The 72089-nt window shown below is 39.2% G+C and overlaps 1 long non-coding RNA gene across 1 annotated transcript; it reads right to left on the bottom strand.

Annotated features, from left to right (window-relative positions):
- Window positions 1–22599: 22599 nt before the first annotated feature.
- LOC139041490 (uncharacterized) lies at window positions 22600–49263 on the bottom strand. The gene is made up of 3 exons (XR_011496724.1): window positions 49146–49263; window positions 44130–44217; window positions 22600–24232 (listed from the first exon to the last, which is right to left on the bottom strand). It is a non-coding gene; the product is annotated as an uncharacterized lncRNA (long non-coding RNA).
- Between the last annotated feature and the right edge of the window lie 22826 nt (window positions 49264–72089).

The following is a 72089-nucleotide window of genomic DNA, read 5'->3' as shown; positions in this document are numbered from 1 at the left end:
CCCCTGACACGCACCTCTAAAACTAGGAAGAGACTTCATCAAGGTTGCTATATAAGCGAAAGACTAGTAGAAACAAAGATATCATTCATGAAGGCAATTAAACTATGATACATCTAGAAATAACTATAGAAATATATAATTTTATGGAAAATAATAATATTGAAAGATAAAAAGTAACCAAAAACAGTGATATGACATTCTCATGAATGAGAAAATTCACCATTTTGAAGAAATCCATTCCCACTAAATTTATCTACAAATTTGAAATAAATCCAATAAACGTCTCCACAGCATGTTTCTTGGAAATTGACAGATATTTTAAATTCATTTTTGGGAGAATCAATGGCAAAGAATATCCACGAAAATGCTGAAGAAGAAATAGTGGGATTTGCCTACCAAATAGCAAGATGTATTATGATATTAAAACTTTGTATAAGTTACACATTGAATCACTGCTGGAGAGTAGCCCAGAAACAGCCTTTACAAGTATTTAACCTTCGTCTATGACACAGCTAACATTACAAATCAATGAACAATTGATGCTGGGGCAAATGCTTATTCAGATGGAAAAGCTAAGACTGTATCTGTATCTCACTGTGCACACAAAACCAGCTGCAGATGGATTAAAAATATAAAATGAAAGTCAAATGCTAAAGTTTGAGAACAAAATTTAGGAGGCTATCTTTAGTGCCTGAAGACATTGAAGGATTTACTAAATGACACACACAAAGCATTAGCCATGAAGAAAACAACTGACAAATTGGACTACACTGAGGCTCTGAGTGAAAAAAAATCATGACAAAGTTAAAAGACAAACAGTAGACTAGAAGGTGGTACTTAGGATGCACTTAATTCAGAGGACAAGTTTCATAACAAAGAACTGTGCATCCATAAGAAGATGGCTATCAACCCAGTAGGAAATGGATTTGAAAAGCTGTAAACAGTTTGCCAAAGAGAAAACTCAAATGGCTGAATAATCGTATGAAAACATCCTTTCTCTCACTATAATCAAAAAAGGGGCAAATTAAATAAAACTGTGTTAGCATTTCAAACCCACCTGATTGGCCAAAATTCATTTTTTTGTTGTCTTTGAGGCAGATTAGCCTTGAGCTAACGTCTGTGCCAGTCTTCCTCTATTTTGTATGTGGGCCTCCACCACAGCATGGCTGATGAGTGGTGTAGGTCTGCACCCTGGATCTGAACCCGAAAACCTGGGCCGCCAATGCAGAGCATGCCAAATTCAACCACTATGCCGTGAGGCTGGCCCTCCAATTCTTTTGATTGTTGGTAAGGCTATGAGGAAAAGGGGAGCTCTGTATACTGCTGTCGAGCGTGTAGATTTGTGCAAACATTTTGGATACTATCTGACAGTAGCTGATGAAGATGAGCTTACTCCATAACCCACTTCTAGTGTATACTCAGGATAAATCCGCGTCTTAGTATACACTCTAGAGATAATCTCACGTGTGTGCACGTGGAGATATGTGAGATTACATTCATTGCAGCATTTTTAATATCAAAAAGTGGAAACACACTGTATCATTGGAAGACTGGATAAATAAATGGTTCCCCATTCCATGTTTGTGAAATCAAATGCCTGGCAATTGTTAAAACGAATGAAATAGATCCACATGTGGTAACATAAGTTTCAAAAACATTATTGCTTGAAAGTCAGTGACAGGGTAGTATATAGTATATAAATGTACTATTTACAAACGTAAATCTTCATATAAATAAGTAGTGCTATAGTTCTTGAAGTTTAAAAGCATACACAACAGTGGTCTACAGTCTTTACAGATCCGTCCATAGTAAAAACGTGAACGCTTCTGAGGTTATATAAACCCATGTTTCATCCCCGCCTGTTCCACGTGTTGATGTGGTCTTAGACAAGTGACTTCACCCCACTCCTGCAAGTTTTCTCATTTGTGAAATGGAGCGGTGGCCTACAGTTTAGATGAAATTGCATAATGGATGTGAAATGTTTAGCGCAGTGGCCTTGTGCATTTAGGATCGCTAGACTAGGTCCTAACTCAGAAGCTTTTCCATGGGGCTCTCCCAACCAGTTTCAAAATACTTTAAGCGAAGGCAAAAAGCGCAGAATTGTTTGAACAAGCAAACTCAAAGGAGTAAGAATTAACCGAAAGCCATATCTCAGTACATCAGATGACACATGGCATAGTTGCACTTTTGGAAGGATTTAGCCATTTTATTTGCCATAAGAAGAAAGGACAGGAGAATTTGTCCCAGTTGCTGAAGCTGATAAAGGCCATGTCCCCAAATACAGTCTTCCTGAGGATTAGGACTTCAGCATATGAACTTAAGGGGCACAGTTCAGTCCACAGTAGGTTCTAAACTAAGTGAGCCAGGGACCATGTCTGTTTTTGCACCCCATTACCCCCAGTATCTTGCGTGCCAGAGCTAAATAGCAAGCCCGCTGTTAGCCCCATTGTAAGGGTGAGGAGACTGGGACTCAGAGACATTAATGAACTTGTTCAAGGTCACACAGCTGCTAAGAGCTGAGAATCAAACTCAAGCTTGCCTGATTCTAGAAACCCTAAAATAAGCAACTTGAAGAAGTAGAATTTAGGTCTGTTCTCTGCAAAATCTTCCATCTGTAGCAATGTCACCAACTACAGCATCAATTTAAAACTGTCCCTGATATTTGCTAAACTAAATAAATCTAAAGGTAAGATTAGTTCAATAAAATTTCATAAGGGTGAAAACTTCAAATGTCTGCAACAAATGACAGCTATTTTTAAAATGGTTTGGCTAGAGATGTAAAAAAGCTAGAGTTTGTACTGAGAATCAGTGTTCAATAGGGAAGCTCTTGTTAGAGAAATAGAGTTGCAAGAGGCAGGGATGAAGGTGCGAATGTGAAGTTGCCCGTGGACTCACCAAGCAGAGAGCACCAGGGCTGGAGGCTGATGGATTCCGGAGCTCGCAGAGCAACCACTGTGATAGCTTGTGGGTGAGAGTGGGGAGTGGGCGGAGACGGCCCCCGAATGTCCACGGAAAGATGATGAATGCAGGGTGGATCCTGATCTGCTTCTGCAGGTGTACAGACCTGCCGTGTAGTCCTTGGTGACGTCTCTGCTCCTGCCGAGAGGCCAGAGAGGTTCCATAGACCCATCTCAACCCAAGCAATGAAATCAAACTCATGAGACAGTGGCACCCACACCACTCATCTTTGTTTCCCCAAAGCCTAGGTCAATGCCAGGCATCTGGTGAGTGCTCTACAGATGACTGAGAGAGTGAGGAAACAGAGCCCTAATTGAGCTTACTACTTCATCCTCCAAACCGGCAGACTGCCTCTTGCTCAGTGCAACCATGGATCAGTCAGAAGCCTTACCATCTATACAGGTGGGCCACTCAGTGTGTTCTTAACTCCTTACTCTTTTCACACCCCACTGCCAATCTCTTCCATCTGCTAAGTCCTCTCAGATCTTTCCTTTTGATTCCCACTAATTCAGACAGTCCCCACCACCCCCCCCCCCACACACAAAACGATTGCAACTCAGCCCCATATATTTTTTCAATCTCTGTTCTCTCTATACTCATTCATCCTCCACACTAATAGGAGGAATTTTTTAATGAAACTCTCCAATGGCATCCAGAGTCTATTGGATAAGATTCTTATTTCTAGCACGGCTGTTCTCCAGACATATTTGCATGCTTTCAGCACAATATGCTTTTCCATAAAGCTTTACCTTGCACCTGCTGTTCCTGCTTCTTCACCTAGCAAACTCCACCTGGTCTTTCAAGCTCAAAAATAGCTGCTTCTGTCAAGCTTTCTCCTGACCCTCCAGACACAGCCCTTTCTTGCCCTCCCTTGCCCTCCCAACCACTTTGTATAGACTTCTTTTCTAGTGGTGATCACATTGTACACCGGCTACTTTTTCTTTCAGTTTTATTGAGATGTAATTGACATACGGTACTGTATAATTGAAGGTGTACAGCATCATGACTTGACTTACATATATTGTGGAATAATTAACACAATAAGGTTAGTTAACATCCATTATCTCATATAGACACAACAAAGAAAAAGAAAAAATGATTTTTTCCTTCTTATGAAAACTTTCAGGATCTACTCTCTTAACAACTTTCATATGTACCATAGACTAGTGTTAAGTATAGTCATCATGTTGTACATTACATCCCCAAGACTTATTTATCTCATAAGTGCAAGTATGTACCTTTTAACCACCTTCCTCCAATTCCCTCACCCTCCACTCCTAGCTTCTGGTAAACACAAGTCAAATCTCTTTTTCTATGAGTTTGAGGATTTTTTGTTTAGATTCCACATGTATGTGAGACCACACAGGATTTGTCTTTCTCTGACATTTCACTCAGCATAAAGCCTTCAAGGTCCATCCATGTTGTCACAGTGGCAGGATTTCATTCTTTTTTATGGCTAAGATTCCATTGTGTAGATATGCCACATTTTCTTTATCCATTCAACTGTTGATGGGCGTTTAGGTTGTCTCCATGTCTTAACTATTGAAAATATGCTGCAGTGAACATGGCGTGCAGAGCTCTCTTTGACAGAGTGATTTCCTTTCCTTTGGATGCATACCTAGAAGTCAAATTCCTGGATCATATGGTAGTTCTAGTTTTAATTTTTTTGAGGAACCTACATACTCTTTTCCCTAGTGGCAGCACCAATTTACAATCACACCAACAGTGCACAAGGGTTTCCTTTTCTCCACATCCTCACCAGCATTTACCATCTCTTGTCTTTTTGATGATGGCCATTCTAACAGTGTGATATCTCATTGCAATTTTGATTTGCATATTCCTCATGAATAGCGATGTTGAGCACCTCTTCATATGCCTGCTGGCCATTTGTGTGTTGTCTTTGGATAAATATCTATTCAGTTCCTTGGCCTATTTTTAAAATTGGATTACTTGTTTTTCTGCTATTGAATTGTGTAGGTTCTTTTTGTACTTCGGATATCAACCCAGTGTTAGATATATGATTTGCGAATATTTTCTCCCATTCTGTAAGTTGCCTTTTTATTTTGTTGATCATTTCTTTTGCTGTGAAGAATCTTTTGAGTCTGATATGGTCTCACTTGTTTATTTATCATTAGTGTTGCTTATGCTTTAGGTGTCAAATCCACAAAATCATTGCCAAGACCCATGTCAAGGGAAATTTTCCTATGTTTTCTTCTAGGAGTTGTATGGTTTCAGCTCTTACATTTAAGTCTTTAATCCATTGAGTTAATGTTTGTGAATGGTGTAAGAGAGCAGTCTAGTTTCATTATTTTACATGTGAATAGCCAATTGTTCCAGCAAGATTTGTTGAAGAGATTGTCTTTTCTCCATTAGATATTCTTGACTCCCTTGTCAATATTAGTTGACAGTATACGCATGGGTTTGTTTCTGGGTTCTTGATTCTGATCCTTTGGTGTACGTGTCTGTTTTTATTCCAATACCTTATTGTTTTGACAACTCTAGCTTTATAATATAACTTGAAATCAGGGAGCCTGATGTCTCTGTTCTGTTCTTCTTTCTCAGGATTGCTTTGGCTATTTCAGGTCTTTTGTGGTTCCATATAAATTTTAGACTTGTTTTCTCTACTTCTGTAAAAATTGCCATTGGAATCTTGTCAGGGATTGCACTGAATCTATAGATGGCTTTGGGTTGTATGGACATTTTGACAATGTTAATTCTTCCAATCCATGAGCATGGACTATCTTTCCACTTATTTGAGTCTTCTTAGATTTCTTTCATCAGTATCTTGCAGTTTTCAGTGTAGAGATCTTTCACTTCCTTGGTTAAATTTATTCCTAACTATTTTATTGTTTTTGATTCTATTGTAAATGGGATCATTTTCTTTATTTCCCTTTCAGATAATTTGTTGTTAGTATATAGAAATGCTACTGATTTTTGTATGTTAATTTTGTATCCTGCAACTTTACTGAATTAGTTGGTTAGCTCTAACAGTTTTTTTCGGTGAATTCTTTAGGGCTTTCTATTTATAAAGTTACGTCATCTGCAAATAAAGACAATTTTACTTCTTCTTTTGCAATTCTAATGCCTTCTATTTCTTTTTCTTGCCTGACTGCTCTAGCTAGGACTTCTAGTACTTTGTTGAACAGGAGTGGTGAGAGTGGGCATCCTTGTCGTGTTCCTGATCATAAAGAAAAATCTTTCAGCATTGAGTATGATATTAGCTGTGGACTTGTCATATATGGCCTTTATTCTACTGAGGTACATTCCTTCTAATAGTACCTCCTGTGTGCTAATTTTTTGAGAGTTTTTAGCATAAATCAATGCTAAATTTTGTCAAATACTTTTTTTGTATCTATTGAGATGATCATATGATTTTTCTCTTTCATTGTATTAATGTGATGCATCCCAATGATTGATTTGCACATGTTGAACCATCTTTGCATCCCTGGGATAAATCCCCTTAATCATGGTGAATGATCTTTTTAATGTGCTGAGTTTGGTTTGCTAGTATTTTATTGAGAATTTTTGTATCTATGTTCCTTGGGGAACTGGCCTGTAGTTTTCTTGTAGTGCTCTTATCTGGCATTGGTATGAGGGTAATGCTGGCCTCATACAATGAGTTTGGAAGTGTTATTTCGTCTTCTATTTTTTGGAAGAATTGGTATTAATTCTTCAAATCAAATCATGTCATTCCCTGTACTCAATCTGCCAGTGAGTTTTCCTCACAATGACAGAAATCTGTAAAATCCTTTCCACGACCCTAGATGATCTGATCCCAGGTGACTTCTCGAACTTCGGTCTTCCCCTTCCCTCCTTACTCTGTTCTAGCACATCGGCCTTCCTGCTGGGCTCAGGCATCCTAAGCGGATTCCTGCCTCAGGTCTAAAACTCTCTTTTCTCTTGTGTTTTCCCACAACTTGCTCCTGAAATCCATTTAGGTCTTGGTAAAAATGTCACCTCCTCAGAAGCTCCTCCCTATTAGCCACATCTACAACAGGGACCCCCCTACCCCTGTCAATCTTCCCTAAAGTTTATTTTTCATCATTGTACTTGTCGCCACCTGAAATTACACATTTTTTTTACATTTTTCTTTTTTTTGAGGAAGATTAGCCCTGAGCTAACTGCTGCCAGTCCTCCTCTTTTCGCTGAGGAAGACTGGCCCTGAGCTAACACCCATGCCCATCTTCCTCTACTTTATATGTGGGACGCCTACCACAGCATGACGTGCCAAGCGGTGCCATGTCCACACCCGGGATCCAAACTGGTGAACCCCAGGCCGCCGAATTGGAACGTGCACACTTAACCGCTGCGCCATCGGGCCGGCCCTGAAATTACATATTATGGTATTTACTTACTTATTCAATTGTTTGTTTATTGCCAGCAGCATAATTACATAAACTCTTTGAGGCCACGTACTTTATCTTGTTCACTGCTATGCCCAGTCCTGGAACAGTGCCTGGGGACACTACATGTTCATTGACTGAATAAATTCCTTGAGACTAGAGACTATTTTATTCATCTTTAAATTCCTCCATCCACAGACTTGAATATTTCTTGATACAAATTAGATAGTCAAGGAATATCTATGAACATGTTGAAATCAAGCCTGGAAGTGACTCATAACAACTTCTGAAGCTGTCTTCTTTTGATTAAAGTCTTTAATCAGGCAGTGTGTGAAAGAAAAAACTCATAATTTTCAGGTAGCAAAATTTCTGGTTTCCATCTTCTTTAAGCACCCAGCATTTATGAATGTTCTGTGTTCCTGTTGCTGAGGGCTCCTTGAGTAAGGTTCACCTTGTTTGTTTTGATCTGTATGCAAAAATCATGATATTTGACTATTTTTAATCACTATTTTTGTAGTTATTCGGGAAGATAATATGGACCACGCATAGAAGTGTTCTGAGTGAATCATCTCTTACATTTTAGATGCAAATCTGAGCTGTAACAGAATAGTGGGAAATATGGTCTCTTGAGACACATTTTCAGGCTCTCCTCTAGTTGGTAAGGCACGGCACACTTAAATTCCTGACCAGGGAGCGTGCTTGGGAAAAGATGTGTGTTTTAAAAATCAAAGAATTGAAACTCTCAAACATTAGCAGGGCCTCTACATGTCTCTTTTGAGTCGTATTTCTCTTAACTTAATTTCTGGACAAAAAAATCTTCTTTCTAGAGTTTTCTTAATATTTTAGAGGGCTGGGCTGGGAGGGGAGCTCGTAACAGCCGTGTGCTATCAGGAACATATCAACCTATTTGGACCATTGAATTTCACTGATAAAATTGCCCATCTTAACCAACTCTACATTCCCTTTTGTATTTCAATTTTACCACAATATTAAACACTGCAGAAATGACAATGCTAATTTTTCACATACCTCTTTCGTATGCTAAAAGATTTTTTTTTGCCAAATACATTATTCAGTAAATTTTGCATATGGTTCATTTATCCTCAATTGTGTGCCTTCATTTTTTTCCCTTTTAGAAGTAAAAATATGATGTGCTGTATTTCTAAATAAAGCTGTTTTTGGCTGTTCATTGTGCCCTTTCCCTGAGGTGTATAATTGGATTCTTCAGTCACATATCTCAAAATATACACCACCAACTGAGTTGGAAAAATGTAGCATTGCTAAGTTTAAATGCAACAATTCTATGCATTCAAATAAAATATTACACTGAGAAGATATATTATCTTAGTCTGCCAGAAAGCCACTTTAGTGTTGCAGGCAACAAATTGCTTATGGTACATTTTCTACTCCAACATATTCCAGAACTGAATTAAAATAAAAGGTACAATTCGACTGTTATCACCAACAATTTGCTTCTTTTTATGGCACATTTTAGATTTTCTTAATGTGGGTGATTTAATTTCACAAAGAAAGTACATTTTATCTTAGTGCCGGGGTGTACCTCGCATACCACGTTTCTGCAGTTGTGAAAATGAACAGATGCCATGCATAAAAAATCCTGTTTTTGAATCCCTGAGTGATGGTGAATCGTGACTGACAGTTCTTTGAAGCAAGGTTGCATAGTGTTAAGAGCAGGTATCTTGGAATAGATCGCTCTGAGTCTCAACTCACTGCACCACCTACTAGGACTGGGAGGGTTATGTCACCATCCTATGCCTCAGTTTCCTCATCAGTAAAGCAGACATGATAACTCACCACCCTCAGAGGGATGTGCTGAACTTTACATGAGAAATATGTGTAAAATACTGAGATTATATACAGGTAATTAATGGCTAGTTTTATTTCTAAAAACTCATTTTCTATCCAAAATCTAATATTTATTAGATGCTACTATGTATCAGCTGTTGTACCAGGCAGTTGGTAATACAGCTGTGGTCAAGACAAATGTGGTTTGCATACTTTCTAGAAAGTCTGGTTGAACTTAAAACTGTGAAAGGTCAAAGCCATACACCTGACCACTCCTCACCACCAGCCTGCTTCCACCCTGTTCCATCGTCTCCTGTCTCCAAACTGGTCCCTCTTTCTACGTTTGCCCTTGCAGTCTATTCCCAATGCAGCAGCCAGAGGAGTCTTTCTCGAAGGTTAGTCGGATCATGTCACATCTCTACTCAAAACACAGCCATGACTCCCATTTCATGCAGAGGAAAAGCTGGATTCCTTAAGCTGACCAGGTCCAGCAGGATGTGCCCACTCCTCTCTGAGCTCTTCTGCTTCTGCACACCTCACTCACCCTGTCCCAGCCACACTGGCTGCCTTGTTCCATCTCAAGCCCCCAGGCCCACTTCTGACTCAAGGCCTTTGCACTAGCTGTTCTCTCGTCTTGAGATTCTCTTCTCTCAAGAGCCACGTGACGAGGATCCTGACCGCCTTCCAAGTTTTGCAAAATTATCTCCTTCTTAATGAGGTCTACCCTGACTGCTCTATTTAAAATTGCAATCTGCCTCCTGCCCCGATGTTTCCAGAGCCTCTCAACCTGCTCTATTTTTCCTCTTTTCCCACGGCACTCAGCACCTTCCAACATGATACATAATTTGCGTATTTGCTGTGTTTATTTTCTGTGCCCTTCACTCTCCCACCGGGATGTAAGCCCCCCAAAAGCAGGGATTTGTTCTGTCTACAGATGCACCCCAGGAACTCAGATCAATCCTGATGCTTAGTAGGCCCGCAATACATATTTATTGAAATAAATCAAATTTTTCAACAAATATGCTAGGTCAAAGTACTCAAATTCAATGATATGTCCTTTTAAAAATAAACAAGGGTAGAAAGAAGGGAGAAGTGAACTCTATACATTTATCCCAAAGTGTGTCATTATGCAAATAATATTAGCATCTATTCGTCTAGATATGCTTTTGAAGCCTGTGTATATTCTTTTTAACATCTTTAAAGCTGGTGAGTATTGATCCTTTATGGGATGATTTCATTCTTTGGAAAGAACAACAAGTGAACGTGGTAAATGAATAAATTGGCTAAAGCAATATTTTCTGAAGGAAAGAAAGACTCAAATAATGAGACCAATTCACTTCAGTCACTAGTGAGTTGACAATCTCAAAATACTCTGGATGATGGAAGGAAGACACTGGTTGGCATCCTAAGAAGATTATTTTGAAAACTAGTATTTTTGTGTGTATGGTGAGGAAGATTGGCCACAAGCTAACATCATTGCCAATCTTCCTCTTTGCTTGAGAAAGATCGTCGCTGAGCTAGCATCTGTGCCAATCTTCCTCTGTTTTATGTGAGATGCCACCACAGTGTGGCTTGACAAATGGTGCCAGGTTTGTACCCAGGATCTGAACCTATGAACCCCGAGCTGCTGAAGTGGAGCACACAAACTTAACCACTACACCACCGGGCTAGCCCCAAAACTAGTATTCATTTTGATACGTAAGACTCAGTAAGTTTTCAAAATCTCAATGTTTTAGTTTTCCATACATGAAAACCAATAGTATGATTCTGTTGTGCAGATTTGTCAACTCAAAGTTCCCCTACGAACTCGAAATACACATTCTAAGGCTTATGCGTTTGAGTAGGAGCCCAAGAAGCCGCAATGTAATACAGCAAGAAAAGTACCCACATAGCTGTGTAGACGTGAGGTCCATTCCCACTTTAAGGCCCTTGTACTGTGTGATGTTGGATAATGACCTTATGTTCTCTGATTCTGTTTTTTTCCACTTGCAAAATAGCCATAAAAGTTCTCATTCCACAATAAGTGTCACTGGCAGAATGAAAAGGAATACAGTGCGTGTAGGAACAAGAACCACAGTGAGCCAGGAACCCCAGGAGTGAGCCGCACATGCCCACAGGAACTGGGCAGAGGGCTCTACTCTCGTCATCACACTCAGTCCTTGTCACAAGCCCCTGGGATAGGGAACAGTGTGATCTTTATCTTTCAGAAAGGGAGATTAGGACTTGGGGGGTTAAGGAAAGCTAGGGTTCGTTCACTTTCCTCATTTCTCCCAATTTTTCTAACACTCATTAGACATTATCAGCTTCATGAGCACTGTAAGAATAGCCTATCTGGGCATCTCTGTTTTTCTCTAACAAGAAATAAACTTGAAAGAAGCTAAGTAAGTTTGATAGAAATCCACCACACGAAGTGTTCTGTTTTGCTTTAATTTCAGTCAGTGTGCCCTTCGTGTTTACGTAACTTTGCCGTCGGCATCCTCAGCTTGCGCAGGTGAGCCACTTTGCACTTTGGGGCTTCCTCTCTAGCTCTTCCAGTTTGGAAATCACTCTACAGCTTAGGGACTGAAAGCAATTGTAAAACTCACCAAGTTATTTTGGAAATACGTGTGATAGTCAGTGTTTTGTCTATTCTGGAAGAGATTCAGAAGTCAAGAGAAATACACGGAGAAAAGGAATGGTTGAAAATCTGTGTAAGGAAAGAAACGTATTTGCTCAGATGAGTTCATGTTATTAATTTTAAAAGCAGTATTTTTATTTCTCTGCTTATTGATGATGATTCCAGTAGATTGGGATGAAATGGGAACAGATTATCTGATGTTAAGCTTCTCAAATCATGTTCAAATGTTGGTTCCTGAAGGTACCTTTGAAACGATCTGGCCCAAACTCCTTATTTTATATACTGGGTCTCAGAGAATGGAAGTGACATCCCAAGGACCACCCAGTCAGTAAGTGATAACACAGAAGTGAAGCTGGGGCTCTGCCACCGACCCAGCCCCTCTCGCCTGCTTCCATATCCTGAGCAGCTTTCTCTGTGACATTTCTCAATGAAACTTAAACCCACAATTCTCGGGCTCAAGGCAGGCTTGTACTTGGCCAGAACGATAGGAGAAAAAGTGTGATGAGCAATGTCAAACTTCTAAAATACCAAGTAAAACTATTCCTCATTTTAGGAGGAAGAAAAAAGACAGGAAAATTTACACTAAAGGCTTTCCAGTACCCCGAGAAGCACCTCTTGAGCCCGACCAGCACAGAGAAGACATTCAAAGTCTAGAAGACACGAAAACTCAGGGCTTGGTACTGCAGAATTTCCCTGGAGTGAAAGGCCTCTGGACTTTGGCCCTGCAAGGGAGTGAGAGAACTCAGACCAGAGGGTTGACTGCTCGCTAGTCAAAAATTGTCCAAACAGGATCAAATGCTTTATTTTGCTCCTTTAGCGTGTGAATCCTTGAGGAAAGGGACTCTGGGCTCTCTTGTTTCTGACGCTCAAGGCCTAGCACGATGTTTCTTCCCACAGCTCCTAACAATTAACCATGATTTAAAGAAACAGTCAATCAGCTGCCTCTAACACACAGGTGGCCCGTGTGGGAAATTGTCCCAACAAATGGCAACTTCGCAGCCATTTGTTAGAAGACTGCGTTATACTCTCCACCATCCCAACACCTTCCCTTTTGTCCTTTTCCATAGGAAAAGCCCTGTCCCAGGATCCATGGGTGTGACTCCTCATTGGGTGCTCCCAGGCTGTCCTCACTTTGCCGTGAATCAATTTCCCTCTGGGAGGGAGTCAGAAAAAATTCCAAGCTGCCGTCAAGTTTGCCAGTCCGTAAATATTCCATTTCAAGAAGTTCCAACGTATCAAATTCCAAATTTTAAAAGAATAAATTGTGGGTGCGTGTGAAAAATAATTATTTTCAAGAATATTTTCCAGATGATTCACTTAAAAATAAATTTGCCTAGTGTGGTGGTATGTAAATAAGAATTCCCGGTCCTCAGAGTTGGGCCTGGGAAGAACCCTGGGATTCTGACATGGTTATTCTTTCCTTAATGTATTTAAAAACGTCATCCAATACACACACATTTAAGGAAGCATCTATTGTACAAAGCGCTTTACTCTTTTCTCTTTGCCATTTTGAAGCTTCAGATCTTCCTTCCTAATTTAAAATGCTCTTCCTTAACAACAATATAATCAAAGCTTTAAGAATTCCTTGCTAGCCGTTTGGTTTTGAAAAACCAAATGTGCCAATGCAAGTTCAATTGTACTAAGTAAGAAAAGAACTTGTGTGAATGTTAATATTAAAATGGCTGTCAGAGACAACTAGCCTCAAGAGTCAGGATATTATCGATGAAACCTGACAAGCAGTCCCTTGAGAAAACACAAGAGCAACAGAGGGAGAAACCTCAGGCTTATGTGGTCACAGCGACCATCAGAGCGATGGAGCAGGGAGCAGCATTTTATTGTGGAAAGATAATCAGGGATCAGCCTGTAGAGTGGCTGAAAGGGTGTAATTTCCTTTTATAATTGAGTCCTCTTGGCCAAACTTGCCTGTCAATAATTGACACATGCTAATACTGTGGGGAATATTATTTAAAGGATTTTTAAAATATATGTACTTTCTGTTTTGAGAAAAAGAAATACACTCTCGTCAGAATCAATCCTTGTCTGATATTGTCGCTGATACTGTTTTGATATTGCTCATTGCTTCTGATAACACTGCTCTTTATATCTATCCTGGGCATTTAAGATAATTTAGGGAATTTTCATAGCCCTAGACTATAAACGAAATTTGTCATAACTCATAGCTTGTGTTTCGTGAATATAAAGGTCACCCTCAAGGATTGTGGGAACAGGTGAAATAAAACATCAGAGTTTTGAGTTCTTCAGGGAAAAAAAGACGTAAGAATTAATTCCAAGCTTTGCTGTTGCTAAGCAACAGTCATAACAAATTTAAAAATTCCACAAAACGTGAGACAGTTGATGTTAATCCTAAGCAAAATTCCACAGCAGGTTTTTCAAAGTATGATTTTTGCTCATTGTGTAAAGAAAACGTGCTCAGGAGGAGACAGCACAGAGCTCACAGAGAGGACTGGCATCTTCTGTTTTTGTTGCTCATGTTCCTAGAGTTGTAATAAGGGAGGACAGTAGCTGAAGGGTGTCTTGATTTCAGCTTGAAAACATTTATCACTCATTCACCTGAGAAGGACGGAGACTGAGCCAGGAGAAGCAGAACTGGGTACATTCATAACTGACTGAACAATGAAAGTTTGTAAATGCAGGCGGATTAGTCAATGTCGGTTTGGAAGGAAGTCTCCAGAATGGCCTGCTGGACTCTGCTTTGGACTTTTTCCAGAACGACCTAATTATCTGATTGGCAAATCACAGAAAATGGAAATGGAATCTCTTACCCTTTCATTGACAGAATCTGAGGCCGACAATTTTCAGCAGTCTGAAACAACAGGTGAGATTTACTAAATTGAAACTTACAGGATATGTACAAAAGCTTCTCTTTGAAGTCAAAATTCACCCGCAGAAGAGCAGGGTGGAGGTTTCATTTACCACCACAGCGAGCACGACCGGCAGAGTTTTGCTTGCCATCTCGTTAAAATCAACGCTGTCCCGGGCTGCATTAGCAGGATACAGGGAGGCAACTGCCTTGTTAGACCTAAATGATTTGGAACTTCACTTATTCTACCGCATTCAGTGCTGGGAAGCAGATCCCAGACCTGACCCCAGACCTCAGGAAGCAAATGTCAGACATGAATATATACAAAGGAGAATGGCAGGGTGGAGGGTAAAACCCAAACTGTTCCCCACTGTGAATGTCTGAAGGAAAGGGGATGCTCAAGTGGAAATGAATCAGTGTGACACAAGAAACGTGGACCTGACTTCTTTCAACATGCTCTAGCAGTGAACAGAACTAGGGCTCCAGGGTCAGTCCAAAAGGATGGATTCCACTTCAGCAGAAGGTAGCATTTTTAAATGAGCTGATGTATCAGAACAGGGCAGCTAAAGGAGGTCCAGCGAAGATTGGACTGTGGTCCTGAAGCATCATGTGAAATGAGGCTCTGGGGTAGGTCACTGGGTTGTGAACTGGGTGGGTGGAGCTCAGGGTCAAGGTGAGGTGGTGGTACCTTTGGAGGGGGTGGAGGATAGGAGACGCTGATTGAGTAGGCGCAGGGCTCACAATCCATTTCTGTTTGTTTGCATTTTGGTTCTTAGTAAGATTTTTTTCTTTCTAAGCTAAAATTTCCATGGCCAAAAAACAGGAAAAAGAAGAGAAGCAGAAAGGAAAAAAAAAAAGAGGAAAAGAGAAAAGAGAAAAAAAAGACAAAAGAAAAGGAAAAAGAATCAGATGATAATTTCAGTCTCTTCCAGACTTAAGACTTGAAACATGTTAAGAATATCTGCTGATACTTCCTCCTTAGAGAGCGTAAGAAAATTGCATTCCCCGGTTTGTGCATGTCTGTGCACCCAACTCTCTCTCTGTAAGTATGCATTTTAAGAGCCCTCATCACCCACTGCTGAGGAACCTACACTGTCGGCTGATTCGTCTCATATTTCCAACACTCAGGACTCTGATCCTCCTGCTAGTTTAAAAAAATAGTAAAAAATGTTACCGAGATTCAAAGATCTAAACTCACTTTGTGTACAATTAAGCTGAATATCAAACACCTGTTATCCCTTCAAGGGGGTTGAGAGAGTTTCTTTCCTCCAATTGTCAGTGTAGTTCCAGGTCACCGGATGTAAAGTCTATCCAGGGAGGGACTCGGGTGAACACAAAGCTCAGAATAAACTCTCTAAGGCCGAGGCAGTGTGTGGATATGCATTTCTTCATTTCAAAGCTAAATACCATATGTAATTATATGTGTTGTAACCTTCTGTTTATAATTAAGTAACAAAAGAAATCAATTATTATACAGTAGGACTATCAGAAATAGAACCAATCAAGAGAAGAGTATATTGGTACCCAAATGCACATTCTTTCAACGAATGCCTGTGGAGCGCCCTCAGTGGTTCAGCTGTGGTTCTAGGCACGAGGGAAGCAACAGCAAATCTTGACCTTGCGAAGGTTCTATTCTAGTAGAGAAATTTAGACAATATGCACATAAACATGTCAGGTGGTAATAAGGGCTCTTAAGAAAGATGAAGCAGGGTCATTGGGTAGAGAATAGTGGGGGCTGCTATTTTCTATAGATGTACAAAAATGTAAGGTCTATGTTTGGGAGCAAACAGTGCCTCAGTGGAGAGGCTTGCATGGGGAGAAGAGGTGGCCCACTTTCAGGATGCTCATGTGTCCCAGGCTTCCTGCAGAGCAGGTGTCATCTGCCTGCTCTAGCTGCTCTTCGCCTTGCTGTGCATCCTCCACTCTGTGGTTTGTCTGGTTTCCTTTGACATCCTCAGGATGGCCAGGGCTCTGCAGGGTTGTGTTATTGTAACTCTCCCCCCATCGACAGACAGATCCTTTCCTAAAAATAGAGAGCTCTAAAGCGGTTTTACTTCTGTTCTTTTTAGCCCACAAACATGTTTTCCCTTCAAAATTCTTTTCCAGTTTATATACATTTTTCTACTTAAGAACATTTGTTCCTATATTTTCATTTTTTTATAAACATAGTAACTGTGTCACTGACATGACCTTATTTTTTCTTTCTCTGCAATAATAACACAGTAATGAACAGATGACAGCATCTGCTTCCTCAAGAAAGGGCTGCAGGTCAAATTTGTTTGTTTTTTCATATTTTAACTAAATTTTTAAAAATGTTCTGTTTGCTATGGACACAGAAATGCATCAGTTTGGATTTTTCAGTTAATCTCTTCAAACAAATATCACATTGTATTAAGAAATTATATAGAGTGATTATGTCATTGGGAGACAACTGTGTAAGTAACAAAACAAACTATATACATAATAGCATTGCTTAAGCTATAAGATAGATTCTTGGCAAGATTTGCGTTGGACTGTGGGATAGACAACAAAGTTCATATACGACTTTTCCAATTTTTTAATAAATGAGCCTATAATAAACTCTCTCCCTCACCCCACTTCACATGTCTCACATGTCTCAGTCTCACATGTCTCACATGTCTCAGTCTCATTACACACTTTGACTATAGTGGGTCTGTCCCATAAGCAGAAGTTAATTTGATTTTTAAGCATCTAGAAAAGGTGAAGGGCAAGGAAATGACATGGGAGGCTTTTCTTAGGAGTTCAAGGGCCTTTGATAATATTCAAAGTTTGATCCAGGAATGTTTTACAGAGAGTGGAGTTAAAGAGCCCACGGGGTAATAATGTATCAGAGTCTTATAGAACGTCTTGTGATTGTTAGCTTGTAACTGATGCCTTAAATCTTACAGCCCAGATTCATTCTTCTGCATCCCCGTGAAAACGTCTTTGGAAGGCTGACGCCCCATCCATACGCATTATATCTGTCATAAACAGTATTGTGCCAGGATGTGCAGTGTGCACGGTGCACTCACAGACAGCCTGTAATCTCCCTGGGTGTGAGTCAGCTAACTTCGGCCTTTACTACGACTGACTTGGGGGCAGGAAGCAGGTGGGCATATAAGGAGAGTCATCAGGCTAAAAGCCACTTGAGGAGACAACATATTGAGGTGAAAGAACCCTGAAAAATAAATTAAAACATGTGACCTTCAGGTTGGGCCAGGCAGTGTCGTTAAGGTGATTCACAGCCATTTCAGATAACGCAGTGAAGCCCCCAGGAGCAGGGTCCCTCGCGGGTTTCAGTCCTGGATGACGGCTGCCCCACGGGTACCAAGGACGCGTGGAGGAGGCCAGAGTTAGGTGAACGCGGCAGGGCTCTGCCGACCTGGAGGCACACGTCCTTCCCAAAAGTGCTGCATTCAGAATTTTGAACGTGGGGATAACAGCAGTACCCCCTTAGCTCTAACACGCCGTACTTTTGTAGAGTTCTCCAATAAAATCAAGGCGTATCTATCAGATATCTGGAGCATAAAACCTTGTTATGACCCGAGAGGGACAACATAAAACTGTGAGCAATGGTTTCTGTGTTTGAAGCGCACACATTAGCTAAAGAAATAACACAAGGCAAAGAAACAAACAGGCTAGTTCTTCAAGTGACACAGGAAAAACTATTTAACAAAAAATAACTCTGTCTCTACTCAAAAACCTTGGGTGTGTGTCACCAACTGCTGTAGGCATTTTAAGGATGGAAATGCCCTCTAGCAGAGGGTCTGAGGAAAGGGTCCACTGAGGAGGCGAAGCTCAAATCCAGGATCCGCACGGGACGGAACGGGCGGCTTCACGGGGAGCTGAACCTCAAGGAGACGAGCTGAACCTCAAGGAGACCGAGGGAAGCGCTGTTAAGGAAAGAGTCTGCCCTTTTTTGTTGTTTATTTCTTGGTTTTTGTTAGTGGAGGATTCTTGTTAGGAAAATTAGTGTAAAATAGCCACTTAGACTCTTCAGCGTGTTTTTTGATGTATTCTGATGTTAGCCCAACATTTGGTTGCGGTATATACATTTCAATGTTGAAGCTGGAAACTTTGGCACAGATTTACTTAGTGAATAAATACGTTCATTTGATCACAACAAAGTAATATAACATCACTGCATTTGCATTTTTATCCCACTAGGCATCTGTTTTCTGTACACTGTTGTCTCTAGCTATAATCTTTCTTGAGCAAAATATCTTTCACCATTGTCACCAAATGCCACATGCATTTTAAATGTTTATTCCTTTAAAGAATTCCAAAGTATCTGTTGTAGTATTCTTCATTTCACAATAAAGAAAAGAAGATTCAAAAGTGAAGCCATTTCTATGTCTATTGAGTAGGCTTAACACAGGTATGGCACACAGTAGGACTGCTATAGAAACCATTACAATTAGCCCTGGAAGACGGCACAGGCCATGGCTCTCTCGTCATTCACTCCTCAGTAAGTGCTCACTGAGCACCCCGGTGCCCCAGCACTGTTCTCAGCTATGAACACACAAGCGGTGAGCAGGACAGACGAGGGGATTGCCCTCCACTGCCCACAAAGAGCCTCCTCCCAGAGCTTCCCGTGCAGCACCTGGATCTTCCCTTCCCAGGCTGCCTTCTCTCCACTCACTGACTCCATCCACACATGTTTTTGGTTGAACACTTTCAATGGTGGCTCAGGAATCCATTGTGATCCAGGACGGGTGAAATAAAGGTTCCTACAGTCAGGTGAGATCTCCAAAATAAGTGCTGAACATAAGGAAAATCACCAAGGTGTTTCCCACAGGGATAAATGCTCAGGGCGATTCCCTGTGCCGGGAACACATCCGATTGCACTGGCGTGGTCGTGTGACTAGAGTACTATCCACTCAGCTGCCTTCTGCTCTGTGTCGGCCTCCTGTGAGGTTCTACTCCCTTTCGTTGGGAGCCCTATGTTACGGAAGTGTGCTGCGAGAACAAGGAGGGCTCTGAATCAAGCAGCATAAAAACGTAAGAAATAAAGGGGCCTTTCATTTATGTATATGTGTACGAGCATCTTTCACAATCATCGTTTCACTGCAATAGTATGGGAGCAAACATTGTTCAAAAGTAAATGACAAAATGGTCTTAACTATAAGTAAGGCTCCCCTAGGGATCATTTCTCCTGAATAAGCATATAGAAAAGACATTTTATTACTTCCATTACTCCAGCAAGATCACACCTGGTGCTGGATGCACGGTTCAAGTACCTCGGGGAGTAGTAGCAGTTAGGTTATTAATCACAGATATCAAGTCCTTTCTGCTAATTAACCTTAATTGAGCTCTCTGTTATGGAAGCACCATTTCCAATGAAGCAAGTTAGCAATGATACCAAAATGACAGCATGATAAAACCCGGGGTTAACATGACTTCCTGTCCTTGAATACCAATGCCTCATGTGCTTTGCTGTAATACAACATCTTCTATCTCCTACCGGAGTTTAAAAATTACATGGAGAAAAACTGGTAGAATATGTATAAAATTTGCATAATAAAATGATTTAGGAAAGCATTTTTGACAGAACATATGTGTCTGCATTTTATATTTATTTAAAAGCAAGTAGAGTATACCATTTATAATAAAAAGAAGAATTTTTAAAGATTCAAAGATTAAAATCTCATATTATCCATTAGTTAATGTGACTGCAAACTTAGTCATGCTTGAAACTAAATCTTTATTTCATTTGTGTTCAGTATTATTTCAAATAGTGCCACAAAGTGTCCATTAGAATAGAATTCTGCAATACGCAGCCCTATTAATCTGCCTGGAGAAATGCAGTGCGATTAATTCTAAATTTGATAACCAGTGAGCACTTCAAATGTTCAATAAGTTATTTATTAAAAAGCAAATCAAAAAGAAATAAGCTTTAACTGCCGTTGAACAGAATGCTTGAGTTTAAAAATGGCCAGAAGGCTACTGGTATTAATAAGCTTTGTCAAATTCATTTTCAGACATGCATGGAGGAGTCTGCGCTGTTTTGCTGTTCTTGTCACAGTGTCTGTCAAGAGGAGAGCTCAGATACCTCAGGGAAAGCTTTCTGATGGGCGAGCATTTGAAAATAAAAAGGCAAAGACAGACATTGAGCAGATTCACAAGGGAGAGGAAACCCCTGAAGAAACTTGAGAAAAATTAAAGCAGTAACAACGGAGGTGTTGGGCACAGGTTTAACCTTTGATAAAAATCGGGCAAGAACAACAAATACAAATATTGGTGATGAAAGAACTAGAAATTCAAGTTAAAATCAGCATGAATAAGGATTCACGTGGTGTGAAAGCGGCAACCCAGGCCATGAGTGAATGCGTCTTGTGGACCATTCATCTACGCTACATTTACAAAGGTAGCATGTGAACACCAAACAAGGGGCCCGTTTCACTAGAAAGTAGTGTATATTGTCAACAACGTTTGATCACAGGGACCTAATGGGGTATAAAAGAAAGAACACGGCTAAAACCTGGGTTCAAATAATAGGGCTGCCACTCAACAGGTGTGTGACCATGGACAAATGACTTAAGTTCCCACCCCTCACCTGCGCTACCCAGTAGACCCTTCTGTGATGCTGGAAATGTGCTACATCTGTGCTGTCCAATAGGGTAGCTGCTAGCCACACGTGGCTACTGAGCACTTGACATCTGGCTAGTGCAACTGAGGAAGTGAAGTTTTTGTTTTACTTATTGTAGTTAATTAATAGCCACGTGTGGCTACCGGCTACCATACTGGACAGTGCAGTCAGGCTCAGGCAATTTCTTCTGTAAAAAAGCCATGGTAATAGGTCTGATTCAATTATGATGCTTTCAGTTGCAGTGAGAGAAAACTCAAAATTTAAACAATAAGGGGATGTATTGGCTCATTTTAACTGAAAAGTTCGGCAGTGGGGATGGCCCACTCAGGGGTCTCACTCTATTTTTTTCCACTACTCTTCTCTACTTTTCTGGTCTGGCCTCTGTCCTCATGCTGGTTTCCCTGATGGTCGTAATCCAGCTGCTGGAAGCAACAGGAGTTACATGCGTCTCGTTCATATCTCATAGGAGAGCGAGAGAGCGAGCGCTGACCCCCACAACCACTAACGAGGCTGAGCTTTGCTCTGACAAATGCATCTAAAGCAGTCGGTAGAGTCAGACGGCTGTGTGTGCTTGGCCTGTGCCTGCTCTCCTGCCCATCCCCAAACTAATTGCTTTGGCAAATGGAAGGAGATTTTTGATGAATGTTGGAACTAAAGGTCAGATTGGGAGAAAGATGTTCCCTCAAAGAAAAATATGAAACTATCAGGAAGTAGAAATAGGGAGTGAACGCTGAGGAGGCAACCGACCAGTTTCATCTATTATCTCAGAGGATCCTTGTGATCCAGTATGTGATGTCAGGTGGACAAGGGACCCAGAGTGCTGTATCCCTCTGTTCACCTGCCCCACCCTCTGTCTGTGCCCTGGACCACTGTGCTAACCCTTCGGTGTGTTGGTTTTCTTCTGTGGGAATACATGACTGTTAAGGTTCCTCCTGCACTAGAAGTCTGTAATGATGCTGCTCCTGACCTCACGTCAACTCAGGGCATGGGGCAGGGGTGTCACAGGGAGGCAACCTGCATTGGAAGCAATGCCTACAGCTAACAATGCCCCCAAGACCTCTGTAGCCACTCTGTGGAGGTGGGCCCGGTGTCAGTCTTTCAAATAATAGAGAAAAGAACATAGACTGTCCATCAACTCCAGCGTCCCAGGGACACAGCTCCATCCTACCACCCTTAAGCCAATGAACTGATATTAAACCAACAATATCCAGCCTTTAGCTCGATGGCAGTAGAAGCTCACCTCAGGCAAACCTCTGAAAATTGAAATTGAATTTGCTAGTCTGGGACTCTGACATCCCTCTCTCTCTTTTTTTAAGTGATTGTAATAGGTGGCTATGGTTAGCAGGCACTACTCAGTGATGTTCAGATAAACAGGAAGTGGAATCAGAATGCTATACCACACCGCTCAGTGTCAAGTAGCAGGCCATAATTAAGTGATGCTGAGATAAGATAGCAAAATAACCGACGTTAGAATTCTGCTAGATTTCTTCAGCAAAACGATGAAGAGCACAAAAGTGAATACATTTTTCACGTGGAGACAAAACACTTCGAGAACTGCTTCTTCCAAAAAGATTTTAAAATATAATGAATTCTATGAGAGAGAAAGTTGGGATGATATTTTGTTCGCAGAGCTGAGGTGAGAAATTATGGAGGAAAATAAAGCCATAAAAGACATTAAAACCACATTAGAAAGAAGAGAGCAGATCTGACTATCAGAAATCGAGATGGTAACATGCAAGAAGTGTTTAAAAAATAGAGAAGACAGGAAAAGCACCGCAATGAAAGTGGTTAGAAAAGATGAGAGTTTGCAAGAACAATGAAAACCATGTACCTGGAGGGAACAGAATACACTGAAGAAGCAGATTATATTAGTGAGCAGGGAGGATGATTCTCATGAATGAAAGAAAGCGTGAGTCTTCAGGTTTAATAGGCCCACCGTGTGCCAGAAAAAGAGATGATTTTAAAAATTGTGAATAATGAATCACATCCTTGTGAATTTATTGTATTTCAAGGATAACCAAAAATCCTGAAGTCTGTGAGTGCCTGATCTCTATTTCATTTCCATTGACCTGGGCTGATATCTTGTGACCATAGATATCTGATGAATATTTGCTAAATAAACAAAAAGCAGATCTTTTATTAAGAAAATAACTTACGCTGAAATATTGGATCACTAAAGATAGGATACATTTTCTTTTTTTTGTAGAAAGGAATAAATCATCTATAAATTAATCTAGAAATTTTATTCCTACATTTATATTAAGAAACACATCACATATACATATATATCACGTATACATATAGCCATATACACTATTAGTGTACTAAATTCACATATTATGTTTACTCATGCACCTTTTTGTAAAAATTAAAGACATCTATCTAAAGAGAGAATACATAATTATGATTAAAATAAGTTCTATAATCAGAGAAAGAGGAAGTAAGTATAACAGAATATTTTGCACAATTATTTTTTTATTATACTAACAAATGTTGCCTCTACTAATAATTTAAAGGAATTAGCTATTTTATTTATCAGTTTTCTTTTTTTTCATTCACCATAATTAACTCTGTTCTGCTGTCCTTAGGTTTATCTTTTTCAAACTTCCTGAACTCTTCGTTTTTATCATTTCTGGTTTCTTCTGTGTGGACCTTTAGTCTCATCTCAGGAGTTTCGATATTGAATATTTTGTCATTGGTATTTACTAGACGTGATTTGCAATAGCAGTTTTCATTACCTTTTGACTCAATAATTGATTGGGGAGAGTTTTTAAGATTCCAGATGGTGATTTCTCTCTCTTTTCTTGATCCCCGTGTGTGTCGGTTTGTGTCTGAGGATGTAGTCTCTATGTCAACGGTGAGTGATAGAAGAACTGATGGAAAGTAGCTTAAACAATAGGAACTCACTATCTCACTCAGGAAGCTCAGAAACAGAGATTTCCAAGTTTGGTTCTGCAGTTCAATGATGTTATCAGCGACGAAGATGCTTTTCTTCTTTATGCTTTGCCCACCTCCCTGTATTGGCAGTGTCTGCCCTCATGGACTCAAGACAGTTGCATTCCAACAATTCCAAGTGTCATTTTATCTCAAAACAACGTCTAAAAGCAAGAAGAAAGAAAGAAGGGTTCTTCTCACAAGTCTCATGTCAGGGATAAAAATATTTACTATAAGTCCCAAATGTGTTTTCCCTCTGATCACATACCCATCAATTACCAGTAAATAGAAATCACATTATCCTTGATTTGGACCCATCATAGTTCATACCTTGTTGTCAAAGATTCTCCGATTGTCTTTCTGTTAACCAGAAAGAAGGGTGGATTATTGCTGGGTGGGTGGACAACCAACAATATCTGCCTTACAAATAATAAATATGAGACATCTATATAGATAGATATCTAATCACACATTATATATAATCATATATAGTCTCATTACATGTTATATATTATATATAATTATATATAATAGACAATAATATGTAGTACATATGTTATACATTATAAATATGCATGTAAAATCTCATTAATGATATTTTTGGATGCTTCCAAATTAATTTTGATCTTTTGATCTATTCAATCTGTGAAGAATTCAGAAAAAGGTGTTAAAGTCTCTCATTACTATGCTATATTTGTACTGCAATGATTTTTATTTTATACACTTCAGTGCTATATTTGTTTCTTACATAAAGTTGATGATGGAGTTTTATACATTGCATAACATGTTTTATTGCAATAAAGAGACCTTAATACTTTTTATCTTGAATTCAGTTTTACTTCTATTTGTCTGCTATAGCTTTGCTATTCCTTTAATCGTTCTGTGTTACTAAGTGCATATGTTTTTTGTTTGTTTCAATCTGTTTTTTGTTTATTTCTTTTACTTTTTAATAGAAGGTATCCCATTCACCCTTACAAAGATGAGGAAAATATTTGGTTTTAGTTTTATCTTATTGGCTTTTTGTTTGCTTTTCTTTTTATGGTACTGAAATATTTCCTGTATACTCTTTTTGTTATATGATCTGTGTTTGCTGAGGTACACCTCACCCCTAGTAATTTGGAGTGTAGTCATTTTAATTAATTATTTGTTTTACCATTAGTTTCCTTTGTACATCATAATGACATGCTCCAATCTGATTTTCTCAATTTATTGGCTTCTGAAGCAAGAACTAGTCTATTGAATTCCCCTCTGTGGTAATTCAAAATAGAAGCTGTATATTAGCAAATGATTCTCAAAACCTGGTGACTGACTGGAGAAATAGTCATCCTATGCATTCTTAAAGGGAGTGTATACGTTCAGAGCCATTTTGGAAGGCAAGTTGGCAGTGTATTAAAAGTTCATTCTCCATTGCTCACCAATTCCACTTCTAAGAATCCAAAAGAAAGGCAGAAGTGCAAAAAGATGTTTGCACAAAGGTGATTCCATTATGAAGAACCTTGTGTCATGGCAAAAAATGTAGAAACAATGTAAATGCATATCCACATGAGGATTGATAAAGATTTACGTACATATGTATGTGTGTGCTGTGTATATGTTTCTTGATAAAAATGTGTACCTTAAAACAATGAGAAAAAACTATGTGTTGACATAGGTCTTTGAAATACAAAGTTAAGGTCAAAAAGAGTAATAATTGTATGATTTCATTTATGCTAAAATGTGTATAAAAGCAGACATGTTCAAGGAAATAAATAGAAAATATTCTAGAAACATACACTCAAAAGTATTAGCCATCATTACTTTTGGGGAGAAGAGTAGAAATAAGGGAAATAGTAAGAGAAAATTATTGTATTTTATTCCATATTTTGTTTTAAATGTTTACAATGAGAATATATCCATATAAAGTGAATTTTAAAAACTCATCTGGAAAATGTGAAAAAATAGCCTAGAAAATTCTGAAAATGAAGAGCAATAAGGTGGAAAGAATTTACCCTAATAGATATGAAAGTACATACTTGAAAGAGAGATCATTTTGAAAAAGCCTTGATCACTATCTCGCACTGTGTATCTAAGTAAACTCTAGATTTATCAAGTATTTAATTATAATAACAAACCCATTAAATCAACAGGAGGAAATAAAGCTTGTTACTCTAATTATTTGGGGTTTGGAATGTTCCTTCTCAACATGAAACTCCATCAAGAAACCAGAGCAGCAACAACAAAAATTACATGGTTTGACTCCATAAAAATTAAAAAATTCTGCATGGAAAATAAACATACCATACATAGATTGTAGAAGACAGAAAACAAATTTGTTAAAAAGTATTTACAACATGCATAATAAGGAATTAATAGCCTAATGTACAAAGGGTTCTTACCCATTATTGAGTAAAAGATAAATGTGCCAAAGGGAAAAGGAGCCTCGTGGGCTCCACGTGCCATCTTTCCTGTGTCTGTAATTACAAAGTCTAAGATTTTGCCCTCATTGATCTCAAACAGCCCATGACACACAAACCACCAATGACGTTGCCTAGAATTCACTCCACAGTAGATTCTCATACTTTTTTTCAAGAGGAAATTAAACTTTAGAAGCCTTTTGCTTAACAGACACTCGCCCTTCCCTACCCAAAGCTTACCATAGTAACTGAGTTTCCTCCAAGAGAAGAGAGAAGAGAGAAGAAAAACCTGGCACTAACTTAAACAACCATTGCCAATTGCTATCTTCGTGTTTCCTATGGTCACTCTGGAGAGTTTACATTGGAAAGTTGAAGACAAATATCTTCCACTCACTGATTCCTTCCTGTTTGTGGCAAGCACAGACGCTGCTCTGGCATTCTGGGGACCAACACAATTTCATTTTACTCATCCTCATTTGGATAGACATTTCACAGAAGGAATAAGCTTATCTCTGTTCAAAAAATTCATTTGTCTGTTGTTTCACCAAAACAGCTCATAAGGCTTGCCTTTAATGACTGGTGAATTTGGTCAAATGTTGTTTTTAGCAGGTCGAGCTATTAGGGAAAGCATAGAACTCAAACCCTGTGTAGAAGTGTTTGCTTGGGAAGTTGTTAGGGATGACCACTCAAGCATTTACCATAGTGCGAGATACTTGAGTCAGTACAAGAGATAAGCACTGGCAGAAAGAAATTTTGATTCAACAAACATTCATCAAACTGTGTGCCAAATGCTCTTCCAAATACTATGGGGCAAAACAACTCCCAGCAGGTGTGGAGCTTCACGGTAGAGGAGAAAACCAGCCCATAGAGAGGTGAGCACAGGAGCAAGGAAGACATGGGATGGTGTTAAGTGCTCTGAGATTGCACTGATGCCCAAGAGGAAAATGTCACTTCCTAGTCAATAGCATTTATTGCATTTGCTATCCTTCACAATAAAATATACATATATGCAAATATTTTACGGGGTTTATCACATGCCAAGAACTTTGTAAACCCTTTCTATGTATTATTTCATTTGATCCTCATCCTAATCCTAAATTGATGGACATAGATCTAGATGCAGATTGACGGCTGCATAAATACATTTTTATAACTTGTTTTATTGCTCATTCTGGATTATAATCTCATTAGAGAAGAAATCGTGGCTTGTTATTTGTGCTTTCTCTTTTTCTTCTTTTACTTTAATCCCCACTCCCCCACACACATTAAACAGCACTCCTCCCCCCCCCCCTTCTCCTCCAATTTCCAGCAGTAAGTAATGTCAAGTTTGGAGAGGCAGACACTCAGTTAACTGTGTATACATTTACATAATATGTGTAGATATTAGCATTAAATTTATTTATAAATGAGAATATACTAACTTATAAGATGCTTTTTTGCTTAATAATAGAACTTGATGCTTTTATTTTTTCATACAGTATTTGTAGCACTATGTCATTCTTTTCTAAGAGTTGCATCGTTTTCATAGAATGGACGAAAGATACTTTAATAAATCCCCTCCATGGGGGTGAACTCTTGGGGCTTTTACGGATTTCCTCTGTCATATATTCCTACAAGTGGAATCGTTGGAAATAACGGAAGGCTATTTACACTTTAAAGATGTTGCTAAATTGTTTTTCAAAATGTTTCATCAATTCGTGGTCCTACTAACATTTCTCCATATCTTTGGCAACATTTGATAACATAAATCATTTTTATTGCTGTTTTGAAAACTTTTAAATTGCATTTCCTGTATTTCAGGTGTAAGTGTGTGTGGTCATATACCCTTTTCTTCTGTGAACTGTCTGTTCATATCCTTTACCTATATTTCTACTAGGATTTTTTTCTTAATGACTTGTTAGAGTTCTTTACATACTCTGGATCTTGATCCTACATGTATTTGATATGTTGCAAATCTGTTTTACTCAACTCGTCTTTTTAATAGTAGCAAACACTTATATATTATATACTCTTGTATAATACTTATATAATTGTAAAATATAATATACTTATATAACACTTATACACTTATATATTTACTATGAGCCAAGCACTGTCTTAGGTCTAACTCATTTAACTCATTTACTGCTCACAATAGTCCTGTGAGGAAGACATTAATAATAATATATCTCCATTTTACAAATAAAAAATGGAAGCATGAGCAATTATATAACTTACCAAGGCCATATAACCAGTGGCAGGACATGCTCGCACACCTGCTCAAGAGTGTCCCTGAGATCTTGACTTCCAGGGTATATTATTTAGACACTGCTGGTCTAGAACAAAGGTTACACATAGCTGGTGTGCACAACATTACCCCAGATTTAGTGGTGAAAACAGCCAGCTTTACTTCTCATCTCAGAGTTGCTGTGGGTCGTGGGGTCAGGTAGCCGATTAGAAAGGTAGTTTGGCTCAGGATCTCTATAAGGTCGCGGTCCGGCTCTCAGCTGGGGCTGTAGGTGTCCTAAAGTTCAGCTGAGGGAGGAATCAGGTCCAAGCTCACTCACCAGGCTATTGTCCAAAGGCTTCAGTTTCTTGCCACATGGGCTCTCTATAGAGCTGCTCACAAGGGCTGCTCTGTCCTCCAGCGTGAGCAGTGCTCTGAGAGAGCCATGAGAGAGCATCCAAGATGAAAGCCACTGCTTTCCGCAACCTAAGCTCAGAAGTGGCGTACCATCCCTTCTGCTGCATTCTCTTGGTCATACGGACCAACGGTGGTACTAGAGTAACCGACTGTCCTGATTTGCCTTGGCCTGAGAGATTTCTTACGTTTTAAAATGTGACTTTCTGGTTTTAAAAATGGGTAAGTCCCACGTCCAAGCACACCTGGACAGTTGGTCACCTTACCTGCTACTATGTGGGTGGGGCTTATACAAGAGAGTAAATACCAGGAGAAGGGATTCAGGTTCAAAAATTATTTTCAGACTATGCTCCAGACTAACTGTCACCAAAGTTGAACACTCTCACCAGCTGTGGATGAGGGTTCAGGACTCATAAATTTTATTTTCCTCAGATCCTCTGAAAGAATGGAATTTCTGGATTCTTACCTGTAAATTTTATCTCATATCTCATATTTTCATTCGTTATCAATATATTCTGGGAGAAGTTCTCTTCTTGATATTCCAGCATAATAATTCACTCTTCATTTGTGTATTTTCTACTCTTCAGAAATCCTTTAAATGAAGACCTAGCAAAGCTTACAATTCTGCTTATTTTTGATGAACAATATGGAAAATAGTTAATAGAAATCTAGAATCACAACGATGTTCTCAATATAAGTAATGGGGGAGAGAAGAAGGGGATGTAAGCTTTGAAAACCTGCATGAGAAGACAAATATTCAAAATAAATAAGCTGAGCTTTCATCTCAAGAAGTTAGAAAAAGTGAGAGAATATGCCCCAATAACCAAGAAAGAAAAATATAGTCAAAATAATTGCAGAATTCAGTGACATCAGTTCTGAGACAGAAAGACAGAGAGAGAATGAAGACAGGAGAAGATTAACAAAAATTAAAGGTTTGTTTTAGTGCTTCTCCTTTGCTCACCCCAGATCCCTTCACTCCAGCAACCATGGTAACCATTCCACCTGTTTAAAGTGTATTGTTTTGTTTATATGTATTCCCTTGTGTGTTCACCACATTTTATCAATTTATTTCCCCAAGTTATGTCCAACTCTCTATCTCTACAATATACAGAGTGAAAAAGGTGTAATCACAGGGGGTAAAACCCTCAGAAAGTAATAAAAATTTCCAGAGAGAAAAACAAATAATTACCAGAAAAAGAAAGAAAAGAGGGGCCAGTCCTGTGGCCGAGTGATTAAGTTCGTGGGCTCCTCTTCAGCGGCCCAGGGTTTTGCTGGTTCAGATCCTGGGCACAGACATGGCACCGCTCATCAGGCCATGCTGAGGCAACATCCCACATGCCACAACTAGAAGGACCCACAACTAAAATATACTACTATGTACTGGGGGATTTGGGGAGAAAAAGCAGGAAAAAAAAAGATTGGCAACAGTTGTTAGCTCAGGTGCCAATCTTAAAAAAAAAAAGAAAGAAAGAAAGAAAGAAAAGAAATCAAAGTTTCAGATGTCTCATTACCAACACCAGATGCTACAAGACAATATAGCAACATCAATGTTTTGATGGAAAATTACTTTGAATCTAGGATTCTACTCTCAGTCTAATTATCTTTCAATTGTGAAAGTGAAATAAAGACGTGGAAAACTGAAAAACTTTCCTATTCACAGACTTTCTCTAAAACAATTGCTTATAAGCGACTAGCTCCTAGCTCCCTATCTGTATGACTCTCTATTTCTACCCTTAGGGCCATCCCCACCCCATCCCTGGCACTTGCCTTGAACCCTTCCTGGACAGGAAGGAGAAAGAAAGGAAAAAGAGGGAGGGAGGATGTTTCTGTGGTTTCAGAGCATATGTAGTCATGTCCTCTACCATGTTGATTTTATTCCAAATACGTTTGGTTGCTCAGTGGCAGAGTTATGCCATATCTAACAGATTTTTCTGCTCTTCTGCCAGCTATCCCAGAGCCTGGCCTCTGCTTGTTTGTCCTTCTCACACCTTTGACCTGCTGAATTAGTAGTCATGAACAGGTCCTACTCTGAGCTGACATCCCCTCTAGGATGTTCCTCAGGGCAGGATGTTACTAGGTAAAAAAGTGTTTTGGGTTTGACAAAGCTAAAGGGACACGTTTCCTGTAGAATTTCTCCAGCTTTGCTGCACTGGTGTGTACTCTGAACACCCCTCTAGGGAGGGACTAGAGTGTGCAATGCAGCATTAGCCACAGAGCCCTTTAGGGAATGGGGAGCACCTTGTAGGATTAGCGCTTTGAAGAAGCACTTTGGAAAACTCTGTCCTGGAACGTTAAGGCCTCGTCTTTGACTCTATGATTCCTGATGTTCAATAACAGAACATAAAAACTTTGTGTTCTGTTCCCCACTCAATGCCTACTAAACAGTATACATACAATAAACGTTCGTTCAGTAAAAGAGTAAGTGATCGAGGGGATTCATTGTTATGAAAATGCTCTAGAAGCTGGATATGAAATCTGTGGTAAACCATTGCTTATATTTATTCGGGAATGAGATTTCACTCAGAAACTGACAGTTTCCAAAGGAAAAAAAAAAATTACCCTACTTCTAATTGGATGACACACCATCTGTGAAATAAAATTCACTAAAAGCTCTTAATCATTAAATGTAATCAAAATCCTCCACTGTGTATGCAGTTTGCTGTTGCAGAATCTGGCGGTCCTTGTCTTAATCAGCTCCAGGTCTATCGTCAGGCTGGATTCTGGGGCCTGATCTGCAAAGCAGTCACATTGGTTTCCATTCGTGTCGTGCTTCATTGTTTGAGTCTCAGATGCTTATATGTTTGTTAGGTTGACTGGGCTCAACATTTAGATTTTATATTCCTAAGAGTCAATATCCATCTCATCCATTTCTTCTCTATCTTAATATACAGTCTTTTTCTCATAGTTTGATGTGATCTTCAAAGCTTAGATTTATAATGGATTTGTATCCATTAAGGATACAAATAAATGTTGTGATTGTAAAATGGAAAATTACAGTCAATAGATTGTGATGAAACAGAAGGTATGTTTTGAAATTTTCATGGAGGTTATAACAAATACTTGCAACATCCAACTGAAAAAATAAAATTCCCTGGTTATGTGACCATCAAAATATCTGTTTTGTTTTGCAAAAAATAATGATAATATTAAATTAACCAAGCAAAATTCGTGAATTTGCTCTCTCTGCAATTTCTCGTCCTCAGGCCTCTTTTCCAAAATACCAGAAACTTGTGTTTCCCTTATCAGCAAGAAGCAGGCAGCAAGAAGCAGACAGCAAGGTATGGGGTCCTATGGACCAGACTTCAAGCATTATACTCTGAGAGCATGAGAAAATGACTTCTCTCTCCATTTGTAAAAAATGTGCACATTGCTATCCACGTCCTCAGGTTGATGCACACGAGGACATGAGATAAAGATGTGTGGCAAAGTGCACAGCACAGCATGAAGGCTCTACAATCATTAATCCTTCCACTTTCCCACACGGCCATCTCCAAGTGCCTATTCTAAAAGAATATCTTGACAGAATGTCTGCTATTTATGTTAAAAGGGAACTTCCTTTCCTCAAAAAAAAACCCTTACATGCATTCAATTTCTTTTTCCCACTTTTTTCTCTTATTTGAACCCTATGTAGACAGAAAAATCCTTATATAACATACCTTTATGTTCTCTATCAGCAGACTTCAGCATGAGCCACTTCAACCTTTTATTCTACTTTATTTGTACTTCTAATAATTTCAGCGTTCGACAAAGGATTTGGCATCCTAACAATGAGTTGAAAGTCGGAAATTTGCTGCTTTCAAATATCTCCCTTTCTCCTCAATATAGGCTTTTAAAAATTATTTTTCTAGCCTTTCTTTGTTGAAACAATTGAATGCTTACCAAAGTGTGTTTCATCACAGTGATTTAGACTTGAATAAGTAGAAAAAATATGCAATTAAGAAAACATTCCATTTGCTTCCGTTTTCATGAAAGGTTGTGAAGGTGACATGAGTTTAGTGGTGGTAGTTTGAATTACACTGCCCAATTTCAGTTCACTGCCTCCTAACAACTAAAAGATTCAAGGGGCAAAGAATTTCCACTCCTCTCTTGAACCTCAGCTGCTCCCTTCTCTCTTCTAGTAAGAATTCCTGACACATTTAGCTCTTCTGAAGGTACATGTGCCCATGAAGGAGGTTAGGCATCAGGAGGGGGCAGGTTGAGTAAGGGCAGAAGTGGGAGAGAGGGATGGGAGCAGAGATTTTCTGATCACAACAAAATAAATTACTAAAAATGCTTTACCCTGGGGCTGGCCCCATGGCTGAGTGGCTAAGGTCGCACGCTCTGTGTCACTGGCCCAGGGTTTTGCTCATTCAGATCCTGGGTGGGGACATGGCAAGGTTCGTGGGGCCATGCTGAGGCAGCGTCCCACATAGCACAAGCAGAGGCACTCACAACTGGAATGTACAACTATGTACTGGGGGCTTGGGGAGAAGGAGAAGAAAGTGCTTTAGCCTTTGTACTTGTAGTGAAATGAAGGGTCCTTTTTATTTCCACACCCAAGTTTGGACGGGATAGTTAGATGAAGACATTTTCCTTTAGAAAAGCCACAAATCACTTTTTCAAAGCTTGAATTAATGAGTTCCTTTGCAACAATGTTTCTCTGTGACTGTTCAGTTTTTAAAATGGAAATCTGTAGAATGTCGGTTCCCTTTTAGTTGGAAAAAAATATGACCACATGAAGCCCCTTTTAAAACATTCCTCCAGCACAAGCATTTTAAATAATTTCTGAAAAGAAAGTACTATATTCCGAGTGAATAGCATGACATTATGAACTACATCTAACATAAGATTTTGCTTCGACAGGCCTGTCAATGCTCCTTAGTTCCACTGTAATGAAGTGAAAATCATGCGAGCTGGGAAGCAATATCTTCCTCACGCTGATGCTCTTTATTAACTGTGGAACTGCACTATTTTCCTCACCATGGCAACAAGAGCATCCAGGAGAGTTAGCGCTCACCTTCCTTGAAGAAAGTGACAGGGAATACAGTAAGAATGAGAAGTGAAGCAAACACAGATTTCAGCAGTTGAGGAACCCTGAACCCCGGGCAGTCCGAGCTCAGTGACCAGCATCAAGGGCCCTGTTCCAAACAGAGTTTCCTAGAAGAGGTGATTTGACCCAGAGAACAGACATTAAATTTGTATGTGACTAAATCTCAGAATGGGTGACTTTTCATGTCAGCCAGTCGACTGAAAGACCGACGTAAATGATCTCATTTTGCAGTAAGGTTAATGTCAGTAAAAGGATAGATTGACCAGTAATCTTGAAATTAGGCTCTGAATTACTCACGTCCTACACTGTCATTACAAAGCAAAGAACTTGTTCTCATCAGCACATACAATTCTTTTAGTGATTTTTAAAGAATCAAAGCTGATTTGCGTTATGAAACATTTCAGCTATAATTGCTTTCCCCCAGAAAATAGAGTTTGGTTTAAAATGTTAGATGTTCTGTATTCTATTTAATTTATGTTGTTCAAAATATTCAAAGCCATTCATTGTCCTCTTCCTCTGATGTCCCGAGGTTCGTAATGGGCTGTCTTTCACTAGGACATGCTGTATAGGCAAAACCACCAGAAATGGGCCAATTGATTATTCTCTGTTCAGGGAAAAGGGGTAAAAACCACATCAGAGTTTTATTTTGTCACCTGTAAAAAAAAAGAAAAAATGTAACAAGCCCAAACTGGAGTCATTTCGCCTCCATGACAGCAAAACCAAGACTTCATTACAGTTCCAACCCGTCCCAGGGATGGGACCCTAAGAAGTTACTCTGAAATTTCCTGATCAGCACTCGTGAGGTGGTCTGCATGATAAGAACCCGCCATCCATCCCTTCTCAAAGGAAGACGTCCTGGCCTAGAACAATTCTTTCCTTCCTTTTGCTAATAATTTCCTCACCCCACCCTCCTCCTGCCTCTAAAAACCTTCCGTTTTGTACAGCTCCTTGGAGCATCCTTCTCGTTGCCAGACGGGGTGCTGCCCGATTCATGAATCATTGAATAAAGCCAATGAGATCTTCAGATTTACTCAGTTGAATTTTGTTTTTTAACGCACCTGAGAAGTGACACAAGAATTAATAAAAGAAATAAGGACTAGCTAAACAGAAATCAAATCACTGCGTTGTGGCCAACAAGCCCAGAAAAACATTTGATTGAATCATGGGATTTAACTGGTGTGACATTTTAAAGAATTTTTTAAAAAAATTAATTTGAGGGGCTGGCCCCGTGGCGGAGTGGTTAAGTTCGCGCACTCCGCAGCAGGCGGCCCAGTGTTTCGTTAGTTCGAATCCTGGGCGCGGACATGGCACTGCTCATCAGACCACGCTGAGGCAGCGTCCCACATGCCACAACTAGAAGAACCCACAACGAAGAATACACAACTATGTACCGGGGGGCTTTGGGGAGAAAAAGGAAAAAATAAAATCTTTAAAAAAAAAAAATCAATTTGACCATATAAAATAAAATGAGGTGACAAACACTCCATGTTTCATTCTTGGCACCCAGATACTTTTTAGTATGATGTTTTATTAAAACCAAAGCTGGCACTTACATTCAGGCAAGAGGTTCAAAACAGTATTTTAAAAATAGAAAACTAATTTGGGAGGACTTTAGGAAAGATGGTGAGGAGAATGCCTATTTTAATAACTGCCCTCTTTGAAGCTCAGCAAAATGAAGAAAAATAACCAAAAATAGCCAAAAGAATTCTATGAACTTTAAAACTAGACAATGGTGCCAATGCAATACTATAAATGTCAGAATCGCGCTTCCAGTTAAGCCATAACTTGGAGCAGATTGAATGCGGGTCAGCACATGGGTCCCGTACAGAGCATCCCGCCAGCAGTTGGGGACCTGTGGAGGAAGTGGGGCAGTGGGGCCCCGCTGCACTTGCCAAGCCCTCGCTGTGCACCAGGCACAGGGCCAAGGGCATCCTTTTGTCATCTCAGTGACCCTCTCAAGGGCTTGGTGCCATTATCACCTTCATGTTATAGATGGTAAACTGAGGTTTTGCCCAAGGTCACATAGCTACACTGCCAGTATTTGGGTGAGCAGGGATTTTAACGCAGGTTTCTTTGATGTTAAATCTCTCCCCCGGAGACTCAGCTATGCAATCTTCCCAGGAGGAAGCTCTGGAGTGTCCTGCTTATGACCCTGAGCCTGGAAGGAGAGGAGCGGGAAGTGTGGTCACTCAGGAAGAAAGAACACCCCTGCATGCAATGGGCCTGGGCAAAGGGGTGCACCAGTGCAGGCAAGCACGAGGGCCACATTGTTGTTATTAGGATCACTGTCCAACGGGGAGAGACCAGGCCTGGAAGCAAGTCTTGTCTGGAGAGAGATGGATTATAAACCAGGGCCTACCTTTAAAAGAGATCTGCGCAGAGAAAATATGAACTGAGCAACCCATTCTAAGTCTGCTGATCCATGAGCCACCAAAGATGTGGTCACTCCCAGCCGGCTTGCCCAGAATAGCCAGCAGAAAGGGCACATCTGACGGGATTCGCACAGCTAGGCTGTGTGTTCTGAACTGGCGGAGCTGGTCGGCCTTTGATGCGGAGCTCATCATGGATAGGGAAACAACATAAAGAAGTCACAGGATTTTAGTTGTTATATTAATTCAGAATCCAGATGGGGTGGTTCTGAGTCTAAGAATCTCTTGCAGTGGGTCCTGTGAAGCCCGATTTGGGTCCTTATTTAGCAGAAACACGTGAGTAGATTCTGCATGGAGTCATGGTACCAACAATTCATGTTCCCGCTCGTCTGCCGTCCTTGGTCCAGGCCTTCACCTGCCCTGCTCAGTCACTTTTAAACTCTAAGTCTCTTTCCAGTCAAAAGTTCTACAATTCCCTTCGCACTGCTAAAGAGTTGATTAGAACCTACAGGCAGACCAGAAGACCCTCCCCTTCAGGAGACCTAAAGACTTGGAGAGTCAGGCCTGGGCTGAGGAAGACAGAACAGCTTTAAGGGAGAGATGTGCTTTATACAGTTCCACTTCTGAGGACAGGGAGAAAAGCCTTCACTTAAGATGAGTATTGGGTGTGCTCAGCAGCTTGACTGTAGCTTGTTGTTAACGTGCACCAATTAGGTAGCACAAGGATAAATTACAAATGTTTTTACTTATAAAAGTTATGCAGGTTCACTGTACGATATTTAAAAATCAGTAGATTGAATGAAAAAATATAAATTGCTCAGCACTATCCCCTGATAACCACCTTAATGTTTTGATCGGTTTGTGCTCAGTTTTGATGCTTCCTGATCACTTCCGCTATACGGTAAACCTCCTCATCACAGGCATTTTGCTTGTTTTATCTTGATATTCCTGAGCTTGGCATGAGTGTTTTATAAATATAGACTTTCCTCATGTAGAAACAGTAAATACGGGTTTTTTGAAAAGTTCCACCACTCTTCCAACACCTTTTTATCTTGATATAGCTATTTGTTTTTCACCTAAAACCACACTCAATAAATATAAGTGATATTTGACCTTATGGTTCAGATTTGATTACATACCATATTTTGGTTAGAATTGTGTTGATTAAACACTCCTACCAGAGGTGGCAGGAAACCTATCAAAACAATCATACCATCGATGTGCATAATTGTTATACCAACTAATTGTATGAAAAGAGATGCTTCAGAAGTGGAGTCAAGGGTGCTCTTTTCAGGAGCTTTAAACATTGTCGGCATAACATTGTGCACCCTTTTCAGTTACTCCCTTCGTATATCCAAATGCTAGCTCTGCTGCAGCCCCATCTGATCACACACAGTGAGTGAATGGAACCTGAATTCATTAACGAATGCCATAAAGGAGGACGCGAGTGTCACGTGCTGTCAATGTCTTGGGAGCTTGCCAGTTAGGATGGAATGCATCATAAGTTTTTTCATTAAGTTGAATGAGAATATTTTTTAATGTAATGACTTTTTCATTTGGTGACAGATTTTTCAGGAATGGGTTAAAGTGGCTTGGTGAAATCTTGAATTAATGAATTGAATCCGGAGGACACTGGCCTGAGCTAAGATTTAGGCATGTTGGTTCTGAGGGGTTGACTGTCCCCATGCACATCCTTAATTTTGGACTTCCCAGCCTCCAGAACTGTGAGAGGTAGACGTTTGTTGTTTAAGTTGCCCATGAGTTGATTTTCCTAGCAGAAAGAGAGCCTACCAGGTGGAAGTTCTAAGTGGAGGGATTTGGCTTAGAGTAGGTCATAAGCGTGGAGCCTACATGATGTAATTAATGCATTATAAAAAGAGAAACAGACAGGGGAGCTCTCTCTCTGTCTTTCTCTCCATGTGAGGATACAAGCCAGGAAGAGAGCTGTCACCAAGAACCAAATCTACCAGCACCTTGATTTTGGACTTCCCAGCCTCCAGAACTGCGAGAAGTAGACGTTTGTTGTTTAAGCTGCCCAATGCAGCTTCAACTAAGACAACTACCTTTCACGGTAGAGGGACTTTGCAGATATGATTTGGTTGAGGATCTTGAGGTGGAGAGATTATCCTGAATTTTCCAGGTGGGCCCAATGTCATTGCAAGGGTCCTCATAAGGAGGAGGCAGGAAGAGCAGAATGAGGAAAAGATGTGACAATGGAGGCAGAGATTGTCGTGATTCATTATGAAGACGGAGGAAGGGGCCATGAGCCAAGAAATGCAGGCAGCTTCTAGAAGCTGGAAACGTCAAGGAAACCGATTCTCCTTCAAGCCCCAGAAGGAACACAGCTCTGCCAACATTTTGGTATTAGCCCCATAAAACCTATTTTGTACGTCTGATCTCCAAAATTGTAAGATAATAAGTTGCAGTGTTTTAAAGCACCGAGTTTGTGATGATTTGTTACTGCAGCAATAGGAAATGAACATAGCTCGTGAGGACAGACACACGTGGATGTTGGTCAGTGGACTCAGGAGTCCGCACTGGAGGCTTGGTGTGAAAGCACATGTGAGATACACCCAGGGGCCGCCTCAAAAGTCTTGCGATGGGGACTCTGCAGGGGTCTAAGACTGTATTGCAATCCGGGGCAGTGAGCCATCAAGAGCGGAAGGTTGTTAATAATCCAGCTTATTTGTGCACACAGACCAGTGAAGCCTGGGGCATACCTGTTACAGAATCATCCCAACAGACCTGACTTGCAAACGAACTTACTTTAGTCTGTCACCTGCTTTAGCTTGAAGCACTGACCTGTGATCGACAGAAACAGTGTGTCATTATTGCTTCCTTCCACTGCCTCTTCTGCACCCTATGGTCTGTCATCTGCAGTTATTCACTTACCCTATAGGGAAAACGGGGCTTGAAAATCTCCAGCACAGTCAGAACCAATGCCTCACTCCAGGGAAAGCAAGTTGGTCTTCTGACTTTGTTGTTGGTTTGAGGAGTACTGTATAACCCAAGGAACACCACTGGAGGTCTGAAACCCTGGGGTATTCATTCTGGATGGGCACCTCATATCTGGCAACTGGACTCAGTTACGTGTATTTAGGGCAGATGAGGTGGGAAGAAGGTTCTTGCTGATAATCACAGCTCTGGTTTCCAGTGGTAACAGCAACTGGGGAAAAGTTGGAAAACTATAGCATTGTCCCTTGACAACCACCTATGACTCAGTGCCATAAACACACGTGCCATCGTTTGCAAGGGATAAAATCATGCTCATGAGTGTAGTAGCTCATGAGCAGTGTGGTAAATTTCCAAACTTTGCAAACTCCCCGTTACTTCATACTATTTATCAGTAATTTATGAACATCACCACTGTGGAGAGAAAATAATTTGAATTACTGCTTGCACTTTATTTGTTGTGAATTCTCAGGCCGGAGACCATACGATTGCCATCACTTGACATTAAGAGTACTATTACCAAAAATTACTAAGGAGATTTAGAAAAAAAAATGTATTAGTCACACAGACTATTTTCTATATGATTTCTTTACTGACTTTCCCCTCTTGCAGTAATTTTCAAACTTATCTACTGCCCACTCACCCCCAGTTATACTATAGCTGGGAGAATATATATAATAAAGTGTGATTATCTGACATATATATTTATCATTACATATATATAACTACATATGTTATGACATATATCTATGACAATAAAAGAGTGCTTCCCTCTCCTTTGGTGGGTGGAAGGGCAGCAAGGATGCACCGTAGTATGACAGAACACACAACTTTTAGGGTCAGGCAGCCCTGGGCTTGAATTCCAACTGTGTCCTTCATTAAGCCTTTAACATGAGAAAGTTGCTTAATTTCTCAGTGTCTCAACTTTCTCATCTATAAAATGGGAATATTTTGGGGCCGGCTCTGTGGCCGAGTGGTTAAGTTCACGTGCTCCGCTGAGGCGGCCCAGGGTTCGGATCCTGGGTGCGGACATGGCACTGCTCATCAGGTCACGTTGAGGCGGTGTCCCACATCCCACAACTAGAAGGACCTGCAACTAAGATATACAACTATGTACGGGGGCGGGGTTGGGGAGATAAAGCAGAAAAAAATAAAATAAAATAAAATGGGAATATTTTGTACCTTCGAGAAAGTGTTATCAAGACCTTATTTACATGTCAATCCTAAATCTACTAGTTAGTGTTCCTGTTGAAGGAGGAAGCTTCTAAGTCACTCTTGCCATTATAGGGTGAACAAAAGCACAGAACATTGATATTTCCAGAGCAATGGCTTGCTGAGAGCAGGCATTTAGCAGAGCGTGTGGAAGAAAGTCTTGTCTCAGTGTGTGATTGCTACGCAACTGTGAGCAGAGGCTGGAGATCTGTCCTATTAGTGATGAAAGTTTTGATCTAATGACAAGATTCACCGACAGAACGAAAATGGGACCGCAAAAGTTCAGCAGAGTCAGTACAACGCAAACGGTGAGCTTCTGACGGAAATCGAGGGAAGACAGTTCCTTAATCTGTTTGGTATAGGTTTTTCTCAATTTCTAATGAGTAGATACTAAAAAATGTCAGGATATCAGATATTATTTTTCCTTCCAGAATTGCTACTCCACGGGAAGTCGTGAGAATTCCTCTGGATTAGTTATTTCAACCAAGTTTTGTGTTTCAATCAAAGCTGCAAAAGTAAGAGCTTCCTCCTGGGAGTGTCCCACCCGATTGTAGGTCTATCTTCTCCAGATGTGTTGGCCATTCCTAAGGCACAGGGATGGGTTTGATGTCCTACACAGAGAATTTCTCTGTCTTAGAAAGATTAGTTTTTACCCTAAAAGTCAGAGAAAGGGACTGTTAGCACTAACCTCATGTTCAAATAAGGTCTGGAAACCTCATTCCGACCTTACCCTTCCAGACTTTGAAGTCAATAGCCAAGTTATGGAGGAAATGGTGGTGGATCTCTAGTTTTCCACAATTTCCCTCCCTTGGACAATCAGTCAAAATACATTACAGCAGTGGTTCTCTGAAAGAGAGCCATTTTGTCCCACAGGGGGCACATGGCAACATCTGGAGACATTTATATTTGTCACCACTGGGGAGATGCTACTGGCATCTAGTGGATAGAGGCCAGGAATGCTGCTCCAATTCCGACAATGCCCATAACTCCCACAAAGGAATTATCTGGTCCAAAATGCCGATAGTGCTACGTTGGGGAGCCCTGCATTACAGTGACATAAACTGCCTCTAATCCGCACTAACCCCTCGGTGGTATAGTGTGGTGCCTGGGGGTGGGCTCGCTGCTCCTCTGGCAGGAGCTTCATGTCCATCCTATTAAGGGGACAGTACAGGTAGATGATTCTTAGGATTCTTTCGTAGTCAGAGCCTTGCCTAAAATGACCATTACTTTGAGGCTCAGAAATTGCAAATGAGCCTCAAAATATTTTTTCAGAAATATTGCATTGGAATGTTTTTATAATTTTCTGAAAGCTGGATTTAAAATCTCAAGACATGCACTCCCATCTTGTAAACTTTCTGCTGTGTAACCTCAATAAAATCCTTTAATGTCTATGAACTTGAATGCTTACATTCAGAAAATTATTTCAAAACACACCTGCCTACCTCACGGGAAGTTTTAAGCAAAAAAACTTAAATGGTTTATGTAAAATCACTTTCATACGCATAAGATAAAAGTAAGATATTATTGTGGCTTTTTAAAATATAAAGTCCCTTTCAAATAATCAACTGATTTTATGATCTTTTCTTTCTAAGGAATAATTACATCAATTTTTCAGATAAAGACCCACTGTATTTCTGAAATAAGTACCATATTTCTTAGGATCCTAGCCCACACCACCAATTTTACTTTAATGAAAAGGGAATAAAGATACAAATTTTAAACTAAATCTGATGGAGTAAACTCTATTAAGCACAATTTTAATTTAAATAAACGACAACTTGGCTTTTATACGCCACGTCTTACTCACTTGTTCATATATATATAAAAAACTTGGCTTCTAGAGCCTTGAGCCCTTATTTATATAATCACAAATACTGGTTAGAGGATTAAATCTGTAATCACAAGATACAGTAAAAGAAGTCACGCTAATTCTATATTATACACCAAGAAGAAGAGAGTCGATGCGTTAAGCGTGAAGCCTGTGGAGGCCCAGGCCCACCATTTCAGCGCAGCGGGTGTAAGACAGCAGGCAGCCCGGGAAGAGCAGGTGCCACTCCCCTCCAAGCCAGCGTTTCCTGAGGGATTCAAGGCCTAGTGCCTCCAGATCTTAGAGTTTTTAACATGGAACCAGAAATCCTGACATTGATGTGAAATTTCCATGTTTTTAAAGTACCTTCAGAGCAAATTTTGCCTAGTGGCTATTTGTAACCACTGTTCTAAATAAACAGTTTAAAGACAAAACTTTTTTACCCCAATGTCCCCACTCTTTAGAAAAGGAAAAAATGTTGGACCAGTGATCATTTCCATGGCTCTGCAGGAAAGTCCCTCTCAGGGAAGTGGACGAGAGAAACCTTGAGACGTCTACACAGTGACCCAGAGCCTCCTTCGGAGCCCCAAGGCCCTGGCCTCCTCTTCTCACCTGCCATCCCCAGGACCCTTCCAGGAGAAGACCAGGATCCCACAGAGGGCTGAAAACACTGCCATAGAACGCAGCCCCCTCCATAGCAATAGAATCATACTTACGACACGTGCGTCACCTAATCACGTTTATGTCAACTCCAGAACCATTGCTCCTTTTCAGAACAATTCAATTCTTGACTCAAGATAAAAAATCAGACATACTGTCATGCCAGTGAAGAGGAAAACCTGCAAAGTGACACTAAATATTTCAGCAAGGACATCCAAACAGTCCTGAGGATGCACTGATTACTATGCAATGTGCAGAAATTTATAATTTATATCAAATTTTCCTTGTAATGTTTCACACTCTGCTCTTGCGCCCTTAACAGCTCTAATGTCTCTGTAACGTATTGAGCATTCAGCCATGTGATACCCAGCCAATCAGACCCTCTGCTCGAGGCATGATCCTGATTTTAATAACGTTGACATCGTCTCTGATTCACAAACACTTCCATTGAATTCACCTTTGCTAATATTCGGTGCACTTTCCCTCAGTCTTAGGTCCAAAAAGAAGTGCCTTGAAATATAACAGAAAAGTTTCATTCTGTTGCAACTTGCTTTTGAAGCAATTGTTTATAATAAATCCTGAATTGCTCAACTTTGTTTCAGATGCGCATCCCAGCAGGATTAACAGTCCATCACTGTGGGGTTTTTAGGAAAAAAAAAGACTCAAAACCTAAAATCACTCTGAAAACAATACAGAAATTCCAACCAACGTAGACAAAGAACCACAAGGCTTGGCTGGTTTACGGGGCAAACACACAACCACACACAGCCAGTCACAGATCCCTTCCACCCAGATTCACCTCTCAAACTGACATTTTCAGGGTAAGTCTTAAGAACTAGAAATTCTAAACTCACAATTACTGACAGGATGCTAGAGTGAAAACGCCATTTAAAAGAATTAATCCAGGAGTCAATATACGTTACTGATAAATTGCTGAAAATTAGGCACTGTAGAACATACGAGAGAAATGGAAATCATGATCCTTGCTCCCATGGGGATCTGCAGGAAACTAAACATACCTGAGTCTGTGCGAGAGCTGGTGGGCTGGTGGCCTAGCGGTTAATATTGTCCTCTTGTCGCCTCGGCCCTGGGTTCACAGATCCGTCGCTGTAAGGTTAAGTGTTTGTTTTCTGCTTTAGTTTTTCAAGGGAGCCACATTATTTACTTCTATTTTATTGTCATTTCAATTAGTTATAAGACTTATACACATTAAAGGAGATAACACATTAATGTGACTCAAATATGCTTAGTTTTATCACATAGCTTTGTTGGAATCAAATTCCAATTTGATAGCTACTGACAGAGCTTCATTTCCCTCTATAACCTCAGTTACCCAGTAGTGGCAGTGGGCATGGTGGATAAAACCTACTGGTTCATGTGTGCTACTAAATAGTCAAAAAATAAGATTAGGTTATTTCTCTTGTTAGAACTATCAGTGGGTGTACTGTGGGGTGAGCCAAATCGTTGTCAGTTAAGAAAGCAACACCAGAGCCCAGTGTAAATTATAAACACGCCAGGATGGCATGGCATATATGTATACACACACACACGTATACATATATTAGATAATGTGTACATATATAAGAATTTATTAAGATAAACTTTTCCGATTTTCTTTAAATAAAATAGTTTATATATGTGAGGTGTGTGCGCATGAGTGTGTAGGGGCTGCATGAGAAAATCTTAGGATAATGCAAAATATTTTTTGTAAGATCCTTTGTAGAGGTAAGTAAGGGACAGAATAAAGAAGAACTAAAAATAAAGAACCAAAAATTGAAAAGTTCTATCTTCTTTCCATGAAACAAAAATGAAAAGGGAACCAAAATATATTTTATGCATGCAAAATCTGACATTTGTTGTCGTGTTTCAAGAAGGGAAACAATTTTAAAAGCCTGCAACTATTATTTATAATATAAATAGCCAAATGCAGAAAGCACAGATTTCCCCCCTCATTTTTATAAATATCAATGAGGTCAAGGGGTTGACAGTGTCATTCAGATCTTCTACGTCTTTACTAATTTTTTTTTGTCTCATTGACATATTAATTGCTGAGACAGAGATACTAAGATCTCTAAATGATTGAGAAATTGTGTATTTCTCCCTTGAATTCTCTCAATTTTATATTTTGTATCCTTTTATGTTCTGTTATTAGTTACACATACATTTAAGAATGTTATATCTTCCTAATGAATTGACCCTTTATCATTTAGAAATGTCCCTATTTATATCTGATAATACTCTTTGCTTGTTGTGTTCTTTATCTTATATTGATATATCCACTCCAGGCTTTTCATTCTCACTGTTTGCATGGTGTATCTTTTTCCATACATTTCTAAGACTGTCTGTGTTTTATTTTTAAAGTGCACTTCTTTTAGATTATCATATTCTTGAGTCTTACTTTTTTTGAGCCCATTCTGACCGTCTCTATCTTTTAATTGGAGTCTTTAGACCATTAACATTTAATATAATTTTTGATATTGTTGCCTTAAGACCTACAATTTCACTATTTTTCCTGTTTGTTAACTCTGTTTTTGTTTCACTTTTCCTTTTCCTGCCTTCTCTTGGATTAGCTGGATGTCCTTTAAAACTCCATTTTTAATTTATTTTCTCACCTTTCAGCTCTGTTTTGCATTGTTTATAGTGGTTGCTTTGTGTATTACAAGACATCCCCAATTTTTCAGTTACATAGAATTATTGTTCTGCTTCATGTAAAAATGTAGAAATCTTGCAGCTGTATAGTTTGACTTAACCCCTTCCATCATGTCATATGGCCATATGCATTACACTACGTATGTTACAACTCCCACGGTTCAATCTTATCACCTTTTTCTGTTAAGAGTCACATGTATTTTAAATAAGGGAGAGGGAGCAGCAGTCTTTACATTGTTGAAGACTGAGTATTGAACATGGAGAGGGGAGGAGATGCACAGAATGGGTTGACCACAGCACACCACTGCAATCCAAACACTTCTTTCTAGGGATGAGCCTCACTTTTCTTCACAGTACTGGGTTTTTAAAATTTCCCAAGATATCTTCTGCCATTAGTATGAGCTGAGAATAGAGATTGGTTACCCTTCATGATAAATTTTTATTGGCAAGCCTTATCCTTTAAAACTCTATTTGAGGTGCCTAGATCCATAGAAACACACACTTGGAGACTGGAGCATCCTTGGTATCAATCACCTCAGTTTAGAGCTGCAGAAATGGAGACCCAGGGAAGTTAAATGATTTAAGTAAAGCCATACAACTAATTAATAGACAAATTTACATTAGAATATGTGTCTTTCTGACTTCTAGAGGTCAATTCTTGCCTAAAATTCAAGTGCTTTTCACCCAGTAAACATGGTGTCTTGCATTCTAATGTCTCCTATTCCCACAAACTATAAAAACATTGGGGGCAAAGAGTGTTGGGGTCCACTTTGTCTCTGAATCTTTGGCATCTAGAACAGTGTCTGACACAGTAAGGCAGAGTTGCAGAAGGGAGGACCACAGTACACAACAGTTTGGTTTGCCCACCCCCCCTTCTAAAAATCTGAATTGGAATGTCCTTGGGCAGAGGTGGGATGTCTACAGACGCCTCAGTGTTGCCCACCTTTCTGTTTCATTTGTGAGAGCCATTTCACATACTCATGTTTCCCAGGGAGAATTTACACTTATAAGTACTCAATAGATGTAAAGTGAAGAACCCAGATATCAAATACTTAGGTTTTTTTCCTTAGATTAGGTGGGTGGGTGACCAACTTTCCTGGTTTGCCCAAGACTGTCCTGGTTTTAGAACTGAAAGTTTTACATTCTGAAACCCCTCAGTCCCGGGCAAATCAGAATGATTGATTACTGTTAGCTGGTCATTTTTCCACAAATAAAAATATTTTTTTACCAAAATAATAGCAAATTATTAATGATTTATATATCTATCTATCTGGTATAATAAAGAATAATTTAACACTGTATTGCATAATTGAAATTTGTTAAGAGAGTAGAGCTTAAATATTCTTACCAAAAAGAAATAAAATAAATATGTGAGGTGATAGATGTGTTAATTACCTAGATGGGAGGAATCCGTTCACAAGGTATATATATATATGTATATGAAATCAACCTGATGTACATTTTAAATATCTTGAAATTTTATTTGTCAACTATACCTCAGTGAAGCTGGAAAGAAATTCTGGCTTGTCTAAAAAAGTAGAATAATTTAAATAATAACAACATCTAGATAAAATCTTTGTGTCTTCGCCCAAGGAATGTGTAATGCAATAATTCATGACCTCATTGTACCCTAGGTTCATTTCACAATTCTGAAGTGTGCTTACCATGATCTTTTGTTAAGAATGCATGGCTATACTTCCTTTGGCTCTCTAATAGTTCAGTTTTTTAGACCATCCTAGTCGTCAAAAAGGACCTCAGTTTCCTCAAGTTGTGTCTACGGCTTTCCTCGGCTGAAGTCTCAGGTCTTCCTCAGTCCTTCCGATAAGGCTGCCCCCTTCAAAGTTCCACCCTGTGAAACCTGACAGTGATGCTCTCCTGGGTGGTCTTGCTACCTACAGAAATCCCGTCTCACACCCTAAACCCAGTTTTTTTTCAAAAAGAAGTCAGTCGAGGGGCTGGCCCTGTGCCTGAGTGGTTAAGTTCGCGCGCTCCGCTGCAGGCAGCCCAGTGTTTCGTTGGTTCGAATCCTGGGCGCAGACATGGCACTGCTCATCAAACCACACTGAGGCAGGGTTCCACATGCCACAGCTAGAAGGACCTACAACGAAAAATATACAACTACGTACTGGGGGGCTTTGAGGAGAAAAAGGAAAAAAATAAAATCTTTTAAAAAAAAAGTCAGTTGATGTCATAATTAGTTTTGTTAGTTTGACTTGATTAAGGCGAGGCAGCTCAGCTGCAGCCCCTCCTTCTCCCTCGAGCTTCCAGAGGCACTGCTCAGGCACTCATGAACTCCTTATGCCTCCGTGCAGTGAAGCCCTCCCTGCTGCTGGCTGTCCGCCCCACTGCACCCCTCCAAGCTGCTTCTAGTCTCCCATAGACTTTCAGTTTTACAAGGGAGCTTTACCTTTCTCTCTCTCTCTCTCTAAAGTATTTTAAGACGCAGTTCCATTGAGAGAACAGAATACATGTTTGGTTTTGCATTGTACTATTTGAAATAGCAGTTGTAGTTCTTAGGCTGGATTTGAAGGAATAAGACAAATGGGTAGAAATTAGCACAGAAGGAGAGGATGATGTTGGAGGAGAAAGGGGGGAGGTAGAAATGGAGACTACAGAAAAGGAAAATAACCCTTATGTCGTCCTTATCTTTTCTCTCTCTTGGTAGACGTCCCTGATTCTGTGTCCACTTATCCATTTGAGATCTTCTCATTCCTGCTTTGACCCCAACAGTGTAGCATAGCTGATAAGTGATAAAATTGCTTTTTAAAATGTAATCTTTATTTTGTGTACCATACCCTGAATACTGGAATGAGAGAGAGCAGCAAGAATTTCTACTGATTAATTAAACCTCTGTTAAACATTTGCAAATAGGACTTCCAAACTGTGATGCAAATTTATGCAAAAATGCAAATCAGATGGTTCTTCAGTTTTGATGTAATAAAACCTGGTACTGTTATTATAAGCTCCTATGATTTTCCCTCAGCTCCATTGAAAGATGAAAGTGCCAAACACTATCTTTTTTCAGTCCTTCCCCTTGGAATTCCTGTCACTCTTATTTAGCATACCTTATTTCTTCATGGAAATAGCACTGTTTAGTTTATTAAAAATTCATGGGACACAATTTTCTCTTGAGTACATAAGGCCTAAGGCTTTCAACCATGTCTATATTATTGCCTAAAAACTTACCCGTATTTAAAAGATTCATGAATTTAGAGAGCTACTATTGGCCAAGTGGCAGCAATGCCTTTTTTAGAGTTATAGACCAGGATTACAAAAAACTATGAGGTCATTCTTTCTGTCTTTACTTCTGGAAAGACTTGCCCTACATCAATCAAAACAAATAAATAACAAACCTGATTCTTAAAAAAGAGGATGTCACCACTCACCTTGTGCTTAGATATTTCAGTGAAGTGCCTTATTTCTTGCGGAATGATGCCTTTTGTTGCAATAACAATTCTATTTTCTCTTCCCAGAGAGAGTTTTTAAGTAGCCTCTATGCTTCAAAATTCCCCTTTTTCAAAGGTTCATGATTACGTGTTTCCTGATCCACTCTTAAAGTTTTTATATCTCTCTTAAATTAGTTACCTAGATAATGTTTGACTTCTTTGATCCCACAGCTCTCAGTAGGTTTCATGAATTTTGTATTGTTTTGTGTTTATTTTGCAACCACAGCACCAAACACAGGGTTTGCAAGTCAGTAAATGTTAAAGGTCAAGATCTCCAATAAGCTGAAGATCCACAGAGGGTCCATCAGAGTTTGGAGCCTGACAGTTGGTGAAATGGAGCTGAAACCCAAACTGCTCTATGATTATATTATGATCCTCATCTGCTGGTAGTGTCCAAGATTCAAGTGCTTCATTTATCGACAGCCTGCTCAAAGGGTCTTTAAATGAGATATCATTGTTTCCCCAGTGACAGTGACTCAGAGTTACTCATCTGGATTATTCTATCCATTTCATCCCTTCAGGGCTACAAGTCTATCTAGAAGAGCATCTACTAAGACGGTGGAAATTTTTACCTAGATCTGAAGTCAGGAAAGGAATTTGAAATCATTTTTGAGCATCAGCACCTTGGCATGTCTGTCTCATATTAATCATTGAAATCACTTATCAAGTCCATCCTGTGTTCCTAGGCCTGTGCTAGAAAGCTCTGTGCAGAAGCCATGTATGTAGTTCCCACAACAACCCTATCAGGTAGTGATATCACCTTCATTTTGCAGGTGAGGGAGCTGAGGCTGAGAAAGGTTAAATGGCTTATCCAAATTTGCAAAGCTAGGGAGTGGCAGGAATCAGACTTAATCCAGCCTGTCTGATTTCAGAGCCTTGTTATTCTTACCATGTCAATGTTTCCTACAGATTGATGGCCTACGTTTCACTTGTTCATATCGACGAAAATTGAAACTTGGGATAAGCATGGAAGAGAAAGCTAATAAACTTCCTTTTTAAAATGAGAGTACAGAAAGGCATTAGTTAAATTGCAATGGATAAGTTGATTGAGAGAGACATTTCAATACTGTGCTCAATCTCAGAACATGGGGGACCCACAGGAATGCATGGGGCATTTCCTTGCCATTGAGCAGAACTAAGCTTCTGTTACCACAGGAAGCTGACCGTGGATTTTTAAATATATTTTCTATATTTATATATAGTAATTTATATATTTTATATACAATAGATTTACATTTATATTTTATATCTATATTACATATAGATACTTGAAAAAAGAAGATTGCATAACCGTCTTCTTAATATAATTGTGTGAAAAAACACATAAAATAAAATTTACCATCTTACCTAATTCTAACTATACAGTTCAGTAGGGTTAAGTATATTTACACTGTTGTGCAACCAGCTCCAGAACTTTTTCATCTTGCAAAACTGAAACTTTATACCCATTAAAAAACAGCTCCTCATTTCCCTCTCCCCCCAGCTCCTGGCAGCCACTGTTCAACTTTCTGTTCCTATAAATTTGGCTACTCTAAATGCTTCATAAGTGGAATCATACAGTATTTGGTTTTTTGTGATTGGCTTATTTCACTAGCATAATGTCCTCAAGATTCATCCATGTTGTAGAATGTATCAGAATTTCCTATTTAAGGTTGAACAATGTTCTGTTGTGTGTTTATCCACCATTTACCTGTTGATGGACATTTGGGTTGCTTCCACCTTTTGGCTATCATGAATAATGCTACTATAAACATGGGTGTACAAATATCTCTTTGAGACCTTGTTATCAATTCTTTCATGGATATATCCAAAAGTGGAATTGCTGGATTATATGGTAATTCTATTTTTAACTTTTTTTTCTAAGGAAGATTAGCCCTGAGCTAACATCTGTGCCAATATTCCTCTAATTTATATACGGGTCATCGCCATAGCATGGCTGACAAGCAGTGTAGGTCTGTGCCCAGGATCTGAACCCATGACCTCAGGCCACTGAAGCAGAGTGTGCCAAACTTAACCACTAGGCCACGGAGCCAGCCCCTATTTTTAACTTTTTGAAGAACCTCCCTACTGTTTTCCATGGTGGCTGCACCATTTTACATTCCTACCAACAAATGTTCCTATTTCTCCATACCCTCACCAACACTTGTTATTTTCTGTTTTGTTGTTTTGTGCTTTTTTTAATAGTAGCCATCCTAATGGGTGTGAGGTGATATGTCACTGTGGTTTTGATTTGCATTTCCCTAATAATTAGTGACATTGATCTTTTCATATCCTTGTAGGCCATCTGTATATCATCTTTGAAGAAATGTCTTTTCACGTCCTCTGCTCATTTTTTAAGTTGGGCTGTTTGTTGTTATTGTTGAGTTGTAGGAGCCAACTTTTTTCTTATCACAGTTTCTACTGCAGCATCTGACAACCTTCAGGTAGGAATGAGCCATAAGGTAATCCAAGATAAACTACCAGAGCATTAAACAAAACTGAAAGTGGATTTGCACACTCTTCCCATGTTAAATCTGAACACAGGTGCATAAACGTTTGATAAACCTAAGGAAGTGTTTTACTTGGTTTAATTCTGATTTTTAATATATTCTTATAGTCACATGACTGAATATTAATATGTTTAATACTCAGACTAGACTAGAGTTTAGATACCATCTAATGCAATTCCCTAATTTTGCAGATAAGTAAACGTTAAAGAAGGGAGGGTATTTGTTACAGATAATTATTGGCAGCCAGGAGCCCAGGTCTCCAGCTACTGCTTCTTCTCCACCTCCTGCGCTGCTGTCCCCAGTAGAACAAAGCTGAGGATGTTATCTCTGGGATTTGCTGAGTTAGGATCCCAAACACCCAGTTCTATTCCTGCTCCTCCTACCTACTAGTTATGATATCTTTAGCAAGACACTCAATGACATTCGGCATCTTCCATCAATAAACAAGCATAAAAATACTTGCCTTATTTAATGTCAACAGTGTGACGTTCAAATGAGATAAAATATGTAAGAGCCAACTGCAAATGTCTAGTTTTATGCAAGTATAAGTATATGCAAGTTTTATGCAATGTAGTATTACTATTAACATATAATCTTTGTGAAGCAATGCATTGGAGTGAAGAGAAAAACTGAGAATCTAGATACACACTTGAATTTTAACCTTATGTTTATTTCTAAGTACTTGTGCCTATGAAGTGGCTAGTTGAGTTTGACACATATCAAATCTTCAACACCTCTTCTCTTTTCTGTTTCTTGACTTCAGTCTCCTCATCTGCAAAATGAGAAAGACTGAGCTGGAAGATAGAGACCTAAAGACACGTCCAGCTAAACTACCTGTGACGCTGTGATGTGGCGTGTCCTATTAAGGTCCCTTGCAATTGAACAATCTCCTGAGTCTATCAAGCATGTACCCCAGGCTATAGAACCGAGCAAAGACCATAACCTAGACACAGTCCTTACACTTCATATTGAGGCAAACAAACAGACAAAACCCTTCATTTTACAAAGCCCTGCTTACTCGCTCCCTGAATTTCCATGTCTTTCTCTTCCTTGAAGGTCACCTTCTCCCAAATCTAAAAGATTCCTCTCACCTTTTTATTCCCACAACAACAACAAAAAACCCTTTAAAAGCAGATATTTTGGGTTTAAATCCCAGATTATCTGCTCATGGCTGAGTAAGTTTGGACGAGGCATTAACTCCCTTAGGACCTCAGTTCCATAAATGTATAAAATGCAAGTATCATCATCTACCTTCTAGAGGTATGGCCAGCCCTGGGTGAGATATCCTGTATACACGTGGTGCCTAGCACAGAGCCAGATAGAGCGCAGATGCTCATTAAATGTTAATTTCCCTCCTTCTGTTTCTAAGCTGGGTCCATAAATAAGGCCAGATTCCTTAAAATAGGGTTGCTGCTTAGGAGAATTACTTAAGGAAGAAGAGCATCTATCAACAGTTCGAACTACAAGAGTCCTTTTCCCATTGAAGATTCACGGAAACGCTGATGTGTTGGGAGGACAAGGGTCAGGGCCAAGTCATACCGCCACCTTGAGAAGGGATCTTACTGAAGAGGCAAGGAGGGACTATAAAGGGCAGCTAAGCATTCAGATCTCTCCTCAGCGGGCCAGGAAAAATGAGTTGCTTCACAGTGGAGTTGTTTTACAGTGAGCGAGGTCTGGCAGTTCAGAATCTAAACTTTCAAAAGGTAGCTGTGTGGAAGCCACTTTTTCTTGAGGGCCAAGTGTTTCTGATATGGCTGAGGAAACTCTTTAAAGGAGTTAATCCGAGTCCAAAAGAAACAGTCAAATTAAATTGCAGATATAAACTCACAAGGAGTCACACAGTTAAAGGAAATCTTTAGAGCAGTTCTATTCATGATCATGGCTCTCTACTAAATGTAAGTGATACTTGACCTACATCCAGAGCCCTTCTCTCCTCTTCCCTCTCTGGCTAATGCATTAGTGGTTATTTCAAATTGGTTTTTACTTAGAAAATAGGCCATACTAAATCCATCTGGACTGAATCCTTGATCAAGATACTTGGATTTGTGATAGATTCATATCAGAACCAGGACTCAGACCCACAGAATCCCAAGACCCTTTCACTGACTGTTCTGTGCGCTGGTCCTCCAAATCAATTTTTCTATGTCTGGACAATGATAGTTTTTGCTCTAAAAGAGCGTTTCTTAACCCCAGCTCTATACCATTTTGGGCTGGATAATTCTTTGTCTGGGAGTTGTCTCATCCATTGTAGGATGCTTAGCAGCACACTGGTCTCTACCCTCTAGATGCCAGCAGCACAACCCCCAAGTGGTGACAACCAAAAATGTCTCCGAGGGGGCAAAGTCATCCCAGACTGAGAACCACTGGCCCTAAGTGAAGAAAAGGAGTACTCATTTCTGAGCATAAAATCGATTTACTTAACTCCCTATCACTCAGTTTTCAAAAAAACATCACAAGGCGGAGGAAAAGCAGAGACCACTTTGAAGAGAAAAAGCAGGTGTCAGAGCCAGAACCGGGTCCAACACAGATGGTGAGACTTTCAGACAGGGGTTCAAAAGAGGTGTAATTAGTACGTTAAGGGCCCTAATGGAAAAGGTAGACAACATGCAAAATCAAATGGGTAATTTCAGCCAAAAGATGGAAACTAGAAGAATCCTATGGAAATGTTAGAAATTATATGGGAAAACTGTATCGTTCTGAGTCTCTTCTTTTGTGGGTAAGCTGTTTGCTTTTTCTAGATACTCTTAGGAATTTCTTTTTTCCTGGTGATCTGATTTCATTAGGAATTGACGAGGTATAGGCAGTTTTCTCATCAATTCTACAACACTCTTGGTGAGCTCTTTCAAACCAAAGATTGTATATTTATGACACACCGGGAATTGTTCTTTGATTTTTTTAATCTTATTTATTTTATTTATCATTTTCTTTTCTCTCTAGTCTCTGTATTCTTCTTCTGGAACTTGACTTAGATGCCTTTTTAAACCCTGGGCCTAATCTTACAGTCTCTTAACATTTCTTTAATTTTCAATAACTTTTTATTTGTACCATATATAGATATCTAATCTTCAGGGAACTACTCTTCCATATTTTTCCCTTATTCATAGTAGAATTTTCTTGCTTACACTATAGATGAAAATTCTATCAAATTTCTATAAATGTCTTAATTGGAAAAATATGAAGATTCTCTTCTGTTCTCTAAATTATTCATTTTCTCCTCACTGAAGTCAGTTGTTCTGCAAGCTTTGTTTTCTAATTTATGGGTGTTAGTTTTGATTGTGATCAATGTTCAGTTTTAGGCTTCCTTGACTTAAAACATTTTTTGACTCTTGAGGGAAATCTCAAACCAGGAGGGAGGAGGGCTTACCTACCTCAACAGAAGATTATGGGTGGGTGATCCATCATCTTGTGTGTGATGATTTGCATCAGCGTCAGTGGAGTTGAACCCGGTGGCGTGGAGGTACGTGCTGAGTTGAGGGGGAACTAGTGGCAGCATCCTGCACTGACTCTTGCTAATGCACTGCACACGAGGTTCTTGCCCATTCTCTGAGCCTGCTTCTCCAGACTTCCTGTTGATTCTGAGAGCTGGCTAACAACAAAGCCCTCTACCGTTTAAGGCTTCCATTGTCTGAAAGAACGCCTAACAAGTATGGTTATCCTTTACTGACCTCCATAGAAATAAATGAAGGACTAGTTTCTTAAGCACAACTTTGGAAATTGTGTGGGTCTGTTTCTCCCAAAGCCTCTCGTGTGTGGGAGGGAAACTTCAGCTTCCATGTAAGTGACGAGGGTGTGTGGAGAGGAGACTTCCCTACACAGACAGAGAAGCAGGGCGCCCTGTGTCTGGGAGCTAAGGAGGGCTTCACGCTGGGGGCAGAAAGTTTGAGTCAATTGTGCTTCTAAGCAAAATGCCATTCTCTGTCTTCCCCAATCCCCCGCTTCCCCTCTCCCCTCTTTTGTGTGTTTAGGAGAGTTCTGGTAATAGCTGTAATTCTGCTCTTTTCTTCAAGACTCTGCTCCCAGCCCCTTTATGTAATAAAACAGGAACTGGGAAGGACACAGCCATCCCATTTGTTAAGAATGTGATTCTTTTATCTTCGTGTTGATTGAATGTGAGCTTGTCACTCTCGGGTGTCTTGCACTGTGGTCTCCTCTGCTTAGATTTCATCACCAATTAATTCCGTATGTTTTTATCTTGTAAAACATCTTACAATGCTTAGACCTCTGATGTCACTTCTCTTCCAGACCTTACATACATTATTATTTAAACATTTTTCTACCTTCCAATGGGAACTTGAAAGAGAAGAGAGAGAAGTACATGTGCTCAGTCACCATCTGGTTTTGCTGTTACAAGAAATTTTCAGTGATTCTCAATCCTGGCTACACCTTGGAGAGCTTTCTAAAAATATGAAGCCTCAGTCCCAAAGATGATGATTTATTTAGTCTGGAATGAAACCCAGGCATCAGCAGTTTCTTAAAGCTCCCTAGGTGATTGTAATGTGGAGTCAACTTGGAGAAGACTCTTCTAAGCAAATAAGTCACCATGTTTAAATAGAGGAGTGAATTCTCAAACTTCAGTGTCTATAAGAGAACACTAGAGGAGATTCTGGGGCGCCCTACTCAAGATGCTGATTAGGTAGGAGCTTGATTGTTGCTTCTACTTTAGATGTCCTCAAGGGGAACAGGTATCTGAAATTTCCTTCAGCAGTTTCTGAATATTTCTGTTTCTTTCTGTCTTTATTTTTGTGTAGTTTAAAGAGCTCTCATCCTTATACTTACCAATGGCAGATAATGATAATCTAACACAATTCCAAAATCCTCAATGCTGTGAACCAGGAAGCTACTATAGGGCAGGAAGAACCATTCCTCTACCCTTCTAGGTTCTTCTGGCCGGTCTAAGAATTAAATTGACATGAGACAGAATAACAAGAGAAAATCAAATAACATGTATACATGAAAGAAACCCAGGAAAACTGAGTAACTCGCCAAAATAGCCAAAGCCACCACCCTAAACACCATCTTCAGCTAAAGACAAAGGAGGATGTTGGAGGTAGTGGTTTGAGACTTCTTAGGGGAGGAAAGAAATTTACATGGAGATGGAAGAGCAAATGTTTGGTAAACAAATGTTTGCAATGCCTTGCAAAGACAGTGAAATATGGAGAGGACTTTGATCAAATAAGCCTTGCCAGGTTCCTCCCTGTCTACCACACCTAGTTTATATTACACTATAGTTATCTATGGTGATAGCTCCTTTCTGAATCAGGCCTTCTATCTTAAACTATTTTAGGCATAGGCAATTGGGGGGAGGTCAAAGTTTCTTCTTGAGTCTTTTGTTCCACAAAATAATCAAGCCAAAGAGATACATTTTGGGGTAGCAAATTCTGCTCCCCTACAGTACCCACCAGCATTCAATTGAAGTTGACATGTAATGTGTCCCTTGTTATCCCCAACCTGGCCCATCCCGGGAGTTCCCAATATCAGCTGGTTTGTCTTCTCAGGATTACTTTAATGGCCCATTCTGGGATTCCTTATTTTTCAAAGGCAGTCAAGCAGTTTGTTCAAAATCTATCAAATAATAGTGACAATCACAGACATAATTTTCATCAAGAAAAATAGGGCAGTCATTCCTTCACACTTGAAAAGCAACATTATAATATTTTGTCATATTTTTCAATATAAAAAAATAAAGGGACCCACTTTGTTGCTCTTTACAGAGATATGAATTCCTCCAGGTCAGAAGGAAGAGAACTCATCTCTATGTCCTTGTATGCCATAACCGAGTTTAGCATTTCTCTAAAACTGGCATGCAGTCATACAGATCAAAGACTCTCAGAGGATGTTGGAGAACATAACTGAATAATCCTTTTCCATTCTGGCATGAGCATTGCTGCATAGATTTTTAACCTACATGGAAGGAAAAGGCTTCCAGAGAGCCTACAAACTTGACGGTCAAATATTTTCAAACTTTATAAAAACTTATCGAGACAGTAAATTTAGAGTTTTATCATGGCTCATTATCTAAGAGAGTGTATTTTCCACAAGCTAGAATTCTAATTTTTGTTTAAGGAAATTTTAATCACATGACCTCAAGTCAGGAGAATCAAAATAAAATTTTAAAAACTTAAGTACAAATAATTCTTCAGTGTGTACATTAGCATTATTAAGAAAAAAACCCCTGAATATGTCTGATTTTTTATCCCATTATGAAACATGCATTCATATTCTACGTAAAATTTGTAGTCCTTTTTAATTACAATCTATTTCATACAGCATGTCTAATTTATTAAATCTTATTTATAAATTACAGAAGCAGCCAGAAAAATATCTCTTCTGTTTATTGCTGGAAAATTTCCCATAGAAAGAAATGAAATGCAGAATGTTTCGAGAGTATGTAATTAAGGAATCATTATCTAAAATTTGATTTGGAGAAAATGTAGGGCAAAGGCATGTGTTTATATCCTTTCTATGAATTTCATAAAATCTTGCCTGGAAAACACTTTCTGGTACATTGCAAGGTGGGAAATTCAGATGAACTTAATTTGCATCATAATAGCTAGATGAAAACAATATTTCAGAAAAAGGTGATAGTGACTGAAAGACTGGGCACCAAAATATGGGAGAAGAGCATGTCAAAATTTCCAAGGATAACGTATGTTAACCATGTAATTCCTGGTTTGGAAGAGCGACAACACAAAGGATTCATTCACAGTGCAACAAATATTCACCAAGTGACTACAGAATCCAGGCACTGCGCTAGAAGCTGGCAAGGTCACAGTGAGCACTGAAAATGGAAGTCTCTTCTCATGTAGCTCTTGGCCTACTGGAATATGCACATATGAGTTAAATGATTACAACGTAATTATATAAATCATGCTGTGCTAAGTTCTTTTTACTTTTTTAAAGATTGGCCCTGAGCTAACATCTGCTGCCAATCTTTTTTTTTTCCTTCTTCTCCCGGAAGCCCCCCAGTACCTAGTTGTGTATTTCAGGCGTGGGTCCTTCTGGTTGTGGCATGTGGGACACCACCTCAGCACGGCTTGATGAGCGGTGCTAGGTCCACACCCAGGATCCAAACAGGTGAAACCATGGGCCGCCGAAGCAGAGTGCACGAACTTAACCACTCGGCCATGGGGCTGGACCCCCTGTGCTACCTTCTATGAAGGTATGTGGTGCTATTGAGGTGTGGAACTACTTGGTTCATGAAGCAAAGACTCTTCATAAAATCCAATAATGTAATATTTTTGGTAAAAAGAGAGTTCAAATTCCTCAAAATCCATCTGAATACATTTCATCAACAATAAGACTCACTATTATAGTTGAGTTAAGGAAGAAAAAACCTGAAAATTTCCAAAAAGTAATCATGACAAACTATGGTTATCATATGTTACTGTGGAAATGCTACAGGCTTAGACATCTGCTGTTGATCTGAGGGTTGGCCTCTGAAGGGAATTTCTGTATCTGAAGTTGAGTTTTTTAGACATAGTTAAGTTCAAAGAAAGAAATGAGAGCTTGATAAGAACGTGATGATGCAAAGTCAACAAGCTTCATCCTGGAGCAGAGGAGAAACGTGACCATAAACTTTGGGCTCATTGTGATTATTATCTAGGCCGGTGCATTTCTGATTAATTCATTTCTAAAGAGTAAGATAAAGTTGGATCAAATTGTGTGGATCTGTTTTCCAGAGTAGAAGCAGGTATATGATACAAAATAAAATATCCAAGGTACTGACATCCATCATTATTTCTGATAAAAGTGAGCAAGCAAAATTACTCATGAAATCTGTTAACATGGAATGCGTTGATCTATAACATTCTACTATCTCACAAGGACATTTGAAACTTGCCAATCATGAGGCTTTTTGGTTGTCAGATTAATAAAAATATAAATTTAACATTAAAACTGCTCTTTGAACTTTGGGTCTTTTTAAAATTTATTTCTAGAATTCAGAGGAAATCAATGAACAGCTTACATGATCGTATGCTGTACTAATTATGTAAATTAATTAAAACAATGCACAAAGGGTATATGTAGTGAAAGTATTTATTTCTTAATCAAATCTTTAATTCTTTCCTTAGCCCTCAAGGCAGTGAGCAAATATTCTTGCTCACAAATAAAAGACCTTCTCTACATTAATTATTAAAAGGCAAGAACAGGAATTCTTACAAAGCTAAAAGAAAAAAATCAAACAAAACCAGCCTCATGAATTTTGAGCAGAAGTTACCACCTGTGGCTAATGAAGTATAGCGAGAGCAGACTCCCATATCCCTCACAAATTCATCAATCTCTTTAGCCGTTAAAGGCTTTATTCCCATTACTTACTTTACTGCACTCAGAATCCTGGGATTTAGATGTGCATATATGCAATAAATTTATACATCTTTTCTTGTTTAGAAAGTATCAACCCGATCCACAGAAAGTTATAAATGATTGTCTTTATATATATTCACTTTAAATATTAATTTAACAAAAAGGGTGAGATTATGCAATTCAATCTGGATTTTTCTATGCTCAAATTCATGATAATGAGAATGTTTGTAACATTTAATGTTCAAAAACATGGGGTAAACAACATCCCAGAAATTCAGCAGGTTTGATAATCCCACAAGGGATTGAAAAGACAAAGAACGAGAAGCAAATTCACTTTCTCCAATTCACTAAACATCATAAGATAATTTTTAATTATTGCAACTCTATTGTAAGGAGAGATCATGTTCTACTTTTTTAAATAAAATATTTGTTTTGTATTTACACATGTAAATTCAGAAAATTGAATGAGTATTTTTCTATCAAAGACTCAGATATCTTATTTTTTTTAGATAGGTGAAAATCAGTATAATGTTTTCAAAATTACCGAAGGAAAAAACTTTGAGTAAGGATACTTAGGGATCAACTATAAGTTGTCAATAAAGTCTGCTAAATATTCTGGTTTGCATATCATATTTTATGGGGAGAAAAATAATACTGTAGGTTAAACACCATAAATCCTATATTCTTAATGAGAAAAGAGGCAAGAAAACATCTTCCTGCATCCACTGAAAAGACTGTAAAGTTGTTAGATTTGAAATTTAGTTAAGGACTGCATTTTGGCTTCTAATTCTGTATTTGTGTTTAACAGCAAATTTCTGGGACTAAAATTAACGTTTAACCACATATGAACATTCTTTATGTTAAAACGTAAAAAACTAAGCTAAAAGAAATTGACACAATAGTAAAAACTATTTTCACCAAACACGCCAAACGATTAATAGAGCTTCAAATAAACCATTCTAAGCCATGTCCAACATTCTAATAGAAAAATAGTCCAAAAACTTGTACAGGCAATTTTCAAAGGCAATAACACAAATGGTCAAAAACATGAAAACCAGGCGCTCGCTGCTGCCCTTGCATGCCCGGCACCTTCTCATTGCAGAGCTGCGTCCCCACTGCATGCAACTGGGCTGCAGCCAGCAGCAGCGAACCAGCCGTGCACTGCTGACCACAATGTGTGTCACGTGACCTGTGCAACGTCAACCAGACTCGGCCTGGGCATCGTTACCCCGAGTGAGACAGCGAGGGTGGACAGTGAGGGACGCTGAACCAGTGAAGGCAGCACTGCAGGAGAAGAGAATGCTTACATCGCCTGCTGCTCTTCCATCTCATGTGCCATGAGCCACGGTGTCCTTTCAATGACCTCCTCTCTCCTTATTTAAGATAGACAGAATCTGTTTCTTGAATTTGAAGAACTTAGTGATACATACTGTGGAATCTCACTGGTGACCAAAGAAGGATAAATTGAAACAGTGGAACATCATCTCGTTGCCCAAAAGTTTAGTAAATATTAGAACAAATTGTAATAGCAAAAGTTTTTATGGGTGAAAAAGAAAACTATAAAAATCTTTCAGATGCATTTAATTTTTTTCTTTATATTGTTTTTTAAAAACCAAATGATAAAAAGAACATAAAGTGAAAGAAAAAGAAGTCAGTTTCTAATCTCCCTTCTCAGACCAAACACTATTTTCCTCATTGATTTTACAAGGATAACATGACATTAATATTTTTTAAAGCCTGACAAAGATAATGTATCAGCCAGATCGCTACAGGGAAAAGATGGCAAACCGAGTTTAGGTAATTTGAGAAGATGTACAAAAATGTGAGCAGAGTTCACGGAAATCAACAGGAGCTGGGGCAGGAACAGGAAGACAAACGCAAGGTGCCAAGTGCAGGTGAGATGGGCTGAGAGCTGTATGGAAAACCTGGGAAATAGTATTAAAAGTACACTCCATCTAAAATTAGTTCACCCTTTCTAAGGGGGCATTCTTCTCTGAAATCTGCATATATAATGTTTAACATTTTTAATTTGTATATATTTTATATAAATGTATTTTTTAAGTAAAAAAATATTATGTAAAATTTAGAAGGATGGGGTTTGGGGAGAAAAGCATGGGCAAAGGACAAAAACAACTCTGATTCTAATTTTGACCTGGACCAAAAAATACCACAAGCCATAGGTATTTTGTGACAATGATTCTTTCATTCAGCGTCCCATTTTGACCATCAGTAAAGGCTACCTAGAGAAGGCAATGTCTGAGCTAAGATTGTGAGGTGAGGATAAATTAGTAAGTCAAATAAGTCTGACAGTACATTGGACTAGGACTGGCAAAATTTTTAGGAATTTTGCAAACTGGTTGTTGAACACAATCTTTGTTAAAAATTAAACTATATAAAGTAATAATCAAATTAAATTATATACAAAGGTAATCAATATTCAAAACTCATCACTTCCTAATTATTGCACCATATTTTTCTGTTATCCATACTCTTGAGGTTATTTACATCTAATAAATCTACAGTAGAAACACTATACAGTACTGCTACCGCTTCTCTTCTCAACTTTACATTCAGTGATGCCCTGTTGGTAACTTGAAATCAGCTATGGTGAAAGTGTTTACACCGTGGGAATTGGCAACCTTTACAAATCAGAGGGTCATTTTATTTTTCTTAGAATCAGTTGTTAAACATTTACCAGCATATCACTGGAAAAGTGAACAGTGGACTGGGAAAATGAAAACGTGACTGAGTGTTCTAAGCAAAGCCGCCACATACACAATACTGCAGAAGGTGGTGAACGGGCGATGGCATTAGCAGGCATAGCAGCAGGGGTAGCCGTGGGAGTGGAGGAGATGGCGGTTCTGGTAAAAGCTGTCCCTTATCAAGGGCTAGGACTCTGTTACATGCAGAGTCTCATCCAACCCTCACAATAACACTATGAGGCAAATAATATAATAATTTCCTTTTGCTCGCGAAGGGACTGAAGCCTAGCGAGTGGAAGAACTCGCCTGCAGGCTAGGCTGAAAGCAGCGGGGCTAAGCCACAATCCTGAGCATATTGGACGAGACGGCTCAGACTCTTAATCATCACATACTGTGTCTTTGGAATGGATGGCACACCATATGGTACACTGAAGCATCAACTGTGGGATGGGAAACATGATAAAATAGACTGCAGAGGTTAGCAGGGTCAGAACTTAAAGTACTTGCAACAAAATAGTAGTAATCATCTTTCCAAGAGTCCATTACGTGGTGAGTAGTAAACTAGAACTTAATGCCCTTCACCACATGCTTCCACGCAACTAGCAGTTAGCAGCGACCCTTCACTATTTTAGCGCAACATTATCGTTTTGATAAAAATGCACATCTTCTTTACAGTGAAATCAAAAAGAAGAGAGTTACAAAATATGCAAATACTCAACCCTGAAGTAATTATCTTTAATACGTGAACGTCATTCTACACATCACTACACACACATACCAATAGCATGTGATATATAGACAGGTGCATAGAGATGTAATTTTATAGATGACATTTTGAATCTATATTCTTTTTTATTTGTTTATTTTTTTGAGGAAGATTAGCCCTGAGCTAATGTCTGCTACCAATCCTACTCTTTTTTGCTGAGGAAGGCTGGCCCTGATCTAACACCCATGCCCATCTCCCTCTACTTTATATGTGGGACACCTGCCACAGCATGGCTTGACAAGCAGTGTGTAGGTCCACACCCAGGATCTGAACCGGGGAACCCCAGGCTGCCAAAGTGGAATGTGAAAACTTAACTGCTCTGCCACAAGGCTGGCCCCTGAATCTATACTCTTAATAAACTTTTTATTTCACAATATTTTAGACTTATAGAAAAATTGCAAAGATAGTACAGAGTGTTCTCATATACCTCACAGCATCCAGATAGTTTCACTGGGGAGTGCTATCAAAAAGTTAAGAAAGAAATGACACCAATGCTCCACAAACTCTTCCCAAAAATAGAAGCAGAGGGAACTTAACTCATTCATTGGGGCCAGCACTACCATAACAACAAAACCAAATAAAGACGTTACAGGAAAGGAGAACTATAGACCAGTGTCTCATGAACTTTATTAGGAAAATCCTTGGCAAAATACTAGTAAGTCAAATTGACAATACTGGCAACTAGACAATGTGTAATAAGAATTATACACCACACCCAAGTGAGATTTACTTCAAGTATATAAAGCTGGTTAAACATTTAAAATGCAACCCACCAAACTAAGAATACCGAGTAATCTCCTCAACTTGAAAAGGAACATCCACCAAACAACACCTGTAGACAACCTAATGGCGAAAAACTGGATACTTTCCCCCTAAGATCAGGAACAAGGCAAGGATATCCTCTCCCATCACTCCTATTCAACATCATAGTGGAAGTCCTAGGTAGGAAAGTAAGACAGACAGACAAGATAGACAGATAGATGGAAGGAAGGAAGGAGAGAATACAGGTTGGAAAGAAGGAAAATAAAACTCTTTATTTACAGATGACATTCTAATCTATGTGAAAATCCCAAAGAATCAACCAAAAAAAGACCTCTCTTGGAACAAATAAGTGAGTATAGCGAGGTTGCAGGATACAAAGTTAATACATGTAAGTCAATCACTTTTCTATATGCTGGCGATAAACAATTGTAATTTGACATTTTAAAAAAGCAATATCATTCATAATAGCATCAAAAAATGAAATATTAGATATAAATCTAAGAAAATATGTACAAGATCTGTATGTAGAAAACAAAAAAACTGTGAAAGAAATCAAAGATCTGAACAAATGAGGAGATATTCCATGTTCATGGATTGGAAGACTCATTATTAAGATGTCAATTCTTCCCAACTTTATAGATTCAGTGCAGTCCCGAACAAAATCCCAGCAAACCACTTTGTAGATATCAACAAACTGAACGTAAAATTTATATGGGAAAGGAAAAATCTTGGAATAGCCAACATAATACTGAAGAAAAAGACAAAGTTGGAGGACTCACGCTACCAGATTTTAAGACTTGCTAAAAAGCTATCATTATCAAATCAGTGTGGTATTGGTGAAAGAACAGACACATAGATGGAACAGAATAGAGAGTCTAAAAATAAACCCGCAGAAATACTGATCTTTGACAAAGGAGCAAAGACAATTTAATGGTGAAAGGATAGTTTTTTCAACAATGGTGCTGGAACAATTGGATGTCTATATGCAAAGAAATGAATCTAGATACAAATTTTACATCTTACACAAAAAATTAATTCAGAATGGATCATAGACCTAAACATAAATGCAAAACTATAAAACTTCTAAAAGAAGACAGAAGAGAAAATCTATGTGGCCTTAGGATTGGGATGAGGTTTTAGATACAGCACCAAAAGCATGATCCATAAAAGAAAAAATTGATAAGTTGGATCTTATTAAAATTAAAAACTTCTGCTCTGCAAAATACTGTTAGGAAAAGAAAAATAAAAGCCACAGAGTGAGAGAAAACATGCAAAGAACTCTTAAAACTCAACAATAAAAAAACGGTTAAAAAACAGACAAAAGATCTGAACATACAGCTTGCTAAATAAGAAAGATGAATGGAAAACAAGGATAGGAAAAGACGCTCAACATCATATGCCATTAGGGAATTAAAAATAAATTAAAACAATAATGAGATATCACTACATACTTATTAAAACAGCTAAATCCCAAAAAAATGACAATACCAGTTGCTGACAAGGATACAAAGAACAGGAGCTCTCATTCATTACTGGTTGGGAATGTAAATGGTCCAGGCACTTTAGAAGGTGGTTTGGCAGTTTCTCACACCTGTTGATATTGTCCTGCAGTTCTTGGATGTTCTGGTCTGGGGACTCTTCTTTCCATCCTTTTTTGTCTTTGTGTTTCAGTTTTCAGCTACTTTTCTGTGGACCTATCTTCAGGTTCACTTAATCTTACATCAATTATGTCAAGTCTATTGAGAGCCCATTGAAGATAGCCTTGATTTCTGTGACAGTTTTCATGTCTAGCTTTTCCTTTGGATTCTTTCTTAGAATTTCAATCGGCTTCCTTTACCCATATATCCTGGCAATCCTCTGCTTATTCAATGAGAGCCCTTAAATACAAGTCATAGCTATTTTAAATTCCCTGTCTGATAATTTCAACATCTGTGTTATATCAGAAGCTTATTCTGATCATTGCTTTATCTCTTAGACTGCTCTTTCTTACCTTTTAGTGTGCGTTGTAATGACTTTTTGAAAGTTGGACAAGCTGTATTGGGTAGCAGGAACAGATAGATGGGCCCTTAGCACGAGCATCAATGTCAATGTGTTTAATGTTTGCTGAGGCTCCAGGTCCTGGAGGCTTCGAAGTCCTCTGTTGACCTTGTCTTCTCCTTCTGTCTTGCCTTTGGGCTTCCCAGGTACTGCTCCTCGGAGAGATTTGTCTTGCAGCTTTTTGAGCTAAACTCCACCATTACCGTCCTGGAGTCGGGTAAGGTGTGGGAGAGGAAGAGTTTTATAAGCCTTCAGTTAAGCATCGATGTTGGTCAGCTTGAGTCTGGGGCTGTGACCTCACTAGGGATTCTCCGGGGGTATAGCTTTTTTCCCTCCTCCCCTACCCCCTTCCCTGGCTGCTGGTCCCCACCTGTCTCCTCAAAGCCCTGACACAAGGGAGACAGGGATGCTGGAGGGGGCTGGAGGTGGAGAATAGCATTCCCTTGGTTTGGGTCAGGCTCTGGTAAGGTCTTTCCTTTGTGATGGAGAATGCTCTGGTGTGCTGGGCGATGAGTAATCTTGCCCTCTCCCTACCAGGACCTGGAGGGTCTTTCTCAGATCTTTACTGCGATAGTCTCGTAGAATTTCTGTAGGTAAAGCTGGAGACAGTGTGGAGACTCCCCTGTAAGACTGTGGCCCACAAGGAGTTTCTCATTCTCAAGCTAGACCACTCTCAGCCTCTAGAAATTTATCAAAATTACCGTTTAAGTGTTCCTACTGATTTTGACTCCAGCAGCTTCTGCTCCGAGCAAGCAGCTCTCAGCTGTGACCGACCCGCCTCTCCAGATTTCAGGGTGATTTACCCACATCCTCAGTCCCCTAGTGGGTCAAAGAAAAGTCATTAATTTTCAGTTTCTCCAGCTTTTGCTTATAGTAGGGACAGTAGTGACTACTTTTAAGTATTTTACATGTCAAAGTAAAACTGAAAGTTCCGAATTTATTTTTAAATAAAAGCATAAATTCTAATTTTAAACGAACTTGAAAGTAAAGGAAGCAGGTAAAACTTTTTATGTCATGAGATATGTTAGTCTCTAAAAGATTCCTCTGAGATTAGGAAAAAGATTATGAAAAACATTAAGAAATTTGAGTCATTTTTTAACTGGTGTTTTTTTTTTTGAGGTTTAAACAGTTTGACTTTTGCCATGAAAGGTAAGAAAATTAGCCTTCTTCCTCTTGATCCAGTGTTCTGTAGCTTTCCCCTCTGATTTTTGTCGTTCGTAAGATGGTTTTGATGTTGAGGTTGCGATCTTTCCGTGGTTGTTTCCCCCGCTGAGAGGCCGCGTTCTCTGTGAAGCAGACGGAGACACCCCTCCAGATTTGCTACGTCTTCTCCTCTTGTGATGCCTTTATTGTGAATTCATCTCTTTGTCAACTGCACTTGGGATGAAATGGTAGTTTTTGTTAGGCTGGTTTTCAAGAAGGGTTCATATCCTGTGTTCCATGAGCTGTTTTATGTCTTAAAATGTGGTTCTGGAGCTTTTAATTTTAATAATGACGTGGGCTGGTGGAAACATCGTTTCCCTCAGATCTTGCAGACACTGCTCCTTCCTTCTGCTCTGAATTATGCTCTGGGGAAATTTGTTCTCTTTGGGGAATGGCAAAACTTAACTGTCATGTATATATGTGATATTTGGGGTCCATTTTTCCTCCAACACTGCCTTTCCTTAATTTTAGGTACATTTTCTGTATTATATCTTTGATTACTTTTTCTGTTCTATTTATCCAGTTCTTGACTTACGTCTGGCCCCCAGATTTAGTATCTTCTTTCTAATTTCTTTAATTCATTTACCTTTTCTTATTCTATCCTTTTGTTACCTCTCTACTCGTGTCAGTAATTGGATTTTCAGTCACAACTTTTATTCCTACTTCTAGTTTATTTCTTAGTTCTATAATCACATTTTTTGATCCTTGATTTTTCACTCTTTAGCCTCTCTGGTTCCATCTCATTCTGTATATTTTTGTCTTGCCTTTGGACTATTATTTTCCTGAATTTATGTTCTTATTAAATTCTATAAAATAAAGCTGCCATGAGAAATTCTTTGTTCTTTCAGTTTTCTTTTTTCTCCAAATTGGCTGTCATTTTTTGAGGTTGATAACACTAACTGTCCCTTTTTCTTGTTTGTTTGCTGGTGAAAAAAAAGGGGGTTTAGACTTTTTATTTTGGGGTTGTTGCCTTCATTTTTGTTCATTATTTTAGGTGTTAGATGATAAGGACGATTCTGTGATGTAGTGTTCTCTACCATGTTTACCAAGAAAACTCCTAACAAATATTATCCCTGTTTGACCAAGGAGGAAAGTGAATTTCAAAGAAGTTAAATAACTCTCTTAGGATTGCACATACTTAGAAGGTGATGGATGGATGGATAGAGAGAGAGACTGGTAGAGTCAAGATTTTAACTTCTGTGTTTTAGTCAGATTAGTCTTGTGTCTCAACACTTCCTACCTAAGTAACACCTGTAATTATGCTTCAAATATCATTGAAAATATTATTTCTGACCCTGCTTGTGGTGACCATGCCACAACTGTCAACATGGCTAATACGTTCTGATACGTACAGGCCAACTCTTATTGAGAGGCCAATCTCCCTTGCCACTCGTAGGTGTGAAGATGACATGTACAGATAACAAATTCACACTCCTAGATTAGCTCACACGCACTCAGTCTGTGAAGGGATGGCTGAGCAGTGAGATAGCATGCACTTCAGGAACCCATGATGCAGACAAGTCCCAAGAACATCCGTTTCCATGATACCCAACAAGGAAGATTTCCAGGGCTGCTGCAACACTTCAAAGGCCTCTTCCATGTTAACACGACCCTGTTTGGTGAGGGACTAGAGCCTCCTTACTTTGCAAGGATGCATTCCAGGAATGGAAGGAGCATCAGTAGCAGGTATCCATGGAAACCTACAGACCTCAAGAAAATACCATTAATTCCCAACACATGGACAACTACTGGAAGGGAGTGTGTGTTGTATGTACATGTTTTTTTTTCATTCTATAAATTTACTTATTGAGTCACTGATCACCTGTGTGTGAGCAGTTTTAGAAAAGGCAGCTGTCGTCCAGAGCTCAAGAACGCTGCGTCCCTAAGTCCTAGATCAGGGCCTCCTGAACATTAATCACTTGGTCCTTCTCTCTTCAAAAACCATGTGAAACAATCTCTTGAAATAGCTACAGGATAATCCAATTTCTAGTCCCACAGAAAATATCTATAGAGTTCTTCCTCTCCATAAGGAATAGTGTGCAAGTGACTGATATCTGCTGGAATATGTGGTCCATGGAAGCAACTCCAATAATAGCGACAATCAATACAAAGCAACTTGAAACAACTTTAATCAGTTATGGAGTATGCAACTGAAGTTATTGTATTTGCAGTTCTTATTAATAGTCTTTATTTGGGAAACACCTGATTACCTTTAATTCAAACTTATAGCCTGAAATTGCATCTGTGGCTCTTCCTTTCTCTCTGTCCATCTTTCAGTCTCCACTCCATCATTCTGGTTTCTCTTCTTCCTTCCTTTCCTTCTCTTGACTTTGAACCATATGAAAATTCTAATTTTAAGCCATTTTTGACCTATGAAACAGTAGTTTCATGTGGTTTAAACTATACAAGATATAAAATGATACTGAGATGAGATTTCAAGCCAATAATCTGATGTTAATTTGCCAGTTATCAAGGTCTTCCCTTGAAAGCTGTCTTGCACTGTGAGTGATGAGATATGTGTTAGCCGCCAGACGAGCAGAAACAGCGTAACTGTGGGTTACCGTGGTGTGCAGGTCGTGAGTATAACATGATTTCCTAAATCCCTCATTACTTTGTAAAGCACATGTCTTGATCAAAGTTAAGGAAGGCACTGGAAATCCCTGCCCCTCTGCTAACTGTTGAATTATGGGCCCTAACCTGTTAAACAACCCTTTACTGAGATCAATGAATAAATGCTACCAACAGAGGAGTACTTCCAAATACTTCTTTTCTGCTGATCCGCTAATCCAAACAGTACTCCTTCCCATGTGCCCGGGACCTAATCGACCAGATCTGCTCTGGCCTCCTTGATTGGCCGCCTTTGGTAATTGAGATCCAAGAGATTGACATTCTACCCCACGATTCACAGGACTTCCCTAGAACCTCTGCTCACTTGGTAAAGTATCCAGAACTCAGATGTGCCCCCTTTAACCCAGAGGGTTCCACGCCATTGCCCTACTGTCATGTGTCCCAAGATCTCATATCTCTGCACTGCTCCTGCTACTACTGCCAATGTCACTGTAACTGAGTAGTTGTAGCTCTGTTTGTGTTTCCTTCCAGCCTGTCTCCAGGTACGTAGCCAGGAGTAGCTCACCCCCGCCATTAGAACCAGAAGGATGAAGACTCTCCCTGACTCTAGGCTGAAGACTGAAAGAGAAGAACCCAGGACTAACAACCATTCTCTTCAGAAGAAAATACTCTCATTACTCAGGAAAGTATGGTCTTGCCTGAGGGCTCCAACAAGACAATAACAACACTGCAATGTCTCCACCTTTTGGGCCTTCTCCTTGGCCACGTTTACCTAACAGAGTCGCAGGATTTCAGTCTTTAGAGATAATCTAATTGGATTTTTTTTTAAAGATGAGGAATTAAAAGACTACAAATGTTTTTCCTCTTACAACTATATTGAGTATAATTGATATAAAATTAACTGTACATTAACTGTACATATTTAAAATGTACAGTTTGGTAAGTTAGACATTTGTATACATCCAGGAAACTGTCACCAAAATCAAGAAAATGAACATATCTGTCACCTCCAAAATTGCCCTTTGTAATTTCTCTCCCATCCCTCCTTGCATGAGCTCTCACCATTGATGCGCTTTATGTCACTACAACGTTAGTTTGCGTTTTCTAGAGTTTTATATAAATGGAATTGTACTATATGTACTCTTTTTCGTCTGGCTTCTTTCACATTGCATAATTATTTTGAGATTCATCCATAGTGTATGAGTATAGGTAACTCATTCCTTTTCGTTGCTGAATAGTATTCCCTTATATGGATATACCAAAATTTGTTTATCCATTTACCTGTTGATTGAAAATGAGTTGTTTTCAAATAAAGTTAATATGAATATTCACGTACAAGTCTTTGAATTGACACATGCTTTCATTTCTTTTGGGTAAATACCTAGAAGTGGAATGGTTATATCACATGATAGGTGCGTGTTATACTTTTTAAGATAGGTTTAAAGAAAGTGGTTGTATTAGAAGTACAATTTTACATTCCCATCAGCATTGTAAGAGAGCCCCACTTCCTCCACATCCTTGACAACACCTGTTATGGTCAGTCTTTTTAATTTAAGCATTCCTTTGATATGTAGTGATATCTCTTTGTGGTATTAATTTTTCATTTCTTTAAAAAAAAAGATGTTGAACCTATTTTCATGTGTTTATTTACCATCCATAGATTTTATTTTTCAAAGCATGTATTCAAATTATTTGCTCAAATTTTTATTGGGTTGTTTTCTTATTGAGTTTTGAGAGTTCCTTACATATTCTGGATACAAGTCCTTTATCAAATATATAACATGAAGATGTTTTCTCCTAACCTGTAGATCACCTTTAATTCTCTTAACAGTTTCTCAAAGAGCAAAAGTTTTTCATCTTGGTGAAGTCTAGTGAATCAATTTGTTTTTTATGTATTGTGCTTTTGATGTCATATCTGAGAATCCTTTGCTTAACCCATGTTCATAGAGATTCTTTTACTAGATTTTCTTCTATAATTTTATAACTTTAGGTTTTGTGTTTAGGACTGTGATCAAGTTTCAGTTAATTTTTGTATAGGTTGCAAGTTTTGTTC

The sequence above is a fragment of the Equus asinus genome, chromosome 21 (assembly GCF_041296235.1).
Source record: "Equus asinus isolate D_3611 breed Donkey chromosome 21, EquAss-T2T_v2, whole genome shotgun sequence".
NCBI lineage: Eukaryota > Metazoa > Chordata > Mammalia > Perissodactyla > Equidae > Equus > Equus asinus.
The sequence above is the reverse complement of the archived record's forward strand: the minus strand, read 5'-3'. Positions and strand labels throughout refer to the sequence as shown.